This window comes from Pongo pygmaeus, chromosome Y (genome assembly GCF_028885625.2).
Source record: "Pongo pygmaeus isolate AG05252 chromosome Y, NHGRI_mPonPyg2-v2.0_pri, whole genome shotgun sequence".
Taxonomy (NCBI): domain Eukaryota; kingdom Metazoa; phylum Chordata; class Mammalia; order Primates; family Hominidae; genus Pongo; species Pongo pygmaeus.
In genome coordinates, this window is record NC_072397.2 from 41,658,117 (window position 1) to 41,730,205 (window position 72,089).

The 72,089-nt window shown below is 38.2% G+C and overlaps 1 protein-coding gene across 1 annotated transcript; it reads left to right on the forward strand.

Annotated features, from left to right (window-relative positions):
* Positions 1–27,604: 27,604 nt before the first annotated feature.
* Positions 27,605–29,680, forward strand: LOC129025882 (testis-specific chromodomain protein Y 1-like). Its single transcript, XM_054473437.1, has one exon. It carries the CDS (start codon positions 27,666–27,668, stop codon positions 29,469–29,471), a length of 1,806 nt encoding a protein of 601 aa, XP_054329412.1. The 5' UTR covers positions 27,605–27,665; the 3' UTR covers positions 29,472–29,680.
* Positions 29,681–72,089: the final 42,409 nt, after the last annotated feature.

Genomic DNA, 72,089 nt, shown 5'->3' on the forward strand with positions numbered 1-72,089 from the left:
TGCTCCTTTCATCATGGGATTTTGGGAGGGTTACCTTGCCAATAGAAAACCTCTGTGGCCAGTGGTGCCTTTGCCTGAGTTTTCTCAGGCCTGCTAAGCTAGCTCTACCCACTCTGCCTGACAGGCTACACTCAGCTTGTGTTATGGCCCAGGACTTAACACCTGCCAAGGGAAAATGTGAGGTAGAGTGGCAATGGTGTTTGAGCAAGTGTGGGGTCCAGCTGCTATACATGGCCAGGTCTGCCAGCTGTTGCAAAGCAGGAAATTTTAGGTGCCAAGAGAAGTGCCACCTCACTGAAATGCAGGAGCTGGACCAGGCATACTGCAAGCAGCTTCCACAGCTGATACTGGGGAATGTAGTGGTGCCCAGAAATTTCAGGATGCCAGAAACAGCAAAGCCCTAAAGACGGTGTCACAGCCCTGGTTTTGAGGTACCCTAGATCTGTGCACCCTGAAGAGCCACAGCTGTCCTGTTATTTTTGTCTTTCACAATGTGATGAGTAAGAGACATTTTTTTCCCTGTTTGTGTTACAGTTCTTTCAGCACCGCCATTCAGTGATTCTCAAATAACTCTTCTTTATCCAGGAGGAATGAGGTAGATGGACACGTGTAGAGTGAGAAATTTATAGATAAGATTTACTGAGGGACAGAACTCAAAAGAGATCCTGATTGGGTAGCTCTTCTCCACAGGCTGGATGTTCAGATGAGTGTCCAGCTCTCAGCAGAGAGATGGCTTTAGAGTGGGCAGCGTATCTCTACAGGCAAGCTGTCAAGAATTAGTGTCCAGTTGTCAGCAGGAAAGAAACCCTGGACTTAGTAGCTTCACCATCCAGCTGATCATACTATGAGATATTAAGCTGTCCACAGAGAGAAGACCCTGGATTGGGTAGTTCTACTTCACACCTGGTGGTTCCAAGATTGGCTAAGCCTTCAGCAAAGAGAAGACCCTCGATTGGGTAGCTCCTCACTCTAGCTGGAGATCCCGTTATCTACCCAGCTTTCAGCAGAGACTGTGGTGGGTTGCTCCAGCCCACCGCTGATACTCCCGACATCTCTTAAGCTCTCAGGGGAGAGATGGCCCTTGGGTAGGTAGCTCCTCTCCACATCTGGTAGTTTGAATAGTCCTCAAATCTAGCTGAGTCCAGGAATATTATGTGCTTCAAAGGAAAGAAAGTGCTTGCTGATTGGATTATTTGGCCACAATGTGTGCATTTCAAAACAGAGTCGGTGGTTCCTATTCTTGTCCATCGGCCTAGGACCTAGACTTCAGGCTGTAACCGGCTTGAAGATGGAGCCTCATTGGAGACCAGCAAATTTACTGCCACGAGCCTGTGATGGCTAACCCTGAGTATCAATTTAACTGGATTGAGGGATACAGAGTATTAGTTTGGCATGTGTCTTTGTGAGTGTTGCCTAAGAGAGATAAACACTAGGGTAAGTGGGCTGGAGAAGGTAGATCCACCCTTAATCTGGTGGGCACAATTGACCTGTGATTGCTGTTCTCTGCAAACCACAGTCACTCAACTACCAAATTTAAATACTAACAATAATTGGACCCCGATGTGACAGGGGTCAAGTGGCACCACTCAACCATCAAAGGTAATGTGGGCACAACTAAGGGATAGTGGCAGTCAAATAATGTGACTCCTGTAGGGCCTTTTCATTGGTTAATTAGTCACGGTGTTCATGGAAGTGAAATTGATGGAAAGCTTACTGCATTCATACTTATGTTATACATACAGAAATTGTTGGGTCAAAAGGACAAAACACTATTCTGGATGATGAAAACAGAGAAATACAGCCCCTCCATCAATTACCAGGCTAGACACAGTTTAAAGACTGAGAATCCACTGAATGAAGGGGAGGCTGGATTCCCTTGACCAAGAAACTCACAACATAACTGACTATTTATGCAGTGAATCTTTACACCATCTTTCCCCAAGACCTCCAGGCTTTACCAAGGTAATTGTGTATTAGGGAAAGGGAGATAATCAGACTTTGCAGAAACTACTGGCCACTAGCTCTGTGCTGATGTGGGTTCCAGGGGACCCAAAATGTTATTGTGGTCCTACGGTTAAAGTAGGAGCTCAGGGAGATCAGGTAATTAATAGAGCTTTAGCTTATTAGGTCAGATTTACAGAGTGCCCAGTGAGTCCCTGCAGTCATCCTTTGGTCACTTTTCCAGTGCTAAATTGCATAACTGTCATGGATATACTTAGCAGCTGGCAGAATCCCACATTTCCATGACTTGCAAGGTGAGAGCTACAACAATATGAAAGGTCAAATGGAAGCCACTAGAGCTTCCCCTACCTAGAAAAATAGTAAATAAGAAATGATATCAAAACCCTGAAAAGATTATGGAGATGGGTGCCACCATCAAAAATTTCAAAGATGCTGGATTGGTAATTACCAACACATCCTAATTCAACTCTCCCATTTGGCCTGTGCAAAAGACAGGTGGACCTTGGATGATGACACTGGAGTATCACAAGTTAACACAGTTGTGAATCAACTTGCAGCTGATATACTAGATGTGGTTTATTGTTTGAGTAAATTAATACATCTCCTGTTACACGGTATACAGCCATTCACTTGGCCAGTGCCCTTTCCTTTATTCCTGTCTATAAGGACCACCAGAGGCAATTTGCCTTCAGCTGGCAAGGCCAGCAATACCCATTTATTATCCTTGCTCAGGGGTATATTAACTCTCTGGCTCTCTGTCATAATCTTATTCAGAGAGACCTTGATTGCTTTCCACTTCTGTAAAATATCACAATGGTCCATCTCATTGATAAGATTAGGCTGAGTGAGCAAGAAGTAGCAAGTACAATTGAATTATTGGTGAGACATTTATGTACCAGAGGATGTGAAATAAACATGACTAAAATTCGGAGACCTTCTACCTCCATAATGTTCCTAGAGGTCCAGTCTTGGGAAGCTTGTCACAACATCTTTTCCAGGGTGAAGAACAAGATGTTGTGTGAGGCCCCTCTTATAACCAAGAAAGAGGCATAGTACCTACTAGGCCTTTTCAGATTTTTGAAGCATCCCATTGTTCATTTGAATATGTCCCGCAGCCCACTTATTAGTGACCCAAAGGGCTGCCAGCTTTCAGGGGCATCCAAAACAGGAAAAGACTCTGCAACTACTTCAGGCTGCGTTGCAAACACCTCTACCCTTTGGGCCATATGAACCAGGAGATTCAATGGTGCTTGAAGTTTCAGTGGCAGATAGGAATGTTGTTTGGAGCCCACAGCTAAAGAACTGTGGCAGCAGTGTCCTGCTCCTTAAATCTACATGTCTTACCATGTTTCCCATTATCCTGAAGCAGCTGGTTAAATAGAACGGCGAAATGGCTTTTTGAAGTTACAATTACAATGCCAATGACGTGACAGTAGTTTGCAGTGTTCCCACAGGTGAATCAGAGAATACGCCTCTAGGATTTTGAAGCAAGGCCCTGCCATTTTCTGCAGATAACTAGTATTCTTTGGAGTGACAGCTCTTGGCCCACTGCTGGACTTTGGTGGAATATTTGAACGTTGATCATCAAGTCACCATGTGAACTACACTGCCTGTCATGAACTTGCTGTTTTCTGACCCATTGAGTCTTAAAGTGGGTTGTGCGCAGCAGCATTTCATCATGAAATGGATGTGGTATACACGTGCCCAGGCTGAGCAGGTCCTAAGGCACGACTAAGTTATGAGAAAGTGGCTCAAATGCTCACAATCTCCACTGCAGTCACGCCACCTTCTTTTTCTTCAGCCTGTGTCAATGCCCAAATGTCCAGATTTCCAACTATATTCTGATTCATGGTCCATAGCCAATGGTTTGGCTGGGTGTCAGGCACCTGGTAGATGCGTGATTAGAACATTGATGACAAAGACAGACGTTTGGGGAGGAGGTATGTGGACGGATCTTTGTGAGTGGTCAAAAGCTGTCAAAATATTTGTATTCCATGTGAGTTCTAGCCAACAAGCGGCCTTAGTGGATAGAGAGTTTAATAATCAAGTGGATAAAAACACTGGTTCCGGGGACACCACTCTGACTCTTTCCCCAGCCACCCCTGTCATTGCCTGATGGGTCCATGAACAAAGTGGCCATGGTGGCAGAAATTGAAGTTACACATGTGTTCAGCAACACGGACTTCCACTCACAAAGGCTGACCTGGCTATGGCCACTGCTGAGTGCCCAATTTGCCAGCAGCAGAGACCAAAACTGAGCCCTCAGTATGGCCCAGTTTCTTGCGGTGATCAGCCAGCTACATGGTGACACATTAATTATATCGGACCTCTTTCATCAAGGAAATGGCAGAAGTTTGTCCTCACTGGAATAGCCACTTACTGTGGATATGGGTTTCCCCACTCTTCACGCAATGCTTCTGATAAGACTACCATTCATGGTCTCGCAAAATACCTTATTCACCATTACGGTATTCAACACAACATTGCCTCTGACCAGTGCACTAACTTTACAGCTAAACAAATGTGGCCATGGGCTCCTGCTCATTATATCTATTGATCTTACCACGTTTCTCATTATCCTGAAGCAACTAAATTAATAGGATTCTGAAGTGGCCTTTTAAAGTTACAATTGCGACGTCAACTATGTAACAATACATTGCAGGGCTATTGCAAAGTTCTCCCGAAGACCACGTATTCTCTGAGTCAGCATCCAATATATGGTATTGTTACTTCCATAGTCAGAATTCACTGATCCAGGTAGCAAGTGATGGAAGTAGAAATTTTGCCACTCACTATCACTACTGGTGTTTCACTAGCAACACTTTTGTTTCCTGTTTTTTTTATGATATTATGTTCTGCTGGTCTAGAGGCCTTAACTCCCCAAGGAAAAGTACCGCCACCAGATGAAACAATAATGATTACATTAAAGTGGAAGTCAAGATTGCCACCTGGACACCTGGGCCTCCTCCTCCCTTTATGTCAACATTCTAAAAAGGCACTTAAAGTGTTGACTGGGTTGATTGACCTGAACCGTCAAGATGAAATCAGCCTACACCTCCACGATGGAGGGAAGAAAGAGTGGTATAACATACAGAAGATGCATTAACATGTGTTTTAGAATTACCATGAAGTGTGATTAATGTCAGTGGAAAACTACAACAGCCCAATCCTGACAGGGCTACAGTTGGATCAGACCCTTCAGGTATTAAGGTTTTGGTCACTCACCAGGTTAACAACAACAAAAAGAGCAACAAAAACTACAACAGAACAATAAAAACCGCAACCTGCTGAGGAGCTTGCAGAAGACAAAAGGAACACAGAATGGCTAGTAGAAGAAGTTAGTCATCCAAACCTGCTATAAACATGTGACCAGCTGCAGAAATGAGGACGTTAATTGTCTTAAGTGTTTCCTCCTTCTTTTGCTAAAAAAAAAAATATTGTGCATGTATACACACGTACTGAGAAAATATTTTTTATTTTCCTTTATCATGCTACATGAGATTTATTGAGTTCTTATCAACATTTGCATATTGCAAACTTCATGAAATAGTGTTTTGATTGGGTGTTGTTGCATTCCTGGTTGTAAGAGGATAATTGAATTATGTTAGGTGTAATTATTACCTCATTTTTGTTCTGCATTTGAAGATTATGTTTTATAGCAGAAGATGCATTTCGATTCAAGTTAACAAGGGGTGGATTTGTGATGGTTAATACTGAGTGTCTAATTCATTGGATTGTGGGATACAGATTATTAGTCCTGGATGCATTTCTTGGGTGTTTCCCCCCAAAAAATTAACATTTGAGTCAATGGGAAGATCTCAGACAGAATCATGTCAAAAAGTGAGATGGGCCTAGCTTCCAAAGCATATGTCTTTCTTCTATGCTGGATACATTTTCTCTCGGACAGTGGACTCCAAGTTCTTCAGGTTTGGGACTCAGACTTGCTCTCCTTTTTGCTCAGCTTGCAGGCAGCCTACTGTGATCACGTGCATAAGTACTTGTAACCTCCCTTTCATATTTATATATACATATACGCGCACACACACACACACACACACACACATATATGGGCATACATAAAAATATATAAAGGGATGGCAAATTAAACAGTTTGTAAGTATTCTCAAAAAGCATTTTCTTTTATTACACTTTAAGTTATAGGGTACATGTGCATAACGTACAGGTCGGTTACATATGTATACAAGTGCCATGTTGGTGTGTTGCACCCATTAACTCATCGTTTAACATTAGGTATGTCTCCAAATGCTATCCCTCCCCATGCCCCCTACCCCAAAACAGGCTCCAGTGTCTGATGTTCCCCATCCTGTGTCCATGTGTTCTCACTGTTCAATTCCCACTTATGAGTGAGAACATGCAGGGTTTGGTTTTTTCTCCTTGTGAGAGTTTACTGAGAATGATGATTTCCAATTTCAACCTTGTCCCTACAAACGATATGAACTCATAATCTTTTATGGCTGCATAGTATTCTATGAGGTATATATGCCACAGTTTCTTAATCCAGTCTATCATTGCTGGACATTCAGCTTGGATCCAAGTCTTTGCTATTGTGAATAGTGCCACAATAAATATACGTGTGCATGTGTCTTTACAGCAGCATGATTTGTAATCCTTTGGGAATATACCCAGTAATGGGATTGCTGGGTCAAATGGTATTTCTAGTTCTAGATCCCTGAGGAATCCCCACACTGACTTCCACAGTGGTTGAACTAGATTACAGTCCCACCAACAGTGTAAAAGTGTTCCTATTTCTCCATATCCTCTCCAGCACCTGTTGTTTCCTGACTTTTTAATGATAACCATTCTAACTGGTTTGAGATGGTAACTCATTGTGGTTTTGATTTGCATTTCTCTGATGGCCAGTGGTGGTGAGCACTTTTTCATGTGTCTTTTGGCTGCATAAATTTCTTCTTTCGAGAAGTGTCTGTTCATATCCTTCACCCACTTTTTGATGGGTTTTTATTTTCTTGTAAATTTTTTGGAGTTCTTTGTAGATTCTGGATATTAGTCCTTTGTCAGATGAGTAGATTCTGAAAATTTTCTCCCATTCTGTAGGTTGCCTGTTCACTCTGATGGTAGTTTCTTTTGCTGTGCAGAGGCTCTTTAGTTTAATTAGATCCCATTTGTCAATTTTGGCTTTTGTTGCCATTGCTTTTGGTGTTATAGCCACAAAACACTTGCCCATGCCTACATCCTGAATGGTATAGTCCAGGTTTTCCTCCAGGGTTTTTATGGCTTAAGGTCTAATATTTAAGTCTTTAATCCATCTTGAATGAATTTTTGTATAAGGTGCAAGGAATTGATCCCGTTACAGCTTTCTACATGTGGCTAGCCAATTATCCCAGTACCATTTGTTAAATAGGGAATCGTTTCCCCATTGCTTGTTTCTGTCAGGTTTGTCACAGATCAGATGGTTGTAGATATGCAGCATTATTTCTGGGGCTCTGTTCTGTTTCATTGATCTACATCTCTGTTTTGGTACCAGTATCATGCTGTTTTGGCTACTGTAGCCTTGTAGTCTTGTTTGAAGTCAGGAACATGATGGCTCCAGCTTTGTTCTTTTGGCCTAGGATTGTCTTGGCAATGAAGGCTCTTTTTCGGTTCCAGGTGAACTTCAAAATAGTTTCCTTTTCCAATTCTGTGAGGAAAGTCATTGGTAGCTTGATGGGAATGTCACTGAACCTATAAATTACCTTGGGCTGTATGGCCATTTTCATGATATTGATTCTTCCTACACATGAGCATGGAATGTTCTTCCATTTGTGTGTATCCTCTTTTATTTCATTGAGCAGTGGTTTGCAGTTCCCCTAGGAGATGTGCTCCACATCCCTTGTAAGTTGGATTCCTAGGTATTTTATTCTCTTACTTTATTTTATTTTTTATTATTACTCTTTAAGTTTTAGGTACGTGTGCACAGTGTGAAGGTTTGTTACATATGTATCCATGTGCCATGTTGGCGTGCCACACCCATTAACTCATCATTTAGCATTAGGTATATTTCCTAATGCTATCTCTCCTCCCTCCATCCTCCCCCCACCCCACAGCAGTCCCCTGAGTGTGATGTTCCCCTTCCTGTGTCCATGTGTTCTCATTGTTCAATTCCCACCTATCAGTGAGAATATGTGGTGTTGGTTGTTTGTCCTTGCGATTGTTTACTGAGAATGATGATTTCCAGTTTCATCCATGTCCTACAAAGCACATGAACTCATCATTTTTTTCTGCCTGCAAGATATTCCATGGTGTATATGTGCCGCATTTTCTTAATCCAGTCTATCGTTGTTGGACATTTTGGTTGGTTCAAAGTCTTTGCTATTGTGAATAGTGCCACAATAAACATACTTCTGCGTGTGCCTTTATAGCAGCATAATTTACTGTCCTTTGGTTATATACTCAGTAATGGGATGGCTGGGTCAAATGGTATTTCTAGTTCTAGATCCCTGAAGAATCCCCACACTGGCTTCCACAATGGTTGAACTAGTTTCCAGTCCCACCAACAGTGTAAAAGTGTTCCTATTTCTCCACATCCTCTCCAGCACCTGCTGTTTCCTGACTTTTTAATGACTGCCATTCTAACTGGTGTGAGATGGTATCTCATTGGTGTTTTGATTTGAATTTCTCTGATGGTCGGTGATGGTGAGCATGTTTTCATGTATTTTTTCACTGTATAAATGTCTTCTTTTGAGAAGTGTCTGTTCATGTCCTCTGCACAATTTTTGATGGGGTTATTTGTTTTTTCTTCTAAATTTGTTTGAGTTCTTTGTAGATTCTGGATATTAACCCTTTGTCAGATGAATAGGTTGTGAAAATTTTCTCCCATTTTGTAGGTTGCCTGTTTATTCTGATGGTAGTTTGTTTTGCTGTGCAGAAGCTCTTTAGTTTAATTAGGTCCCAATTGTCAATTTTGGCTTTTGTTGCCTTTGCTTTTGGTGTTTTAGACATGAAGTCCTTGTTCATGACTATGTCCTGAATGGTGTTGCCTAGGTTTTTTCCTAGGGTTTTTATGGTTTTAGGTCTAACACGTAAGTCTTTAATCCATCTTGAATTAATTTTTGTGTAAGGTGTATGAAAGGATCCAATTTCAGCTTTCTACGTATGGCTAGCCAGTTTTCCCAACACCATTTATTAAATAGGGAATCCTTTCCCCATTGATTGTTTTTCTCAGGTTTGTCAAAGGTCAGTTAGTTGTAGATATGTGGCATTATTTCTGAGGGCTCTCTTCTGTTCCATTGATCTATATCTCTGTTTTGGTACCAGAACTATGCTCTTTTGGTTACTGTAGCCTTGTAGTATAGTTTGAAGATAGGTAGCATGATGCCTCCAGCTTTGTTGTTTTGGCTTAGGATTGACTTGGTGATTCGGGCTCTTTTTTGGTTCCATATGAAATTTAAGGTAGTTTTTTTCCAATTCTGTAAAGAAAGTCATTGATAGGTTGATGGGGATGGCATTGAGTCTGAAAATTCCCTTGGACAGCATGGCCATTGTCACGATATTGATCCTTCCAACCCATGAGCATGGAAAGATCTTCCATTTGTTTGTATCCTCTTTTATTTCATTGAGCAGTTGTTTGTAGTTCTCCTTTAAGAGCTCCTTCACATCCCTTGTAAGTTGGATTCCTAGGTATTTTATTGTCTTTGAAGCAATTGTGAATGGGAGTTCACTCATGATTTGGCTCTGTATTTGTCTGTTATTGGTGTATAACTATGCTTGTGATTTTTGTGCATTGATTTTGTATCCTGAGACTTTGCTGAAGTTGCTTATCAGCTTGAGGAGATTTTGGCTGAGACAATGAGGATTTCTGGATATACAATCATGTCACCTGTAAACAGGGACAATTTGACTTCCTCTTTTCCTAATTGAATACACTTTATTTCCTTCTCCTACCTAATTGCCCTGACGGGAACTTCCAAAACTATGTTGAATAGGAGTGGTGAGAGAAGGCATCTGTTTCTTGTGCCATTTTTCAAAGGGAATGCTTCCAGTTTTTGCCCATTCAGTATGATATTGGCTGTGGGTTTGTCATAGATAGCTCTTATTATTTTGAGATACGTCCCATCAATACCTAATTTATTGACAGATTGTAACATGAAGCATTGTTAAATTTTGGCAAAGGCCTTTTCTGCATCTATTGAGATAATCATGTGGTTTTTGTCGTTGGTTCTGTTTATATGCTGGATTGCATTTATTGATTTGCATATGTTGTACCGGCCTTGCATCCCAGGGATGAAGCCCACTTGATCATGGTGGATAAGCTTTTTAATGTGCTGCTGGATTCGGTTTGCCAGTATTTTATTGAGGATTTTTGCATCAATGTTCATCAAGGATATTGGTCTAAAATTCTCTTTTTTGTTTGTGTCTCTGCCCGGCTTTGGTGTCAGGATGATGCTGGCCTCATAAAATGATTTAGGGAGGACTCCCTCGTTTTCTATTGATTGGAATAGTTTCAGAAGGAATGTTACCATTTCCTCCTTGTACCTCTCATGGAATTCGGCTGTGAGTCTATCTGGTCCTGTACTCTTTTTGGTTGGTAAGCTATTGATTACTGCCACAATTTCAGAGCCTGTTTTTGATCTATTCAGAGTTGCAACTTCTTCCTGGTTTAGTCTTGGTAGGGTGTAGGTGTTGAGCAATTCTCCATTTCTTCTAGATTTTCTAGTTTCTTTGTGTAGAGGTGTTTGCAGTATTCTCTGATGGTAGTTTGTATTTCTGTGGGATTGGTGGTGATATGCCCTTTAACATCTTTTATTGTGTCTATTTGATTCTTCTCTCTTTTCTTCTTTATTATTCTTGCTAGTGGTCTACCAATTTTGTTGATCTTTTCATAAAACCTGCTCCTGGATTCATTAATTTCTTGAAGGGTTTTTTTGTTTGTTTGTTTGTTTGTCTCTATTTCCTTCAGTTCTGCTGTGATTTTAGTTATTTCTTGCCTTCTGCTAGCTTTTGGATGTATTTGCTCTTGCTTTTCTAGTTCTTGTAATTGTGATGTTAGGGTGTCAATTTTGGATCTTTCCTGCTTTCTCTTGTGGGCATTTAGTGCTGTAAATTTCCCTCTACACACTGCTTCAAATGTGTCCCAGAGATTCTGGTATGTTGTGTCTTTGTTCTCCTTGGATTCAAAGAACATTTTTATTTCTGCCTTCGTTTCGTTATGTACCCAGTAGTCAATCAGGAGCAGGTTGTTCAGTTGAGTGAGTTTCTTAATCCTGAGTTCTAGTTTGATTGCACTGTGGTCTGACAGAGAGTTTGTTATAATTTCTGTTATTTTACATTTGCTGAGGAGTGCTTTTCTTCTAACCATATGGTCAATTTTTGAATAGGTGTGGTGTGGTGCTGAAAAAACTGTATATTCTGTTGATTTGGGGTGGAGAGTTCTGTAGATATCTATTAGTTCTGCTTGGTGCAGAGCTGAGTTCAATTCCTGGGTATGCTTGTTAACTTTCTGTCTCGTTGATCTATCTAATGTTGACAGTGGGGTTTTAAAATATCTCATTATTATAGTGTGGGAGTCTAAGTCTCTTTGTAGGTCACTCAGGACTTGCTTTATGAATCTGGGTGCTCCCATATTGGGTGCATACATATTTACGATAGTTGGCTCTTGTTTTCGAATTGATCCCTTTACCATGATGTAATGGCCTTCTTTGCCTCTTTTGATCTTTGTTGGTTTAAAGTCCGTTTTATCAGGACTCGGATTGCAACCACTGCCTTTTTTTGTTTTCCATTCGCTTGGTAGATCTTCCTCCATCCTTTTATTTGCAGCCTATATGTGTCTCTGCACATGAGGCGGGTTTCCTGGATACAGGACACTGATGGGTCTTGACCCTTTCTCCAACTTGCCAGTCTGTGTCTTTTAATTGGAGCATTTAGCCCATTTACATTTAAAGTTAATATTGTTATGTGTGAAGTTGATCCTGTCATTATGATGTTAGCTGGTTATTTTGCTCTTTATTGATGCAGTTTCTTCCTAGCCTCGACGGTCTTTACAATTTGGCCTGTTTTTGCAGTGGCTGGTTCCTGTTGTTCCTTTCCATTTTTAGTGCTTCCTTCAGGAGCTCTTTTAGAGCAGGCCTGGTGGTGACAAAATCTCTGAGTATTTGCTTGTCTGTAAAGCATTTTATTTCTCCTTCACTTATGAAGCTTAGTTTGGCTGGGTGTGAAATTCTGGATGGAAAATACTTTTCTTTAAGAATGTTGAATATTGGCCCCCACTCTCTTCTGGCTTGTAGAGTTTCTGCCAAGAGATCCGCTTTTAGTCTGATGGGCTTCCCTTTGTGGGTAACCCAACGTTTCTCTCTGGCTGCCCTTAACATTTTTTTCCTTCATTTCAACTTTGGTGAATCTATTTTTTTCTCTTTGAAGCGATTGTGAATGTGATTTCACTCATGATTTGGCTCTGTGTTTGTCTGTTATTGGTGTCTAAGCATGCCTGTGATTTTTGCACATTGATTTTGTATCCTGAGACCTTGCTGAAGTAGCCTTTCAGCTTAAGGCAATTTTGGGCTGAGATGATGGAGACAGATAATATACAATCTTATCATCTGCAAACAGGGACAATTTGACTTCCTCTTTTCTTAATTCAATACCCTTTATATCCTTCTCCTGCCTGAATGCCCTGGCCAGAACGTCCAACACTATGTTGAATAGGAGTGGTGAGAGAGGACATCACTGTATTGTGCCAGTTTTCAAAGGGAATGCTTCCAGTTTTTGCCCATTCTGTACGATATCATCTGTTGGTCTGTCATAGATAGCTCTTATTATTTTGAGATACGTCCCATCAATACCTAATTTATTGAGAACTTTTAGCATGCAGGATTGTTGAATTTTGTCAAAGGCCTTTCCCTCATCTATTGAGATAACCATGTGGTTTCTGTCGTTTCTTCTGTTTATGTGCTGGATTACATTTATTGATTTTCGTATGTTGAACCAGCCTTGCATCCCAGGGAGATAGCCCACTTGATCATGGTGGATAAGCTTTTCGATGTGCTGCTGGATTCTCTTTGTCAGTATTTTCTTGAGGATTTTTGCATCGATGTTCATCATTGATATTGGTCTAAATTTCGCTTTTTTTGTTGTGTCTCTGCCAGGCTTCAGTGTCAGGATGATGCTGGCCTCCTAAAATGACTTAGAGAGGATTCCCTCTTTTTCTATTGATTGGAATAGTTTCAGAAGGAATGGTACCAGCTCTTCCTTGCACCTCTGGTAGAATTCAGCTCTGAATCCATCTGGTCCTGGAATTTTTTTGGTTGTATAGCTATTAATTATTTCCTCAATTTCAGAGCTTGTTATTGGTCTATTAAGAGATTCAACTTCTTCCTGGTTTAGACTTGGGAGGTTGTATGTGTTGAGGAATTTATCCATCTCTTCTAGATTTTCAAGTTTATTTGCGTAGAGGTGTTTATAGTACTCTCGGATGGTAGTTTGTATTTCTGTGGGATTAGTGATCATATTCCCTTTACATTTTTTGTTGCATCTATTTGATTCTTCTATCTTTTCTTCTGTATTAGTCTTGCTAGTGGTCTGTCAATTTTATTGATGTTTTTTAAAAAAACAGCTCCTAGATGAACTGATTTTTTGAAGGGTTTTTAGTGTCTCCATCTCCTTCAGTTCTGCTCTGATCATAGTTATTTCTTGCCTCCTGCTAGCTTTTGAATGTGTTTGGTATTGCTTCTCTAGTTCTTTTAATTGTGATATTAGGATGTGAATCTTAGATATTTATTTCCTGCTTTCTATTGTGGGAATTTAGTGCTATAAATTTACCTCTTCACACTGCTTTGAATGTGTCCCAGATAGTCTGCTATGTTTTGTCCCTGATCTCGTTGGTTTCAAAGAACATCTTTATTTCTTCCTTCATTTTGCTGTGTACCCAGTAGTCATTTAGGAACCGGTTGCTCAGTTTCCATGTAGTGTAGCGGTTTTGAGTGAGTTTCCTAATCCTGAGCTCTAGTTTGATGGCACCGTGCTCTGAGAGACAGTTTGCTATAATTTCTGTTCCTTTACATGTGCTGAGGCATGCTTTTGTTCCAACTATGTGGTAAATTTTGGAATAGGTGTGATACGCGGTGCTGAAAAGAATGTATATTCTGTTGATTTGGGATGAAAAATTCTGTAGATGTCTATTAGGTCCGCTTGGTGCCGAGCTGAGTTCAATTCCTGGATATCTTTGTGATCTTTTTGTCTCATTGATCTGTCTAATGTTGACAATGTGGTGTTACAGTCTTCCATTATGGTGTGTGATTATAAGTATCTTTGTAGGTCACTCAGGACTTGCTTTATGAATCTGGGTGCTCCTGTATTGGGTGCATATATATTTAGGATAGTTAGCTCTTCTTGTTGAATGGATTGCTTTACCATTATGTAATGGCCTTCTGTGTCTCTTTTGATCTTTGTTGGTTTAAAGTCTGTTTTATCAGGACTCGGATTGCAACCCCTGCCTTTTTTTGTTTTCCATTTGCTTGGTAGATCTTCCTCCATCCCTTTATTTTGAGCCTATATGTGTCTCTGCACGTGAGATGGGTTTCCTGAATACAGCACACTGATGTGTCTTGACTCTTTATCCAACTTGCCAGTCTGCATCTTTTAATTGGAGCATTCAGCCCATTTACATTTAAGGTTAATATTGTTATGTGTGAATCTGATCTTGTCATTATGATGTTAGCGGATCATTTTGCTCATTAGTTGATGCAGTTTCTTCCTAGCCTCGATGGCCTTCAAATTTTTCATGTAATGACAGTGGCTGGTACCAGTTTCTCCTTTCCATGTTTAGCGCTTCCTTCAGGAGCTCTTTTAGGGCAGGCCTGATGATGACAAAATCTCCCAGCGTTTGCTTGTCCATAAAGGATTTTGTTTCTCTTTCACTTATGAAGCTTAGTTTGGCTGGATGTAAAATTCTAGATTGAAAATTATTTTCTTTAAGAATGTTTAATATTGGCACCCACTCTCTTCTGGCTTGTACACTTTCTGCTGAGAGATCTGTTGTTGGCCTGATGGGCTTCCCTTTGTGGGTAACCCGACCTTTCTCACTGGCTGCCCTTAACAATTTTTTCCCCTCATTTCAACTTTGGCGAATCTGAAAATTATGTGTGTTGGAGTTGCCCTTCTCAAGGAGTATCTTTGTGGTGTTCTCTGTGTTTCCTGAACTTGAATGTTGGAATGCTTTGTTAGATTGGGGAAGTTCTCCTGGATAATATTCTGCAGAGAGTTTTCCATCTTTGTTCCATTCTCCATGTCACTTTCAGGTACACCAATCAGACATAGATTTGGTCTTTTCACATAGTCCCATATTTCTTGGAGCCTTTGTTCCTTTTATTTTTATTATTCTTTTATCTCTAAACTTCTCTTCTCACTTCATTCCATTTGTGTGATTTTCCATCACTAATACCCTTTCTTCCAGTTGATTGAATCAGCTACTGAGGCTTGTGCCTTCCTCAAGTAGATCTTGTGCTTTGGTTTTCAGCTCCATCACGTCCTTTAAGGACTTCTCTGCGTTGGTTATTCTGGTTACCCATTCCTCTAATTATTTCCAAGGTTTTTAACTTCTTTGTCATGGGTTTGAAGTTCCTCCGTTAACCCAGAGTAGTTTGATCATCTGAAGCCTTCTTCCCTCAACTCGTCCAAGCCATTCTTCATTCAGCTTTGTTCCATTGCTGGTGAGAAGTTGTGTTCCTTTGGAGGAGGAGAGGTGCTCTGATTTTTAGAGCTTCCATTTTTTTCTGCTCTATTTTGTCCCCATCTTTGTGGTTTTAACTATCTTAGGTCTTTGATGATGGTGATGTACAGATGGGGTTTTGGTGTGGGTATTCTTTCTGTTTGTTAGTTTTCCTTCTAACAGTCAGGACCTTCAGCTGCAGGTCTGTTGGAGTTTGCTGGAGGTCCACCCAAGACCCTGTTTCCCTGGGTATCAGCAGCGGAGGCTGCAGAACAGCAGATATTGGTGGACAGCAAATGTTGCTGCCTGATCATTCCTCTGGAAGTTTTGTCTCAGGGAATTACCCGACCACGTGAGGTGTCATTCTGCCCCTACTGTTGGGTGCCTCCCAGTTAGGGTACTTGGGGATCCAGGACCAACCTGGGGAGGCAGTCTGTCCGATCTCAGATATCCAGCTGTGTGCTGGGAGAAACATTACTCTCCTCCATGCTGTCAGACAGGGACATTTAACCCTGCAGAGGTTTCTGCTGCCTTTTGTTTGTCTATACCCTGCCCCCACAGGTGGAATCTACAGAGGCAGGCAGGCTTCCTTGAGCTGTGGGTGGCTCCACCCAGTTTGACCTTCCCAGCCCCTTCCTTTACCTGCTCAAGCCTCAGCAATGGTGAGCGCCCCTCCCTCAGCCTCACTTCCACCTTGCAGTTTGATCTCAGGCTGCTATGCTAGCAATGAGTGAGGCTCTGTGGGCATAGGATCCTCCAACCGATTCACAGGATATAATGTTCAGGTGTGCCATTTGCTAAGACCGTTGGAAAAGTGCAGTATTAGGGTGGGAGTGACTTGATCTTTCAGGTGCCGTCTGTCACACCTTTCTTTGACTAGGAAAGGGAATTCCCTGACTCCTTTTGCTTCCTGGGTGAGGTGATGTCTCACCTTGCTTTGAGTCATACTCCGTGCACTGCATCCACTGTCCCGCAGCCACTTGATAACACTCCCCAGTGAGATGAACACGGTACCTCAGTTGGAAATGGAGAAGTCACCCATCTTCTTCCTTCAGGTCTTGAGCTGATCACTATCCCTAGGATACAAACAAAAAGCATTCTTTTAATAAATACTAAAACTGTAAGCCTTCTTTTAATAAGTCAGCTTGTTCGATGGTGACATTGTAAACTAATTTCATACAAAAATCCTGACATATATAAACATGTGCATACATGCTTCAGTGGTCCATACCCATCTATGTGAAAAAAAAAAACAAAAAACAAACAAATGAACAAAAAAACACTTTTAAAGTACTTATTTTTCTATTTACTTTCTTCCAAGTCTATAGAACATGTATCAGAAGAATTATTTAACAAATGGCTACCAAATAGTAAACACTCTCCATTTCTTTAAAAACGAAGGTGTATTATGTCTTCTTAGAAAATGACAATTTAAACTTTCAGAAATTTTTAGTAGATACTGGTTCTGTAATCATTGTAAAATGTACCCATGAACATCATGTTTAAATTTACTTAATCTATAAAGCCTAGCTCCCTCAGTGAAAAAAACTGTTACAGGTAGTAATAGTAATAGTAACAGTAATAATAACAAAACAGTGCCAGCACTTTGAAAAATCAGGTCAGTCACAGGCTTCAATAAATATTCCTCTTTCACTACAAGCTTTACCTGAACAACTTTGTTTCTACAAATAGTGCCAGCTTCTGTACACCACTTAATGTCTCCAATGCCTCAATTTCACACTCTCCACATTGTTCCAAGAATGTGTCTTAACAGCAGAGCTCTCCTTTAGTATATTAAGCAAAAAAAAAGTTAATCTTGCCTTTTCCTTTTAGGTATTCAATGGCATTTTATTAATCTTGGAGAAAAACCAAGCCCTATATGGGTAGGAGTTCTGCCAAGTGGAGAAGGAACTAACATCAACAACAGAGCCTACAGCTCAGGTGCTAAGTGGGAACTAGGGAAGCAGTGTAAATGTGGATAATTACCAGGTTGCTGCTAGTTGCTCACGTTCTGAAACAAATTTTTGATTCAAATGAAAAAGATTTTCCATTGTAGAAATTCACCTCCTTTTGGATTTATCTTAACATTTTTAGAAATTGTTCCTATTACATCAGTTTCCTCATTCATTGATTTTTGTTTTCTCTTGCTGTCTAATATGCTTTTCTTGTGAATGCATTATTTTATTATGTTCGAACAAGGCAGAGAACAAATAATTCTGATCAAAGATGCCCACTATGCAAACTTCTATCAATTTTTTTTTAAATGTAGGAGATAATTGAGCGTTGGTTCTACTAAATAAATTTAGCAAAATTGAAAATCCTCTAGCCCCAGCTATAATCCTTGAAAACTTTGCTTTCATTTGGCTCACTTATTGTAATATCCTATGATCATTCTTGACTATATTATGACTGGGATCATTCATGACTATATTATGGATACACATTGTGCTTTCTGAATGCACAATGTGTATCCATTATATAGTGCACCAATGCACCTGTATGCACGTGTATTATTTATGCCTTTCAACTGTACTAAAGATCAGCTCTGTCCCAAATGCCATTCATTGACTTTTCTCCCTTGGTACCTCCAAAACAGAGGCTGAAAAAGGTGTTATTTTTTGACATTCATGTATTACAAAAACGTTGAAAAAGTAATTGGAAGGAAAAACAGAGAAATAGAAAATATATTGTTTAATTTCTAATCATTGATTAACTGAACTGACCTTACTTTATTAATGTTTACCCTAAGTTGAATCAATGGAAATTATATACGCTTTTTCAAATCCTTCTGCTTTATGGAAACAAAAGTTGGAGTTAAGAAATCTTCAAACTCTAATATCAAAGAGTTACAAATGTGAGCTACTAAAAATAATTTTATCAACAGATGTTTCAACACTGTTAACTTCTCAAAGGTGCCTGACACTCAAGATTTTAGTATATTTAGCAGCATTTCTAACCTCTCAGCAATAGATGCTAGTAAGAACCTTACCAATACCACTTTCAGTCATGAACCAGGGTTAGAGTAGAGTGAAACCTAAAGTAAAATCTGCAGGCCTATAAAAACCCCAGACAATCACATGGACTGTCTGTTACCTCTATGGGCTTATACTTTATAATTTTCCCCTTCTACAGTCTGCTGCAGCCACAGGTAGCTGGATTTTTGAAAACAATTTATACCAGCTTCCACCAGGAATCAGTGTACTTATTGATCTTGCTGCATGCTTACATTATTTTCTTATTATTTTCTTTAGATATTTATTTGAAAGTCACTTTGTAAGCCACTTACTGTATATTTGTTTTATAAAAATCAAACTGTACTTTATAACTGAGAATCTTACCTCATACATTTTCTACAAAATTGATAATTTCACTTAAAGAAAACCAAAAACTTTGTAACATAACCATTAAAAGAAAAACCTAACCTCTGGGATGCAAACTTGGAATTGTAACATTCACTTTAAGTACTTTAAAGAAGAGACAAAACATAAACCTCATAAATAACCATAAACTCTGAAATTTGAAAACAGTGATTTATAGACAAAAATAAAAGCAAAACTGCAGGGATGGCAGTTTCAAAACATTCCAAAAAAACAAACAAAAAGAAGGTTCAAACCATCAAAGACAGTCTGGACCCTGAAAATCAATAGTTTATATCAACCAAGTAAACATTTAATCCAGAAAGACAATTATAAAATGGTAATTTTTTTTCTTTAAGGATTGTTATATCACTTCCTAGGCACAAATGAAACCTTCAGAATTGAAATCCACACTATCGAAATGAGGACTTGATTCCTGCTCCTGGAAAAAGCAAAGAAGCCTTTATGTGGTAAATTGTTTTTTGTTTTTTTTTTTTTTCCCCAGTCTTTCCAGAGGACATAAGAAAATTTGATAAAATAAACATTTATTTCTCCTTTGCCTAACTCAGAAGTCACTCTTGGTTGGAAATTCCAGGAATTTGTCACAAATATTTAAGTTGCTGAGTACAAAAAATACTGTTATTTTTTACACTAGGCTAAGGATAAACAGGAACAAAATTTAGAGAGATTAGTATTTGTAAAAATCTGAATATTCAAAAGCAGTTTAACATACTGAAGCACTTAGAAAATCATGCATATTTTTACAACAGTAAAATTCTAAAAGAAACGTAAAACAATATACTTTAACCCTCAAGTTTATCTGTAGCTTCAGAGTGAGAAGAAAGTGAATGTTAGGAGAGAAAGATAAACAATCCCGCTGAGAGTTAAAGGAGAATTTTAATACATACCCTGTTTTGAAAAGTGATAGTTTTCATATTGCTCTTATTCAAAGTGCCAATGGAATGCAAGCTAAGCTTTTAATAACTAACACATTACATTTCAGAAATAACAAAAAGCATTCAGAGTTAGCACATTATGACATTTCAAATACAGAGGTAACTTCCAGTGTTAGCACATTATGACATTTCAAATATAGTTTTCTGAAAAGCAGAAACACAAAAACAAACAGAAAGCCATGAACAATGTAAACTAAATGCAGGAATTAAGTGTGTCCCAAATTTTATAGACAAAGAACTAAAAACAGCAGTCTTAAGTAGGGCTAAAGAGAAATGATAGACAAATGATGAAAGAATAACATGAGATCATCAATGAGACAAATTACAAAAGAACCCGTAAAAAAAATGGGATAACTACCGAAGTAATGTCTATAACAAAGGGGTTTAACAGCAAGTTTGAGCAGGTAAATATTCCTTCAATCTGAAGGAATAAAAACTGAAAAAACCCTGTCTGAAGACTAAAATTTAAAAAAAAATTAAAAAAAAAAAAAAGAGTAAATAGAACACCATGTGGTACACCGGTACATGCCATATGGACAACTTATAAATGAAGCATAACAGAAGCCAAAAATTTGTAAGGCAAAAATGGCTGAACATTTCCTGAACTTAAAAATCTCAATCTGAAAGAGGACAAAAATCTTTAACCACAATATAGTCAATGATAGCCACATCAGAAAACATTATAGGCAATCAAGAGCCAATACAAAGAAAATTGTAAAAGCCGATAAGGAATAGCAATTTGCTAAGTACAAGAAGGTCTTGATTAAAATAACAAATGATTGTTCAGCTGAAACCATGAAGTCAGAAGGTGGTGGGATATCCAAGTTTTAACCGAAAAATGCTATCAAACCTGAAATATATAACTGGTAAAAAGAAATTCAAGCAAACATGTCTGGGTAAAGAAAAGCTGAAGGAAATTGTGACTAAAGCTTCTCTATAAGAAAAATGCTATTACTATTTCAACCCTGGCAAACTTAACTGTTAATGAACAGTCTGTGTGGACAGATATAATCACAGACAATAATATAAATTGAGAAGGATGGAAAATTACAAGAGCAGCGTATTTTTATATTGTCGACATTAAACACTAAATTATTCACACAAGTTAGTATTGTTCATAGTAGGCTATTTTAAGTTTTCCATAATAATTGGAATCCCAAATACACCTAACTGTAATATAAAAAATATAACAGAAGGTTTTAAAAAGTTAGCCAAATTTTTTAAACGAGCAAAAAATAAATTCAGGATCAAGCGGAAGAAAGAGCGTATGGAAAACATGTAAGTCAACGTCAGAGTATGTAACATTTTACTTGTAAGAACTGTAAATGTGAGCTCTTGTTTAAAAAGGCAAACGTTGTTGCAAGTGTACCCTTAAACGAAGGAGTCACATTTGTGACTTCTATGTGAGGCATACTTTAGGTGTAAAGACAAATAGGACAAAATAAAATGATAGTAGATTCTGGGTAAGTTATGCAATGTACAACGGATCACTGTATATCCGTCTGTTCAAGTATACAATAGATGCAGTGGAAGGATTAGTATGGTGCAATTACTATACAATTCCGAGTCTACATGAAGTTTTGCAGCTTCCAGAAAAAGATTTGCAAAGTAAATACAAATTAAATTTTATCAATTTTGTAGCCCAGATCAGCAGCAGCTACTTATTCCTTATTAACCACCACAGTGGGATGCTGCCTTCCAAATATTTCTGGAGCAGCTTGCAAGAGCCATGGTAAAGAGAAAGGACTCTGTCCTCCAAATCTCAGGAGGACTCACTTGCCGATTGCTGCTTCTGCTAGTGGCGGTCCCGACAGAGGTGAATAGTCATTGTTTTATTCCCTAAACATTATGCAGGCTCTTTGTCCCTCTGTGCAACCAACTTTCAGTAGGTATTAAAAGCAAAAATATGTTTTTCCTGATGGTTCTTCTTTTTCTCTGAAGACATTTGTAGACTAAAACTTTCAAAATTAGTCATATATATATTATTAATAATATATAAATCATATATAATCATGTACAATATAATATATAATCTATCATATATTATATATCATTAAATTATATATAATATAGACATATATAGTATCATATATAATATGTAATATATTATACATATCATATATTATATTATATATAATATATAATTAAAATATATTATATATCATATATTATATATAATGCATGTATTATATATACTATATATAATATATATCATATATTATATATTATATATACATATATATTATATATTGTATATTATATATACTATATCTGATATATTATATATCTGATATATCATATATATTAATCATATATACACGTACACATATATGTGTGTGTGTGTATATATATATACACAAATATATATATATATGTATAAAATGAAATGTGGTTTTAACGATGCGTGCCCCAAAACAATGTGCCTCAAAAAAGACCCCAGAAGAAGCTCAGTACAGCTGATTTACAGGAGGGAAAGGGCCTATGCAATGAATAAACAAAACGCTACCAAACCATAGAAGTAGAAAATCTTATTTTCAAAGTTACAGCACTTTAAAATTTAAATGCTCTTTTTCAGCCCCGGCAAAATCACAAACTACAGAGTGAAATAGGGAAGTATGTCTCATTTTAAGAACAACTACAAAAAAAAAACTACGAAAAAATAAGCTTTTTTTGACAGCCCAAATGGCAGCCTTACCAAAATGTAATATTTAAAATTTAGATACTTAATAAGCTAATAGAATAAGCAAAGAAGCACAAACAATTATGAACAAAATTATTAATCTAAAGAGTAAAATTATTTTAAAACCTAAAGATGTCTAGAGATAAACTGTACAGTGAAATCGAGAAATATGGCTCATTTTAAGAATTAAAAAGAAATTATGATCTGAAACTTTTTGTAGACAGCCCAAATGGTGGTCGTACTAAAACATAATATTTAGAATTAAGTTTCAGAGTCAGCTAATAGAAGAAACAAAAGAAGCACAAAAAGTTGTGAACAAATTTAATAAAAAAAAGGAAAATTATTTTAAAACCTAAAAGTGTCTAGAGATAGAAGTAAAAAAAATATTGACTACAGATATTTAAAAGCAGACTTGAGCTGGGGGAAGAACACACTATCAGCAAACCAAAGAAAGGGTGTTAATATTATTAAGTTAGGAAATGATAGATAAAAAAGTAAAGTAATGAGAACAAAGCCTAAAATGCTGTGGAACACTATCAAGCAGCCATATTACGCATACTGGAATTTCAAAGGGTGACAAAAAGAATCAGGAAGACTATATAGAGACAATAATGGTAAAGAATGTCAAACGCAACAGACTCCAAGTAAGAGAAACTCAAAGAAACAAACTCAAATTATATGATAATTAAACCCTTTGAAAGAAAGATAGAGAAAATCTTGAAAGCAACAAAAGAAGTGGCTAGTAATGTTCCAAGAACCCTCAAAAGTAATCAGCAATCTTATCTGAAAACTCAGAGGACAGAAAGCAATAGATTAACGTATTGCAAATGATGTAAGAAGAAACTTTTGAACAGAAATCTGATGTTCAAAACATTGTCCCTTATAAGTGAGGGAGAAATCATGACATTTCCAGATAAAAGCTGGGACATTTTACCAGTAGACTATCCTTTTAAAAAATGCCTTATGGGATACTTCACAGTAAAATGAACAGACAATAAAGAGCAGTATGAATGAATATATATTACGGTAAAGATAAACATATAAGATATTATAAAACATAAAGAATAACAGCGCACACCTCCACAACTTGTTTCCCATGTAATTTAAAACACAAATATATTTAATAAAAATACTATAACTAACTTGTGTTTTTGACCTACGATACATAAAGGTATGATTTTGAGAACTCAATAAGGAAATCATTGGGGTGAAGCTATACAGAGTTAAGGGATTTGTGTGTTACTGAAAGTAAGCTAGTATAACCTTAAAAGTGGAATAGCTTTAGAATATTCAATGTAATCACAGTATCAATGACAATTAAAAAAGAAAAAGAATAACAGGCAGGTATAAAGCTTTCTGTACCATGCCAGAAAGTAGGAGATGTGGATTTAGCTACTCTCATTTGAGGCTACCAAGCCAGCTATCATGTACCATGAGACAAAGCCCAAGCTGTCCCACCAGGGCGTAAGTGTGGAGAGCCTAAAGCACATGGTATAGCTGCTATTTCAAACAATTTTCATTACACCAGTGGCGATGAAATAGAATAGGCTCATCCATATGCAGAACCTGGTGAAGAACTGGAGGCAGAAAGAAGTGGATTACAGGTGTCAACCTGTAATCCCAGCACTTTGCAAGGCTGGGGCGGGCAGATCACGAGTTCAGGAGATTGAGACCATCCTGGTTAATACAATGAAAACCTGTTTCTACTAAAAATCATAAAGTTAGCCAGGTGTGGTGGCAGGCCCCTGTAATCTCATCTACTCAGGAGGCTGAGACAGGAGAATCACATGAACACAGGACGCGGAGGTTGCAGTGAGCTGAGATTGTGCAACTGTGCCACTGTACTCCCGCCTGAGTGATAGCTCAAGACTTTGTCTAAAAAAAAAGAAAAATAAATAAAATTTGGTGATGGAAAGATTAGGAAGAAACAGTATGACACTTGGGAACTAGAGCAGCACTGGGGAAAAATGTATATATGACTTTAACAGATGACAGACTAAAAAACAGAAACAATAAAAAAGTGGCATGGACCAGAACAACTAGAACTTTTTCAAACAATACCAGAAGATGAACTTCTATATCTACCAAGCCCAACTTTTCTAAGAATGCTCCTAAAACTCTAGTGTCTGACCAACACCACAAATTCAAAAGCAGCCAGTTATGAGCTGCCAGCCAGAATGTTGGCAGTAATCCAGGGTCACACCTGTCCGAACCAAAGAATATGTAGCTACTATATTCAACTATCAAGAAAGACACTTGCCCCTTACAGCCCTATTCACAACAAGAACACAGTGAGTGGCATTCAGAAACTCAAGAATCTGGACCCTATTGCAGCAGATCAGCAGGATACAGTGGTCTTCAAGGAAGGGGAAGGGATGCTCATCAGGGCTTTATCAGATCCCAGGGCAGGATAGTGTGGAATAGAGAACAAGACCCAGATTCACCCACTATTTTCTCAGAAGTCTGGCTCAGTTACTGCTTCCATGGTTGCAGACTCAGCTACCAAAAAAGGTATAGTGGTATTAATGGGCCTATTAGCAGCCAATGGAGAAACAGACATGCATACATCAGTTGCAAGAGTGAAAGATGGGCAAAGAAATGTTACTGACAATGGCAGAGACCAGCCTTTTATCAAGAAGATGTAATTCACCAGAGGGCTAACAGAAAATGTCAGCACATACAGATATATTGCCATGAAGAAAGAGTACAGATTCACCCAGATGTTGCTATAAACTAGATCGACATAAAAAAATGCACTGGATATAGAAGTAATTAAAGAAATGGTTAATGCTCTGAATAGGACTGCTGTGGGTGGGAGGAAGCTTGTGCTGTTCAGTGCACGTGGAAGTGTCCTTTGCTGTGGCCTCGATTTTGGGTACTTTCTGAAGTATTTAAAGAAGGACAGAAACAGAACAAGCCTTGAAATGGTGAACACCATCAAGAAAATTGTGAACAATTTCAATCAATTTTAAAAGCCTATTTTTGTATCAGTCAGTGGCCCATCCTTTGGAATAGGTGCATCCACACTGCCTCTTTGTGATTTCTTCCGAGCTAATGCAAAGGCTTGGTTTCAAACCCCTTATATGACATCTGGACAGAGTCCAGATGGCTGTTGTGTTACTTTAGATCCTACTTGAACTTTGCAACATCTAGCCTCCTTAATTATTGTGACCATGAGACATTACTTCATCCTTTGATTGGTCCCAGCCCAAGGTCTCAGGCCAAGCTGTCACTTCAGCTCCTTTCTTGGTCCAGGGCCAAGTTCCAAGGCTGAGACTTGTAGCTTCTACAAATCATCACTTCAGCTCCAGGTGAATCCAAGGCCAAGTTTCAGGGCCAAGCCAAATAACGCTTACCCCAAGAACACTAAGTACATTCCGTTACTTCTCTGCCTTTAGAAACTGTAAAGCACAGTCTTATAGTAGGTAAACCACCCACATTCCACCCCCACTGTGAAGAGTTTTTTTACTTTCACTTATAAAAGTTTTGATTCAACCTTTTTGCATCTGTCCTCTTTAATTTTCTTGGCCATGAGACAAAGAACTCTGTGTGATACCTCACATTTAGAGATTTCTAGATTGTAGTGGACTAATGAGACCACAATGATGTAAGTCTGGGAATTGAGCTATGGGATGCATCAGCCTTGTGAGACCAACTGACAAACTGTCCCCACACTGTGATACCCACCCTTGGGGGCAGTCAACCATATAGTGGTCACCAACAGAGTCTGAAAAGGGGCAAGGCAGATTGATATGGCCTAGAAACCTGAGGGACACCATCAAGGAGCCATACATATGCATTTTGGAAGTTCGAAGGAAGAGACAAAAGATCATGGAGACTATTTAACAAAATAGTCATAAAGAATGCAACAATTTAAGACAATAAATAAGCACCCAAGTAGCTCAACAGACTTCAAGTAAAAAAAACTCGAAGAAACAAACTAAAACTTACCTGATAATTAAACTGTCCAAAACAAATACAAAGGGAATCCTGAGGATTTTCAAAGGAAGGAGAGGAAGTAGCTAGTCATGTAAAAGGCACCCTAAAAATAGCCAGTGAATCGCTTATCTGAATAACCACTGAAAAGCAGTAGATTACTCACCTGAAAACTAAGATGATAGAACGTAGTAGACTAATATGTTCCAAGTGATGTCAGAAAAAACTGTCAAACCTAAAGCTTATAATCCACCAAATTGTCCATCGAAGGTGAGCGACACATTATGACATTCCCACACAAAAGCTGGCACCCTTTACAAGTAGACTACCCTTTAAGAAATGTCTTATGGAGTACTTCAGGGTAGAATGGACAGACATTCAAAAGCAGTATGAACAAACAAAGTTTAAGGTAAAGATAAATACATGTACAAATATATAAGATATAATATTTGGCCAGGCACGGTGGCTCATACCTGTAATCCCAGCACTTTGGGAGGTTGAGGTGTGTGGATCACGAGGTCAGGAGATCAAGACAACCCAGGCTAACACGGTGAAACCCAGTCTCTCCTAAAAGTACAAAAAATTCGACAGGCAAGGTGGCAGGCGCCTGTAGTCTCAGCTACTTGGGAGGCTGACACAGGAGAATGGCATGAATCCGGGAGATGGAGCTTTCAATGAGCCAAGATTGCACCACTGCGCTCCAGCCTGGGTGACAGAGTGAGACTCCATCTCAAAAAGAAAAAAAAACAATTAACAACATGCACTTCCACAAGTTGTTCTCCACGTACCTTAAAACACAAATATATTTAATAAAAAAAACTACCTCTAATTTCTGTTTTTGACATAAACTGAATAAAGGTATAATTTTGAGGACTCAATAAGTGAAATAGTGGAGGTACATTATACAGGAGTGAAGGTTTTGTATGTTACTGAAGACAAGCTAGGGTAACTTTAAAAATGTTATAAGAATAGAATCTTCCATACAATCGTCATAGCAACCACAATTAAACAAACAAACACAAAAGAGTAACAGGCAGGAAGAACGCTTTCTGTTCTACAACAGAAGGTTGTGGCTGTGGATTTACCTACTCTCACCTGAGGCTACTGAGCAAGCTATCATGCACCATAGCATAGCCGCTATTTCACACAATTTTCACTACACCAGTGGTGACGAAATAGAAGAGGTTCATCCATATGCAGAACCTGGTGAAGAACTGGAGGCAGAAAGGAGTGGCTATGTGGAGACACAACTGAAACAAAGTTGGCACAGCAACTGCTCCAATCCTGTGTCTTTCCTCATGGCTTCCCAGGAGTTTGAGGTTGAAAGTATTGTTGACAAAAGACGAGATAAAAATGGGAATACAGAGTATTTGATTCGGTGGAAAGGTTACAACCAACAGGATGACACTTGGGAACCAGAGCAGCACCTCAGGAACTGTGAAAAATGTATACTTGATTTTAATAGACGACAGACTGAAAAACAGAAAAAACTGACATGGACTAGAACCAGTAGAATTTTTTCAAACAATGCCAGAAGAAGAACTTCTAGATCTACAAAAGCGAGCTATTCTAAGAACTCTCCTACAACGCAAGTGACGGATAGACACCACAGATCCAAAAACAGCAAGTTATTTGCTGCCAGCAAGATCATTAGGAGGAAGGCAGCTTCACTTCTCTCCGACACACAGAATATGGAGAAAATACATTCAACTATCAAGACCCTTGCACCTGAAAGCCCCTTTAACGACAAGAAAACTGTGAGTGGCTTTCAGAAACTTGAGAAACTGTACCCTATTGCAGCAGATCAGCAGGACACGGTGGTCTTCGAGGTGACAGAAGGGAAACTCCTCCAGGACCCTTTGTCACGTCCTGGTGCAGAACAGCCTGGAATAGAGAACAAGACTCAGATACACCCACCAATGTCGCAGATGTCTGGCTCAGTTACCGCTTCAATGGCCACAGGTTCAGCTACCCAAAAAGGTATAGTGGTATTAGTAGACCCATTAGCAGCCAATGGAACAACAGACATGCATACCTCAGTTCCAAGAGTGAAAGGTGGGCAAAGAAATATTACTGATGACAGCAGAGACCAGCCTTTTATCAAGAAGATGTACTTTACCATAAAGCTAACAGAAAGTGCCAGCACATACAGAGACATTGTAGTGAAGAAAGAGGATGGATTCACCCAGATAGTGCTATCAACTAGATCCACAGAAAAAAATGCACTGAATACAGAAGTAATTAAAGAAATAGTTAATGCTCTTAATAACGCTGCTGTGGATGACAGCAAGCTCGTGCTGTTCAGTGCAGCTGGAAGTGTCTTTTGCTGCGGTCTTGATTTTGGGTACTTTGTGAAGCGCTTAAGGAACGACAGAAACAGAGCAAGCCTTGAAATGGTGGATACCATCAAGAACTTTGTGAATACTTTTATTCAATTTAAAAAGCCTATTGTTGTATCAGTCAATGGCCCTGCCATTGGACTGGGTGCATCCATCCTGCCCCTTTGTGATCTCGTGTGGGCTAATGAAAAGGCTTGGTTCCAAACCCCTTATATGACCTTTGGACAGAGTCCAGATGGCTGTTCAACTATTACATTTCAAAAAATGATGGGTAAAGCATCTGCCAATGAAATGTTATTTGCTGGGCGAAAGCTGACAGCACGGGAGGCATGTGCCAAAGGCCTGGTCTCTCAGGTATTTTTGAGTGGAACTTTCACCCAAGAGGTTACGATTCAAATTAAGGAGCTTGCCTCATATAATCAAATTGTACTGGAAGAATCTAAGGCCCTTGTTCACTCTAATATTAAGTTGGAGTTGGAACAGGCCAATGAGAGAGAGTGTGAGGTGCTGAGGAAGATCTGGAGCTCAGCCCAAGGGACAGAATCCATGTTAAAGTATGTTGAAAATAAAACTGATGAGTTTTAGTTGTCAGTCTGACTGCTCAGGACACGAGAACTAAGCTGAACCAAATGCATCATGAGTTGCAAGATGCCCTAATCCATCTTCATAGCCCAAAACAGTTTCACCCATAGCTAAGGCTTGGAAACACAACCGGAAATGCCCAAGCCAGGTATTTAAATTATTACATCATTTTTGAGCACTGCAGCTTTAAAAGAAGTAATAAAACAGCTTGTTTGCCCAAATGTGGTTATTTTACGCTCACATAAGCCCAAATATAAAAGCAGACTGTTGGGTACTAGATTCTTCTTGGAAGCCCTAATGTGTATCTATGGCTACTACTATATATAAGACCAGAGTTGTGATTTATTGGATGTTTATGACAGAGAATCACGTAATAATGTTGATTTTTCTTACTTTTACATGCTAGAATACCTCTACTGGGTTATAAGGCAGCCTCGGCTTCCCTCCCAGAAGGACACAAAATGGTATGAGATGGTGCCCTTGACTTTACAGTGGCACAAGCACTTCAGAGACACACAATTATAAATTAAAAGACTTTTCTTTTAGAATAAATATTTCTGGCACAAAATTCACTGGAGATCATTCTCCTAAACTGAACATATGACTAGAATTTGTGGTGAGATATCACTTGATTTTATTTTCCTTTATAAATGTCTAGTTCTTACCCAGTTGACAAAAGAAAACTTTATCTCTCTAAAGTAAAACTTGTTGCACTGTACTGGTGAATTATGGAATCATTTTTGTGGAAATATCCACGTTCTAATGTTTGTAATGTGCAGATTTATGTTACCTTAGAGTGTGCTCTAGTTAATAAGTTAAAATTCTGGACACATTATTAAAGGCAGAAACTTCTTTCAAAACAAAGACACCTACACTCTGTACGGCCTTTAAAATTATCAGTGTCTCTTTTTATGAGCACACAAATTTCTAGAACACTGCATGTGTTCAGTTACCCAAAAGCTCTATGAATACTGTCTTGCTAATTTTTATCGAGGCTCCATTACATAGGCATAATTGAATAATCCACTGGCCACTGGCGATGAATGTCATCTTTGTCACAAGATCTCTAGGGTGTCGCTTCACCAGCCAACAATCTCTGTGGATGATGTCACCCTTGTGCAAGTTTCCCTTGAGCCTGCTTGTCTAATTTTACACACCCATCTTACAGCCTGCACTCAACTCCAACTATGGGCTTAGGTTTCAGTTTGCTATGGATGTGCCAGGCACAGAATGGAGGCAGATGCGTGAGTGAGTGTTGGTTGAGTCCAGCCACTGCACACAGCTTTGCATGTTATCTGTGATGAGGTAAGCAGGTCAGGTGCTGGTACAGGTGACAATTCCCTGCAGATCTTTAGGTGAATCAGGCATACCACAAGCTTTCTTTTCTGCAGGCACTGAAGAATGCAGTATCATCCAGAAAAGAAGAAATGCCAGAAAATGCAAAGACCCAAACACGTCATCTCAGCCCTGGCTTGGGAAAGGTTTAGATCTGGGATGTCTAAAGGGCAAATGTCCTGCTTTCTTTTTTCTTCTACTTTTCTTTTTTTATTTTTCTTATCTATGGGATCACTATGGCTTAAATTAGGTTTTTCAAAGGGCTCTGTCTCTCTTTCTACTGGAGATTAGGATCTTGTCTTTTCTTCACTCTTTCTCTCTTTGACTGCTTTTCTCTCTTTGACATGCTATAGAAGAAATGTGTTTTGGCCCAGCATCTTTCTGTTGACTATAGGGCTTTTTGTCAGAAACAGTAAGATTTTGGCTTAGCAATAACATAACGTCTTCCCATTTAAGACCCCAAAAAAAGGGCTAGATATTAGAAAGGCTCTATATATGTACTGATGTATCATAAAACTTCCCCAGGTCTTACTTTATTTGTTTAAGGCACTGTAATGAAAAAGAAACTTGCACTTTACTGGCCCATCATTCATTGGGCATTTCCTGTAGGAGTAGTAAGGAACATGGAGGGTTGGATGTAAAAACTGGAAAAGTTGATGATGATGTGAGTAAAAGATTCTCTACATCAAGAAGATGAGAAAACCTGGAGTAAGAAAATTTTGTTTTGATTGTTTCCAGGGAGAATGTTTCTCTGATGTTTGTGAGTTGTTTCTTGTGGGCTTTTCTGATATGACTGCTAAGAAGGCACGTACAATTTTACAATATTTACAAAGATGTCGGGTGCTTCACGGGTCAAAAAGCCTTGCACATAGGAAACTTCAAAGAATGTGCCTTCGACCCTCAGAAACTTTCTAGGTCTTCAATAGTATTGACAAAGAAAAGCTACATAGTTGTGGTGGATTATTGGGAAAATTTCCACAGGCAGAGAAGCAGCCTGGACTATCAGGCTGCAGACAGAATTTTAAGAATCCTGTACAATCCCGTGGTGCAAGCAAATAATTTTTTTTTAAAAGCCCAACTTTTTTGTGTGTGTGCTTAAGACATGCACACAGCTACTCAGATAAAAAAACAAGACCACGCATTAAAATGTTGTGCTTTTTGTGTAACCAGATTGCTTCCAGGAAATAGTCTCTTTTTCAGAACATGTCCATATTGGACTACAGTGTGTTACAAAGGGCACCTTATGTTACTAAACACGCTTCAAGCCCTGAGCCAAATTTCTGTAAATTATCATTTTAGCCTCTGGTCCCATGCCAAGGTCCTGGGCCATGCTTTCACTTTAGCTCTTGTGGGGCTCAGGGCCAAGTTCCTGAGCCAAGCTGAGTCATTGCATCAGCTATTAACAGTTCCAGGCACAAGGACCCAGGAAAGATAAGTAGTGCTTTCTTCAAAACTAGTTAGTACATTTTCTTTCTTCTGAGTCCATAAAAATATCAGACTCTTTTTCAGAGTGGGCAACTGACTCTACTCCACCAGAAGTTAACATATTACACATTTGCTATCATCTCCCCTTTTGCATTCATAATATTTAATTTTCTTCAGATTAAAAAATCTGTGTGTCACCTGATAGATTTTGGTTCACAGGGGCACAGCAAGGTTTGCTTTTGGTTCATGGACTGGGAAAGGCTTTAATTAAAAAGGTCACTAGTAGCTGGGCATGGTGGCTCATGCGTGTTATCACAGCACTGTGGGTGGCCAATGCGGGCAGATCACAAGGAGATCGAGATTGAGATGATCCTGGCTAACATGGTGAAGCTCCCATGAAGTCTATTAAAAATACAAAAAATTATCCAGGTGTGGTGGTGGGCACCTGTAGTGACAGCTACTTGGTAGGCTAAGGCAAGAGAGTGGCATAAATCCCAGAGATGGAGCTTGTGGTTACCCAAGATCTTGCAACTGGACTCCAGCTTAAGTGACAGAGTGAGAATCCATTAAATAAAAAAGGTGAGTAGGAGTGCAATTCCAAACTACTTACATTCATATCTGCAGCTTGTCCTCTATTTGCATTCACATCTGCCCCTTGTTCTCAGTTTTTGTTTGTTTGTTTTTGTTGTTTGTTTTTTCTTTTTTTAATTTCTGAAGAGCAAAGAAAGCTCTGGGCAAGTGCCAGGTAAAATGCGATAGATTGCCTGCCATTCTTACAAAGCTTAGGAGAAAGGGATGTTGGGAGACACAATGGCAGTCTCTTTTCACCCTCTGCTGTTGAAAAAGTTGCCTCTGTTCCAACCATTTTCTTTCACAGAGGATCCAGCTGTCACATAGGACTGAAAGGATATCTAAGTTAATTGAAGATTTCTGGATAAGACTATATCACGGTGTTATGTGAAGACCTCAAAACTAACTCCAGTTTCTGACAGTCTATCAGAGTGTTGCCACCAAAAATTTCAGGCTTTTCTGTGGCATTTTATTTATTTATATTTTGTCATTGTGTGGCTAATGTCCCTCCTGTTTCTTCTTTGTATACAATGTTGCGATCTGGAGATGGAAGCTCACTGGTAAAAGTCAGTCATTAGAAATACAATTCAAAGAGTTGCTATTTTGTGATTTTTTTTCTTTCAAATAGGAAGAATTCAAAATTGTGATCTAAACATTCTTATTTGATAAGGATCTTTTTGTCCACTGATGATAGATATTCACGTCACCTTAGGGAATGGCATACATTCAAATAAAATTTCTCTTATTGGCTGGTTATTTCTCTTTAAAAACTCCACACAACCACATATATCTAAAGAGTTTGTTTGTGAGACACATCTTTTTTCTACAGAGACGCATACTGTGGGGACAGGTGATAGAGCATTAACCTTCTTTTTCTAACTTTTGAGTATATAAACCTGGGATTCAGCATTTTCATGGAACATTTTAGATCTTAAAATGCAACCTAGTGAAAGGAGTTTTTTCTCTCTGGAGAAGCCTTGCCAGTTCTTTGCACAAAACCCTTGGTTTTTTAACTCTTCTCTCTCCTATATCCCTCTAACAGTAATAAGGCTCTGTGCCCTATCAGTAAACAGAAAATTTCCACTTTCAATAATCAGAAAGAAGGTGACTTTGAGAGACACACTTTAGCTAGGTACTGCCTTATGAAAGCCAACCATACAAGCTTTACTTGTTTTGAGGCACACCTTCTTCCTCCAGCAGCAATGACATTTAAACTAACAGAGAATTTTATGTTTCAAAGTCAATCGATCTTGTTTCCTGCAATTTCAATATTTTTTCTAAGCCATAGCAAGGGAAGCCACAAATAGCATTAAAATTCTTACTCTATACAAGTGTCTTGCTAGAATCCAATGACTGTACCATCTTTTTTTTTAGGTTCCCAAGTTACTTTGGTTATCTTCTGGGTTGAGTAGGCTTAAGAAATCAACCAGGAGTCACCAGTGGAGAGCTAAAGCCTGTGCAGGTAAACGTTACTTGTCCGGGTCTCTAGCTCCTCCGGAGCTGTGAGTGAAGGTTTAGCTTGCATCCATGGGGGACAACTATGTCAGTCACCAGACTCAGAAAAGACAAGAGGAATGGAAAATCAAGGAATATCCTATCTTTCTATTCAGTCAGGGCTATTTCAAAAGGGGGAAAAAGATAATAGGAAGATTTTTTTCTATATTTCTTTAGAAAGTTCACAAACTGTCTGCAGTGTGAACCTCTCTAGATTACTGTCTGAAATGCAGAAATTTCATTGACTGTGAGACTCTGAAAAAAGAAAGTGGCTTACTTATGTATTTATTGCTCAAGGGCACAACAGCCCTAACAACTCCAGGACAGACATGCCTAGCTTTCTGAGGGACGTGTTCATTTTAGTACTATTCAACAGATACATCTTTTCTTCAGATGGCAAAGAAAAGAGTTTGATTTTTTCTTTTTTTATTCAACCTTGCTTTGACTTGGGAGAAAACCCAGATGTTTCTAAGCATGGTAAAACTGACTCTGCCCTCTTGGCAGTGATAACAGGCAAGTTTCAAAGAGATAATTCATTAAGTCAGAGACAAGCCCCTGAGGAACACTCAAATATATCTTCTAAATGCCATACATGCCACCCTCATTTAGAATCTCCAATTGCCTTTTCATCAGCTTGTCTTCTTGTGCCACTAAAGAAACCCCAACCTCACTGTTGCCCCTGCAGAAAATACTGCATAGATGTGATGCTAGTATAGTAGAAATTTTCTTCTCATTGTAGGGACTTAGATAAAAAAAAGAAAAACTTAAGCAAATGTCCCCTGACGACACCAGTGGACATACAGTGATATTTCAAAATCTAATTCAAGTGCTTAATCATACCTGAATAGATGATACACTACTCCTAAACCAAACCCTAGCTGTTGCCATAAAGCACGCAGCTTTACAGATAGCAGACTTATCCGTGGATGAACCACATGTCTTTTCCAAAATCTTGAAAAAGAGAGGGTGGAAAGGAAAAAATTTGAACTGATAACAGAATTCTTATTCATAATAGGAAAGGAAGAACTGCTGATAACTCGATTGGAATCTTATTGATCCTATATCGGAGTGAAAAAATATTAGTGAGCCTACTGGAAGGCTTATTAGTGAACAGTACAAAACATCATAATTACTCTAAACTATTCATAATAGGTTAAAAAGACATACAAATTATAGAGGCGTTTTAAAAATCCTGAGAGAGGCTTTAGTGAAATACATGTTCCTACTTCCCTATTGAGTTAAGATAAAGTTAATCTTAAGAGAAAAGTTTATTACTCAAACAGACCCTGACATCAAAAGAAAGCTGCAAAAATATGTCATACGTTCAGATAATATTGTTCTTTTAACAATGCACCAGGATGTAACAGCCTTTCTTTCATTTCAGATAACACTAAGAGTCTTTTCTTTTACATTTAAGAAAATTAAGGATTGTAAACAAAGGAAACTGTTTGGAGCAAAAGTTTAAATAACTGGAAAAACAAGCTCTCTGCCAGCAGAGATAGAAGCTTGAATAAGTTGTCCACTGGGGTTTAAGGTTTTTATGGCCTAAAAAATAAAGATATGTACTTAGTTTGCAAGCTGTCTTGGAGAATGTGTGACTTAGCTTTGCCCAGGCCCAGGACCTATTAGACAGCTTAACCCAGGCACTTTGCCTGGGAGCAGTGTGAAGTGGTAATTTGCGAAGACTGCTTAGCTTGGCACAGGACCTAAAGTAAAAGCTTGTCCTGGGATGCTGACTCAGGAATAATCAGGGACTGAAATGATGATTCATATGGGTTGAGCAACCAATCAAATACAAAAATAAATATTCAGCCATTACCCACTACTTCTCACTGGGTTTATGCCCACAAAAAAAAAAAAAAAAAAAAAAAAAAAAAAAAACACTTTATTTTCGGAAAGCCCTCTGAGTATACAGAAAACAGCATGCTTATGCCAGGCATTGATTCCCCCATCTGAATGAGTGAGAGGATTGTACAAGATTTTATCTGAATGGACTGAAAGTTCTGTTATTTCTGTTGCTGCAGCCATGCTATCAGGCACAAGCTTCTGTGTTAGATCCCTTACTGGTGCCTACGCTTCTTTTGGTCTGATTATTACGTTGGAATCAGGCCCTTACCTGTTGATTGGGGGTCTTCCAGAAACCATTTCCTTGCTGTTTTCATATGGAAAGCTAGCTAACTTGTCTTTGTCTTCCCTCAGAAATGAAAACTCTAACTTCTCTTAGGAGATTGGGTATTGGTCTTTCCGGATGCTTTCTGCTGGAGAAGAGTGTTGTGTAGAAAACAGTAGGTAGGATTCTACTGAGGGTTGGTTTAAGAGTTTGTAGAAGAAAGACATGTTAATGCATGGTTTAATTTGCGTTACATTTTAAGGTGTGATAGACTTAAGGCAAAAAAGAAAACCAGTTTCGATTATTAGAAAAAGCATGTCACAACTAGACAAGGAGAGTAAGAACAACTGAAATACTTCAAGGCTGCTAACATGCCCATATAATTGTGGCTATATTTATACCAGTTAAGATTTTGTTACATGAGACTTGGGTTTATTTAGTTTTCTTGATTTGATCCTTCAAAGCAAAAATTCTGTTACAGGAACCACATTTTCTTCTATTATCTGAAAATATTTGTGGAATACATTCCCAGAATTAGAATATTGTTCTAGATTTCTCTATTACTCATATCTTTCTGTTTTCCAAGAACTGTAGCTGGACCTCACCAGTTGGTGGACAGAAAAAATAAAAAAATAAAAAGGTTAATTAAAATTGTAAGAAAATATTAAAAATAACTTATGAAGTGAGAAATTGGTGATAGGGGTGTGACAGGCTTTGAGACACATATCTTTTTTCTAGTCCTAATTTTTGTTAAGAATGAATCATGATAAACTGTAGTCATTGGCAAAACAGACTTGTCTTACACTTAGCCAGACAATTTTTGTTCAGTGCTGTGAGAAATACCTTTACATGGGCTTTCCTTATGGGCTTTTATGAATCTCTATTTTACAAGGAATCTTAAATAGGACATTATAAAGCTGAATCCAGCCATAGGTTTCACCCTTAGATACATATTATTTGGGAGAACTCCTCTTTTTTTTGAGATTCCAAGTGCATGTGGTTCCTAGGCCTGATAGGAAGTGGCTTTTTTTTTTCTTACCACAGATTAGAAAACCTGTGTTGGGACTGTGTAAACAAAGTATAAGGCCGGGTTTCTTAGAGGGCTTTTATTGGTTCTAAAAGTCAGATGTAATTCACTAAAGAAGGCACACGCTTCCAGTCAAAGCCTTAGAAAATCAACCAGCTTATTCTATTGGGTTATGTTGCAAATGAAAATACATTTTTTGTTGCACTGATTAAAACAGTTATATTGCTGTAAGTTAAGAATAATCACACACACTTTCCGAATTTTAGAGGAACTAGGCATAGGGAAAAAAAGTGTGTTCCAATTTTTTTTAACAGGAGTATACCAATCGACAGTGTTAAAAGCTGTAACTAGTTTAAAAGAAAGTGCACTTGACTTCAAAAAACAAAACAAGAATTAGAAATGTTCTAAAATAAAGTTAAAGAGATTGCTTCATTCTTCTGTTAGTTTAATCTATTTTAACTTTTGTCCTACTTGATATTTATAGGCGTTCCTATAATTTTTATAGCTATTCCTAAGTTCTGTAAATTTTCCTGTTATAAAAAAAACCTACAGTTGACAACAGCTAGTAAAGCTCTACAGCTAATTTTAAGCCATTATTCTTGATAAAGATTAAATGTCTGTACATGGCAAAACATCTAGTGTGGTTAGAAACAGAATAGGCAAAGACATTTGGTTACTTCTGTGGTTTACAACAGCTTAACATAATCACCTTAATTAAAATTGATAGCACATATTCAGATATTAAGAACGTGAAAAACCTAATGTGGTTTTGAGACCTGTGTTAATATTACTCACTAAAATATATTCTGAAAAAATAAAATATTACCATCAAAATCACATGTGTTAAAATATGTTTTATAATACTGTTTAACTTTTTTTTTTTAATGCCCCAGGGGCTCTATGAGGCATCCAAAACACAGGTTTCAGAAAACACATCCTCGAGGTTACAATTTTATTCTGGGAAGCCTGCTAAATATTTTAGAGGATTAAGACGTTTAATGTTATGATATCCAAATCCAGATTTCCATAAATCATTGTTTTTGCCAAAATATAGTTGGTAGAAATGTTTGAAAGGGCAGAAAAATTTTTATCAGTTTTCAATATTATGTAATAATCTCTTTCAGAATGACAAATTTTCCCCTTGTAGTTGTCTCCCAATATTAACCTTAAGCTTAATGAAAACTTATGTAAAATTATATTTAACTTTAGAAAGATTGACACAGAGGTGAGATTTTCACAAACTTGTTACAACGTTTTGACAACCTTCTACAAATTTGCTGAAGAGAAGATTAATGTTTCAAGAAATTTTTGTTGTGTTTTCTCTTCAATGCTTAATGGCAGAAAAAAACCTAACAGCCTTTTCAATCTAGTGCCTGGGTGTGCAGAGTTTTCTTTTGCAAGATTAATTTTTTTAAAGCTATTTTCACAATTTGAGTAAACAGATAGCTTTATTTTCGTTAATTAAAGAAAATCCTTTACCTCTAGGCAAAATGTACATTTCCATGTCTTTCTAGAATTTATTTTCACTACAAGCAACTTTGACTCTTCTACCTCACCTGGAGATTAAATTTATATAGAGTACTCTCAATTACACATTATAATAATACCTTTTAACAATTAATAACTTGAGGGAAGCCAGAGAGAAAGGTCGGGTTACCCACAAGGGGAAGCCCATCAGACTAACAGTGGATCTGTCGGAAGAAACTCTACAAGCCAGAAGAGAGTGGGGGCCAATATTCAACATTCTTAAACAAAAGAATTTTCAACCCAGAATTTCATATCCAGCCAAACTAAACTTCATAGGAGAAGGAGAAACAAAATACTTTACAGACAAGCAAATGCTGACAGATTTTGTCACCACCGGGACTGATCTAAAAGAGCTCCTGAAGGAAACACTAAACATGGAAAGGAACAACTGGTATGAGCCACTACAAAATCATGTTAAACTGTAAAGACCATCAAGGCTAGGAAGAAACTGCATCAACTAATGAGCAAAATAACCAGCTAGCATCATAATGACAGGATCCAATTCACACATAACAATATTAACCTTAAATGTAAATGGACTAAATGCTCCAATTAAAAGACACAGACTGGAAAATTGGATAAAGGATCAAGACAAATCGGTGTGCTGTATTCAGGAAACCCATCTCACGTGCAGAGACACACATAGGCTCATAATTAAATGATGGAGGAAGATCTACCAAGCAAAAGGAAAACAAAAAAAAAGGCAGGGGTGGCAATCCTAGTCTCTGATAAAACAGAAATAAAAGCAACAAAGATCAAAAGAGACAAAGAAGGCCATTACATAATGGAAAGGGATCAATTCAACAAGAAGAGCTAACTATCTTAAATATGTATGCAACCAATAGAGAAGCACCAAGTTTCACAAAGTAATTCCTGAGTGACCTACAAAGTGACTTAGACTCCCACACAATAATATCGGGGGACTTTAACACCCCACTGTCAATGTTAGACAGATCAACAAGACAGAAAGTTAACAAGGATCCCCAGGAATTGAACTCAGTTCTGAACCAAGTGGACCTAATAGACATCTACAGAACTCTCCAAACCAAATCAACAGAATATATATTTTTTCAGCACCACACCACACCTATTCCAAAATTGACCACATAGTTGGAAGTAAAGCTCTCCTCAGCAAACGTAAAAGAACAGAAATTATAACAAACTGTCTCTCAGACCACAGTGCAATCAAACTAGAACTCAGGATTAAGAAACCCACTCAAAACCACTCAACTACATGAAAACTAAACAACCTGCTGCTGAATGACTACTGAGTACATAATAAAAGGAAGGCAGAAATAAAGATGTTCTTTGAAACCAATGAGAACAAAAACACAACATACCAGAATCTCTGGGACACATTCAGAGCAGCGTGTAGAGGGAAACCTATAACACTGAATTGCCCACAAGAGAAAACAGGAAAGATCTAGAATTGACCCCCTAACATCACAATTAAAAGACCTAGAAAAGCAAGAGCAAACACATTCAAAAGCTAGCAGAAGGCAAGAAATAACTAAAATCAGAGCAGAACTGTGGGAAATAGAGACACAAAAAATCCTTCAAAAAACTAAGGAATCCAGGAGCTGGTTTTTTGAAAGGATCAACAAAATATATAGACCACTAGCAAGACTAATAAAGATGAAAAAAGAGAAGAATCGAACAGACACAATAAAAAATAATAAAGGGGATATCACCACCGATCCCACAGAAATACAAATGACCATCAGAGAATACTACAAACACCTCTACGCAAATAAACTAGAAAATCAAGAAGAAATGGATAAATTCCTTGAAACATACACCCTCTGAAAACTAAAACAGGAAGAAGTTGAATCTCTGAATACACTAATAACAGTCTCTGAAATTGTGTCAATAATCAATAGTTTACCAATAAAAAAGAGTCCAGGACCAGATGGATTCACAGCCGAATTCTACCACAGGTACATGAGGAACTGGTACCATTCCTTCTGAAACTATTCCAATCAATAGAAAAGAGGGAATTCTCCCTAACACATTTTATGAGGCCAGCATCTTCCTGATACAAAAGCCTGGCAGAGACACAACGAAAAAAGAGAATTTTAGGCCAATATCCTTGATGAACACTGATGCAAAAATCCTCAATAAAATACTGGCAAACCGAATCCAGCAACACATCAAAATGCTTATCCACCATGATCAAGTGGGCTTCATCCATGGGATACAAGGATGGTTCAATATATGCAAATCAATAAGTGTAATCCAGCATATAAACAGAACCAAAGACAAAAACCATATGATTATCTCAATAGATGCAGAAAAGGCCTTTGACAAAATTCAACAACACTTCATTTTAAAAACGCTCAATAAATTAGGTATTGATGGGATGTATCTCAAAATAATAAGACCTATCTATGACAAACCCAAAGCCAATATCATACCGAATGGGCAAAAACTGGAAGCATTCCCTTTGAAAACTGACACAAAATCAGTTTGTTTCAGCACCGCACCACACCTATTCCAAAATTGACCACACAGTTGGAAGTAAAGAGGGATGCCCTCTCTCACCACTCTCATACAATGTAGTGTTGGAAGTTCTGTCCAGGTCAATTAGTCAGGAAAAGGAAATAAAGGGTATTCGATTAGGAGAAGAAGAAGTCAAATTGTCCCTGTTTGCAGATGACATGATTGTATATCTAGAAAACCCCTTTGTCTCAGCCCTAAATCTCTTTAACCTGATAAGCAACTTCAGCAAAGTCTCAGGATACAAAATCAGTGTACAAAAATCACAAGCATTCTTATACACCAATAACAGACAAACAGAGAGCCAAATCGTGAGTGAACTCCCACTCACAACTGCTTGAAAGAGAATAAAATACCTAGGAATCCAACTTACAAGGGACGTGAAGGACCACTTGAAGGAGAACTAGAAACCACTGCTCAATGAAATAAAAGCGGATACAAACAAATGGAAGAACATTCCATGTTCATGGGTAGGAAGAGTAAATATCATGAAAATGGCCATACTGCCCAAGGTATTTTAAAGACTCCATGCCATCCCCGTCAAGCTTCAAATGACTTTCTTCACAGAATTGGAAAAAACTACTTTAAAGTTCATATGGAACCAACAAAGAGCCCACATTGGCAAGCCAATACTAAGCCAAAAGAACTAAGCTGGAGGCATCACGCTACCTGACTTCAAACTATACTAGAAGGCTACAGTAACCAAAACAGCATGGTACTAGTATCAAAACAGGGATATAGATCAATGGAACAAAAGAGAGCCCTCAGAAATAATGCTGCATATCTACAACTATCTGATCTTTGACAAACCTGAGAAAAACTATCAATGGGGAAACGATTCCCTATTTAATCAATGGTGCGGGGAAGACTGGCTAGCCATATATAGAAAGCTGAAACTGGATCCATTCCTTACACTTTATACAAAAATTAATTGAAGATGGATTACAGACTTAAACGTTAGACCAAAAACCATAAAAACCTTAGAAGAGAACCTAGACATTACCATTCAGGACATAGGCATGGGTAAGGACTTCATGTCTAAAACAACAAAAGCAATGGCAACAAAAGCCAAAATTGACAAATGGGATCTAATTACACTAAAGAGCTTCTGCACAGCAAAAGAAACTACCATCAGAGTGAACAGGCAACCTACAAAATGGGAGTAAATTTTCGCAACCTACTCATCTGACAAAGGACTAATATCCAGAATCTACAATGAACTCAAACAAATTTACAAGAAGAAAATAAACAACCCCATCAAAAAGTAGGCAAAGGATAGGAACAGACACTTCTCAAAAGAAGACATTTATGCAGCCAAAAGACACATGAAAAAATGCTCATCATCACTGGCCATCAGAGAAATACAAATCAAAACCACAATGAGATACCATCTCACACCAGTTAGAATGGCAATCATTAAAATGTCAGGAAACAACAGATTCTGGAGAGGATGTGGAGAAATAGGAACACTTTTACACTGTTGGTGGGACTGTAAACTACTTCAACCCTTGTGGAAGTCAGTGTGGTGATTCATCAGGGATGTAGAACTAGAAATACCATTTGACCCAGCCAACCCATTACTGGGTATATACCCAAAGGACTGTAAATCACGCTGCTATGAAGACATATGCACATGTATATTTATTGTGGCAGTATTCACAGTAGCAAAGACTTGGAACCAACCCAAATGTCCAACAATGATAGAAGGATTAAGAAAATGTGGCACATATACACTATGAAATACTATGCAGCCATAAAAAATGATGAGTTCATGTCCTTTGTAGAGACATGGCTGACATTGGAAATGATCATTCTCAGTAAACTATTGCAAGAACAGAAAACCAAACACTGCATATTCTCATTCATAGGTGGGTATTGAACAATGAGAACACATGGACACTGGAAGGGGAACTTCACACCCTGGGGACTGTTGTGGGGTGGGGGGAGGGGTAGGATAGCATTAGGAGATATACCTCATGCTAAATGATGAGTTAACGGGTGCAGCACTCCAGCATGGCACATGTATACATATGTAACCAACCTGCACATTGTGCACATGTACCCTAAGTCTTAATGTATAATAATAAAATTAATAACTTGAATGTAAAACATGGTGAGTTTATAAAATTATGGTCTGGGTGCAGGTAAAGTATGATTTATTACAGCATTGTTAAAGGAGTGATTATTTTTGTACATCTTCAGGCCTTAGGTGCTTTTTGTTTTTCATAAGTTAAAGCCACATGAACTGAAAAGTGCAACAGCCTTCATTTCTTTGGAAGCAAAATATTTAGTTCAACTACCTATTCTTCACTAAGTTAATTAATTAGATTTTTAAAATATGTACATAACACATATGTAACCACACAGAAAACAGAAGTTCCAGAAGTTATAAAATTTTATTTTACCAATTTGCGATTGGATTATTGACCTCTTGCTGAGGCCCTTTAAGAACTGGGATATGAATAGCTTCCAGGGCCTAATAAAAAAGCCTCACTGATGCTGGGCGTGGTGACACACAGCTGTAATCACAGCACTTTAGGAGGCCCATGTTTGGGGAACAAGAATTCAAGGGATCATGGCCAACGTGGTGAAACCCCATCTCTACTAAAAATACAGAAATTAGCTGGGCATGTTGGTGGGCACTTTTAGTCTCATCTAATTTGGGGCTGAGGCAGGAGAATCATTTGAACCTAGGAGGCAGAGGTTGCAATGATTTGATGGTGTACCACTGCACTCCAGCCTGGTGACAGAGTGAGACCACGTCTCCAAATAAAACTCAGAGCTGTAAGGAAGAGTCGGGCTTTCATTTTCAGAGGTATTATTCACTTCTAATTCCAAGAGCTACATAAGAAATGCAGATATCTCATAAAAGACAATGGGTGATGCCTTTTCTGTTAGCCTCAAGATGTCCCTCATCACCAGCTTTTATCCAAGAACCTTTTATGCATGCACCAAATGTGTCAAGAGAGAGTGGAGAAAGGTAATTTAGTAGTTTGAAAGAAAAAAGGTTTTCAAGGAAACAAGATTTATGAGGAGACAAACATGAACGTCTTCAATATACATGTAGCATAAATCTCCATTTTTAATTAAGCTGATTGCCTTCTAAGAGTGTTTTCATTAATTTAACTTCACAGAGAATATCAACAGAAGTGTTTATTATTTATTTCACTGGTTTACACCGCTATACGTATGCAATCATGTTCAGAAGCTCAAACTTCCCCTGATAGAATGCTGCTGGGTTCAGGCAAGTACAGGCTTTCAAATGGGCTGCAGTTCCTTCAGCAGCAAACCTGATATTTAAGGAGGTGACTGTCAGTTCACAGGAGACTTTTTTAAGGAAACACAGTACTGCTATACTGGGTGGTGTAGAAACAGATATGTTATTTTCATGTTTAACCTGATGGTTTCTGGCACCAACAATGTCACTGACACAGCTGCTCAGAGGTGGGTTACCCATTTCTTTTTAGAAACCAAGCTGAGTTTCTTTCTTAAGTACACCACTGGATGTTGAGCTGGACCTCAAGACTCATCCATAATTTCAACGTCTGTTTTCTCTATTTCTGATATATGGAAATTAAATACCTTTACTATGAAAAAACTGAGGGCTTCTGCCTTAAGTAAGATTTGCTTAACTGGCTAAATTTTTTGAGTACTAGGTTCTTAAGTTAACCAGTGAGTTTTATCTGCTTTAGTTTCTTCTGTGAGGTGGTATTAAAGATGAGCTACTTCTCTGTACTGAGGTACCTGCCATCTGAAAAATCAAATAATGCCCAAGAATATTCTTAGCTGTTAAGAAAAATGGGCTGAATTGTTTCATGACCCTGTACATTGGCATCTTCTGATAAGACCAGACCCAGGTACTGTACTGAAGTCTGAGAGAGCTGAGATTTAGATTTTGAGACCCAATATTCTTTTTTTTTTTTATTTTTGCCAGATAGTTTAGCAGTGCATTAGTGTGTTCCCAGGAAGCCCATCACAATCTTGCTATTATTGTCATCTCACCAGTACACAAACACATAACAGTCTCTACTTATCTAAGGTAATACTGGGGATTTATTTTCTATGTTTCAGAAAAATAAAGATCCCAGACATATTTTCAAAGACTAAAGAGCACTAAGGTTGAAGAGAAAGGTTAATAAGTGAAATAAAAAAGCTCGATGCCAGCAGTGATGTGGTCAAAATGGGTTAACCAATATGAAAGTTGGATTTAGCGATTTTGTGTGTTTTGAATGGTAAGAAATGCACTTAGTCTGTGGGCTGTCTTAAAAAGTGTGTGACGTCGTTCGACCTGGGGCCTTAGATCCCAGCCCAATCAGGAAGCTCAGCCTGAGACCTCGGCCCAGTACCTATTAGTGGCTAAAGTAAATATTCATAAGGGCTACTCAGCTTAGCCAACAACCTTTCAGAAGCTGAAGTGAATCTGTGGCCTAGGATTTTGTCCAGAACTGATCTGAGGCTGAACTAATGATTCATAGAGGTAGGGTTCACAATCCAGGAAGAAAAGAAAATTGTTCCCTAGAAGGCACTTGCTCCCACTCTCCCACTCTCTTTATGTTCACCAAAGGAAAAGAAATATTTCTGGAAGTCCACTGATTATAAAATGGACAAATGCATTTCTATTTCAGGCCTTGTGTTCCCATTTGAGTAAGCTTGAAGTTTCTGCAATTTTCTGAGTGAGCTGGAGGTTCTTCTCTCTGTGTAGCTGCAGTCAGGTCTTCAGACACAACTTTCTGTTCTAGTTCATTTATTGGTGCCTGCTGCTTAAACGTTTTTTTACAGGCTACTTTCTCTCTTACGTGGAAATGAGGCACTGATCAGTGGGCCGAGAAGTTTCTGGGGACACTTCTCGTTCTGTCTATAGAAGGCAAGCTAGCTAACTCTCTTCACTATTGGAGGAGGAGAGCCCTGGATTGGAGAGAAGAAGAGAGAAACTGGCTCTAGAATTTAGAAAAATGTTGTTGTTGTTGTACAATTTCCATTTTACCTCCAGAATTACTTGAATCCTGTAGATCACAATGGCTGGTAGAACTGGGGAACCATTATTCCTGCTGAACAATCCGGGAAATATACACTGGACCAGGTGACCTAAGTCTCTGGGAACACTCTTACTTTCACTGATCTCCCTCATAGGCTGGAGAAACTTGAGATATATTATTTTTCTGCCTCAGCAATTCATTTGAAAGTGCCCCAGCTTGTCACACTAGTAGAAATCAGCAGGTGCATCTTGGAGATTCTGGATTTTGGAGGCCTCTGAAGTGGCCAGTAATGCCTTTCTCATTCTCTTGTGACTCTCTTCTACTTTCTAGGTCTCCTCTTTCCAGTTCTTGTTTTAAAAGATCAAAAAAGCCACCCCAGAAAGTTTTCCACAGTGCTATCTGATTCCATGGCCTGCTTCTGTAGTTTTGTTCTGATATTAGAGGATGGCTGAGAAACAAACTAGTATTTTAAAATTGTGTATCCCTTGATTGAATTAGGAGATGGAGATGAATGTTTTGCTAAAGCTTCTCTCAGCCTTTCCAAATAACCTGTGAGATTTTTTCTAGTTTCTGATTTCAACAAGGACAGTTCAGAGTAATTAACAAGTTTTGTTCTGGTTCTTTTGAAGCCTGCTAATATGCACAGTAGAAAGTGATTTCTTTTCTATTCACCTGTAGGTTTACTAAGGCTTCATTTGGGGTTTTCAAACAACACTGTTTTTCTTTCTGTTGGAAACAGTAATTCTGTCTTTGTTTTACACATTTTTCATCCTTCACTTCTGTTTATTTTTTGACTGACTATAGGATGTCTGTTGTTCATCGTCAAATTCCTTTGCTGTCTGCAGTGCTGCCTGTTTTTCAGCAGTAGTTAAAGTTTGGCTTAAAAGTTGCACTGCATTTCTGCACATAAGGTGAAACTGTTGGTTGAAATGTTGGAAAGCCTGTGTATGTCTATCAGGTTCATCAGGGAACTGTCTCAAGTCCAGCTTTATGTGTATAAGTTTACTGCAATGAGAAGGAAATTTAAACCTTAGTAGCACAATATTGATTGTGCATTTGTTATAGGGGCAGCAGTAAAGTTGGAGGTTTACTGGGATTGCACAATAAGAGGTGTTTTTATACAACTATTCTGAGCCCCGGTTGAAGGAGTCAGATAGGGTGCTCAGAAATAGCATTTGACAGTTCTCTAGAGATTTGTCTCTTTGACTTTGGAAAATTGTGTACTGTAGACTTACCTCGTATGGTTCCCAAAGGTGCAGGGGCAATTTTACAATGTTTACAAAATCTAGAGGTTTTTTTGAAAAGCAAAAAGACCTAGTTGTTAGATATTATTGAAATTATGCCTCTTTGAGAAGGCCTGTCCTCCTATAAGGAACATGGCCACATGGTCACCTTGTTGCCAGTTGAATATTATTATTATTGTTTATAAATTTAGAGACTCAGGGTCAATGGAGTTCCAGGGCTTCCAAGTGCACGCAAGGGGAGTGCAGTCTACAGATGCTTTGTTGCCATTTAGAAACAGATGCTAAACAAGGTGTCATTCAGATGAATTCCTCCTTTTGGTGTTACCCAGGATAAATAGAAAGTGTTAGGGTATCCTTTTTCATCTTTTTCCTTTGTCTCATCTGTGCCCCCAAAACTGTAATAGGGGCTGCTTAGAAATGCAAGCATAGCCTTTACACATAAATCTGGAGGAGCTAGTCAGAAGCACTAGCGACACTCACCTGTGAAAGGCTGTAGCTTTCTGCCCTGCTTTTGTCCTAGACCCACTGAACCCCAAAGGCTTGAAAGTTACCCCAGAGGTCTTGCAAATGTTATGTAGTAATAAAATTTGTGCTAGACATTTTAATAGAGGAAGCGTCTTCATACTAACTTTGGCTTTCCTAACCATGTTCCCAGTGAAACATTAGAATCTCTGAGAATGAGAAAGATTGACTTTCAAACATTTTAAATGCAAAATTATTGCAATGCAGAACAGCTGGCTCAAAACTGTAGAAATTGAATGTCTGAATGGCCCTTCATTAGATGGGGAAAGCAAAGAGGTTAAAATCTGCTCTTTAACATTGTTTTTCCACCAACAGTTAATAGTGGAGGCTGCCTGTTTAAAGATAGGACATGGGGGCTAATCACTGATGGCAGAATGTAAATGGGAAAAGAATTTCAAAACTGTAAGTTTTGGACAATGGATTGACAAGGCTCCAGGTAGGAAAGAAATCTCATTTCACTAAGGAGTGATGTAGGGTTAGAATTCCTAGGTTGAAAATTCTGACACAAAATTCTTTTTATGCAAAAGTTAGAGAGAGAGATTTTGGGTTAGATACGTTGTCTCCACTAAATGCCTCCCAACAGTCAAAAATTAACTTGTCTCATGGTGTAACTTTTATGTGAAAGAAAATAATGTCTTTGTAAAAACTTCCAAATAAAGGAAAGAGTATTTATTTGCAGTCAAATCCCTCCCATACAGTGCCACGATTATCTATTATTGAGGGACAAAAAAGTCCATTATAGGTAACAATTTATAGTGAAATCTTTAATTCCTCTTGTTTCACAGAAATCACAAAAACAAACCTTTTTAAATTACACTACTAATTGCTAAGACAAGGAGTGACTGTGTTAAGGAAACCTGCATACCTAGGCTGTAAAAATGCCCACAACACTGCATAGAAAAAAATATGAAAGACATTATAGCTGTAAAAAAAAATTGTAAATTCTATACATGAAAATGGGAAGTCCTTGTGTCAATGGCCTGATGAGTTGTCACAGACCAGAATTAGTCTAATGGTAATCAGGTAACACTGAGATGTACCCTCAAGCTGAAACTTTTAGCATACCTAGGATCTCCTCTAAATCTCATCTCATTGCCAGTCTCTTTATGAAAAAAAAAAAAAGTCTTAAAACAAACAAGATATTTTTAAATGAATTTGAAAGTTTAAAGCCTACTTTTACCATTCTGATGAATTATTTCCTTCCCAGCCCATGCAGAAACTTATGTGTAGTCTCAACAATGCACCAAGATGTAATAGTATCCCTTTGTCTGTAATTATACCCAGAGATCTTTGCCTTAATTTAAAAAAAAAGTAAGAAGCTGAGAAACAAAGTTGAGATTAAAGAAAAAAAAAAAGCACGAGAAGAAAGCTCTCTGTCAATCAAAATAAGGACTCAAATGTGTTTCCCACTATGAGGTTGGGGTTCAGGGTTATTACAAACTAAAAAGAGAAAGAAATGTTTTCAGTCAGTGGGCTGCTTTGAAGATCACGTGATTCAGCTTGGCTCAGGGTCTTGGCCTGAGAATAATTAGAAAGCTTAACCCAAGAAACTTGCCTAGAAATAATCAGGAGGTGTAGTCATAATTTATATCTACTGTTCAACACATCTCATGACCTATCAGAAGCCGATGTAAAAGTTTGGCTCAAGAATTTGGCCCAGGCTTAATCAGGGACTAAAACAGTAATTTATAAAGGCTGGACTCACAGTCCAAAAAGAAACAAATATGCCAACCAGAACCCACCAGGACTCTGTGTTTATGCCAAAAAATGGACAATAAACTACTTCCTGGGAGCCAACTGATTACACAAAAGACAAAGGTATTTTTGTGCATTGGCTGGTTCTCTTATCACAGTGAGACAGAGTTTTACACAAGATTTGTATCTGAATGGACTGAAGCTTCTTCTGTCTGTGACAATATGGACCTCGAGATACAACCTTCTGTGTTAGGTATCTTATTGCTGTCTGCAGACAGATATTTTTAAGGCTGTTTGTGTATTATGTATAAATGAGAAATGAACCAGCAGACTGGTGGATTTCCAGGGACCAATTCCTTGCTGCCTCCCTAACTCAAGCTAGCATTCTCATTTCAATAACTCTGTGAAGAACTTCCTGAATGTGGGCACTTCAGATTTTACAATAGGAAACATGACGAGTCATAAAAGAAGAAGAGTAAAGACAAGAGAAGAACAGGACTCTAGCTAACACAATATGGTTTTGTAAAAATCCAAGTCGCTGAGTGGCACCTGCTAACTGCTAACAGTGTGGCAATCCCAAGAAATGCTTAGAAAACAATAGAAAGCCACCTGAACACTCTCCAGCCAGTGGTGGTGACCACTGAAGGGTGTGCTGATTAATGAGGCATACACCACTGAGTCCAGGACCAATCTCACAAATGGTCCAGCAAGACTGATAGTTCCTAGAGATCAATTCACCAGCTCTAACAGCTGCCATCCTCTTTGGGTTCCAAACTCTTCAAAATCCTTGGATGATTCTGAAGGTGGAATGGAGGAAAGTAAACTTTCTTCTGGAAATTGGAGTGGGTGTCTTTGTTCTGCTGTTCAAACTTGGCTTTCTCTCCTCCTCTAATGTGACAATGATGGATGTGTCAGCAAAAGACCTTTATAGAATACTTTCTCAGCCCCTTAGTTATAGTTGAAACAACTTTCTGTTTAGTCATACCAATTTAATAATTCCTGAAAGTCCCACTGTATTACTAGGTAGAGATATTGTGGTCCATATAGAAGCCTCCATATGAGTGGCTGCAGGACAAACCCTTTTTCTCCACTAAGTGGAAACTAATATTAACTAAGAAGCATGGGATGTCGAGAGAAATGTTGCTGGGCTACAATCACTGTATGCATCTGTATTTAACTTAAGGATTGCACTATCTTTTCTGGCCAGAAGCGTTATTTCCCAAACCAGAAGGTAGAAAAGGGCTAGAAGTCATTATAAATAAGCTGTAAAACAAAGGCCTTTTTAGACCCTGCAACAGTCTTTATGAAACCCCAAATATCAAAGAATGTCATTTTTTAACATGCCCAGAAATCCCATTTGCTTGGATCTCAAGAAGCAAAAAGTTTAACCAAGTCATAGGTATTGGGGGAACCAACCCCTGATATTTCAACCTTGGTTCTTTTATATTTTCCCTAAGTGTCAGGCAGTCTTATAAATAAAAGGATAGGTTACAAAAAAAGAGAGAAATTTTAAAGCTGTGTGTCTGGGGGAGACATCACATGTCAGCAGGTTCTGTGATGCCCCCTAAGCCACAAAACCAGCAAGATTTATTAGCAATTTTCAAACGGAAGGGAGTGTATGGATAGGGTATGGGAGACAGAGATCACGTGCTCCATAGGGCAATAAAAGACCACAAGGCAGAAGGTCAGGGTGAAATCACAATGTCAGGGTCAACCTAGAATTACTAATGAAGTTCCATGTCTTGCTGTGCATGCAGTGTCATTGATAAACATCTTAACAGGGTTCCAGAGCAGAGAACCAGTCTTACTGGAATTCACCAGGCTGGAATTTCCTAATCCAAGCCATCCTGGGGGTGCTGCAGGAGGCGAGGCTGTGTTTCATCCCTTACCTACAACTGCATAAGGTGGACACCCCTAGAGCGGCCATTTTATGGGCCTCCTCCTGGGAATGCATTCTTTTCCCAGGGCTGTTAATTATTAATATTCCTTACTAGGGAAATAATTCAATGATATTTCTCTTACCTGTTTTTGGCAATAAGAGAAATATGATTCTGTTCTGCCAGGCTCCCAATCAGTCAGACCTAATGGTTATCTCCAATGTTCCCTGAACATCACTGTTATCCTGTTCCTTTTTGAAGGTTCCCAGATTTCATATTGTTAAACACACATGCCTTACAAACAATTTGTGCTGTTAACACAATCATCACAGTGTCCTGAGGTGACATACATCCTCAGCTTATGAAGATGAAGGGATTAAGTGATTAAATAAAAACAGGCATTGGAAATTATAAGATTATTAATTTGGGGAACTAATAAATGTCCATGAAATCTTCACAGTATACATTATTCTGCCACAGCTCCAGCAGGTCCCTCTGTTTGGGGTCCGAAACTTCCTGCAACACATGGGTATTTGGAAGTAAAACCCATGGTTGTGCTTGGCTTTAAGAGGTCTTATCAGAGGTTCCTCATGAAGAAGAGTTTCATCAAAGGCAATGTAGAAAGCTGATTTAAGAACAATAATTTGGCCCACAGTTTATGCCAATGTTTATTTTAGCTATTAAATTTTAGACTATTTTGCTGTCAACTCAGGCCTATTATATTTGATTTTTACAGAAATGAACAAGAAAAATAGAAAAATTTCTTTCAAATCTTACATTGGACATTATCTTCTACTCTCAAGTGGTGTTTGTCTTTGTGGGGATAAGACTAAGAAAGCTAAGCAAAACCAAGCCCTATGCATCCACAAATTCTCTGGCATAACTATAGCTGTCAGTTACAGGGCATGTCAGCAGCCTCAGAATTTTTAAGCTGTTTATTTCCTCAGCTCACCTCATTTTATAACATACATTTTGATAACCCAAATTTTTCTTCTCACATAGAGGAAATCAAACTCCAATTGGTACTGCAAATGAAACCACTTATGAAAACACCATGTTTCTGTGAAACCTTATCCTGATCTCAGGTGGAGCTCCAGCTGTTATGTTTCATTGCACAACCCCCATCCCTAGCAGGAAGTAGCTAGAAAGATCAATTCTGTCTAACGGCAGTTAGTTAGATAGTAGGGTTGTACTCTCCCTAACAGCAGAGAATAGTTAGGTAGTTGAGGGGGCCCTTGGCATAACTCCTAGGAACAAAGATCCAGCTTACCAAAAAATAGGCTACAAACACATATTAGTAAACTTGCACAAACCTTCAGCCCACTCACAGGGAGAAACACAGTCCAACATAGACAGATCTTTTTTCTTTATGCACAAAATATGCTCACAGACATACTGATTGAAAAACAAGAAAAACAAGGAAACATCGTCATCTTTTGTATAAGCAGTGGACTTCCAAAATTGGTGGCTTTTCTTCAGGTGAGGAAAGTACATGGTGGGCGACAACAAGTTTTAGTGGGCAGTTTTCTGGACACGATTTGGAATATAACCTGAACTAGTATAAATAATCATGTCACCCTCTGATTAGTCATGGGTAGAGGTCGTCGGCCAAGCTTTCACATCAGCACTTGTTTGGTCTCAAGCAAAATTCCAAAGCCAAGCTGAATAAGGCTTCTTCCAAGATCAGTCATCATTCTTCCATTTCCCAGTACAAGAGGACCCCAAACACCAGCGTCACACTGGACAAACAATTTGAGTTTCCACTGTGGAGAGCTATTTTAATTTCCGTCTTAAATTTCGGTTCTAACGACACTTTATGTGCACCTTCATCAAGGTTTTGGACCCGAGATATATAACTCTTTGTGATGTCACACAGTGAGAATTTGCTACTTGTGGTGCATTGGTGAGACTACAATTCAAGCCTGAATTGAGCCCTGGGATGCATAAGTCTTACCTGGTCATCAAAAATCTGTCCCTGGAATAAAAACTATGTCTCTGCAGGCATTCCACCTTGCAGTGGTCACCACCAATGGCTGGACTGGATTGAAGTGGCATCGTATTGTTTTCTCTGCAGTTCTTCCTGAAGAGTCCTGGCTTGCCAAACTTTCAGCAGTTAGAAGGTACAGCTCAAAACTCCTGGATTTTGTAGACCTGTAATTCATTCACTAATGCCTTTGTCTATCTCTTGCCTTTTCCTCCTTTCCCGTGCCTCTTTGTGGGCCCTGCTGTAAAAGACCAAGAATGCCACCTACAATTTTTCTACAGTGGTATCTTTTACTATAGTCTGCTTTTGTAGTTATCTTCTGATTTAAAGTTTGAGAAATAACTCATCATCTAGCATTAGGTATATCTCCCAATGCTATCCCTCCCCCCTCCCCCCACCCCACAACTGTCCCTGAAGTGTGATGTTCCCTTTCCTGTGTCCATGTGTTCTCATCGTTCAATTCCCACCTATGAGTGAGAATTTGCAGTGTTTGTTTTTTTCTTCTTGCGACAGTTTACTGAGAATGATGATTTCCAATTTCATCCATGTCCCTACAAAGGACATGAACTCATCCATTTTTATGGCTGCATAGTATTCCATGGTGTATATGTGCCACATTTTCTTAATCCAGTCTATCGTTGTTGGACATTTGGGTTGGTTCCAAGTCTTTGCTATTGTGAATAATGCTGCAATAAACATACGTGTGCGTGTGTCTTTATAGCAGCATGATATATAGTCCTTTGGGTATATACCCAGTAATGGGATGGCTGGGTCGAATGGAATTTCTAGTTCTAGATCCCTGAGGAATCACCACACTGACTTCCACAAGGGTTGAACTAGTTTACAGTCCCACCAACAGTGGAAAAGTATTCCTATTTCTCCACATCCTCTCCAGCACCTGTTGTTTCCTGACTTTTTAATGATTGCCCTTCTAACTGGTGTGAGATGGTATCTCATTTTGGTTTTGATTTGCATTTCTCTGATGGCTAGTGATGGTGAGCATTATTTCATGTGTTTCTTGGCTGCATAAATGTCTTCTTTTGAGAAGTGTCTGTTCATGTCCTTCGCCCACTTTTTGACGAGTTAGTGGGTGCAGCGCACCAGCATGGCACATGTATACATATGTAACTTACCTGCACACTGTGCACATGTACCATAAAACCTAAATTATAATAACAATTATAATAAATAAATAAATAAATAAATAATATATAAATAAATAAATAATCAATTACAATAACCAAAAAATTGCGTAAAAATATATTTTTTATAAATGTTCTCATCACCAAAATTATAAGCTAGTTAGGTGATAGATGTGCTAATTAGCTTGAAGTAATCTTTCTACTACGTATACATAGATTAAAAATATCACATTGTACCCCATAAATATTACAGCTATTTGTCAATTAAAAATAAATTAAAACACTCAAAAAAAATAAATAAAGTTTGAGTAATAAACTTGCCTATTAAGATTACCTGTATTTTATTTAAATCAGGAGACAGAGAGGATTGTTTCACAAAATCCACAGAATCCTCTCTCAGCCTTTTGATAAAGTCTGAAATATTTATATGTGATTTTTATTTCAATATAACCAGTTTGGATTAATTAAGAGGTTTGATTCCAGTTTCTTGAAAGCTTTTTAACATGCACATTAGAAAGTCTTTCTGTTTCCACTCATCCATAAAATCAGTAGGTATTTAGTTATGGGTTTTAAGGGGCACCATCTCCCTTCTTATTGGAAACGGGGCTTCTGTCTCCTTTCCCATATTTTTTTTGGCACTGGTTTTGTTCTTAGACTGCCTATATTAAACATGCTATTTGTCTCTGAAACTCTCTGTTGCCTGTGTGGCTTCCTGTTGCTCAGCAGTACTTAAGATTTGGATTAGGAATGACATAACATGTTGCCATGTAAAACCAAACACTTGGGTAACATTTTGGAAAGCCTGTCTGTATGCATCTGGGTTATCAGAATGCTTTTCTAGGTCCCAATCTATCTGTTTAAAGTCTTATAATAAAAAGAGAACAAGGAATTTATATACACCATGTTTATTGGACATTTTCTTTAGGGTTAACAGTTTAATGGAGGGTTGCTTGGGAGAATTGAAGAAGATAAGGGTGATAAAGTGACTAGAGGAGTCTCTGGATAGGGGACACAAGAAAAGCTGGAACATCTGGAAGTTTCTTCTGAGGGTTTCCTGGGGGTTTGTTTCTCTGACTTTTGAGAATTGTTCACTATAGACAAGTCTGATATGCTAAGAAGGCATGGTCAACATTACAATGCATACAAACATCTAGGTTGTTTGCAGGACAAAGAAAGTTCCTCAGGCAATTTGCCTTCCCACTTACAGAAAATATCTAGATGTTGGATAGTGTTGAGAGAGAAAAGTTAGGTAGATAGGATGGATTCTTGCTAAAACTACATTGAACAAAGAAACAGGCTAAACTACCAGGCTGCAGGCAGATTTTTAAAAAACCTGCAGAAACCTTCAGTCCACTCATGTAAAAGAACAAAACCTAACAAACAAATATTTTTGCATTTCTTTGTACCTAAATTATGCCAACAGATAATCTGATAAAAGAAGAATGTTCTGCATAAAAGTATTTTTCTTCTTACATAACGCACATATTTCCAGAAAACACTCTCTATTCCTTTTACACAAGGGGCTTCAATGTGCCTCAAAGAGCACTTTTCTTCTTCTTCTTCTTCTTTTTTCTGGATATGCTTTCCACTGTGAGCTGAGCCACTATAAGTTTTTACTTCAGCTAAATTTCAGTCCTGTGTCAAGGTTCTGACTCAACTAGTACTTTTTCAAGACTAGTAAACACACTCTTTTCTTAATTCGTAAAATCATCAGAACCTGCCTCATACTGAGAAATACATCTCTCTCCTATCTGTGTTGTCAACAGTCATTTTTTTCCCTCTTGTTTTCAATCTGACTTCACTACAGTGAAGAAAAAAAGTCTAATGATACCTAAAAATAGCAGACAGATATATATAGTGGTACATCCACGTGACTGCAAAAGTGTTCATCAGAACACCCTGAAGACCACTGGGTAAAATAAATAGAGACTATTTTCTGGAAGGAAAGTGTTTTTATGCAGAATATTCTTCTTCTTTTATCAGATTATCTGTAGGCATATTTTAGGCCAAAAAAATACAAAAGAGTTTATTTATAAAGCTTTGTTCTTTATATGAGTGGACTGCAGGTTTGTGCAGGTTTTTTTTTTTTTTTTTAATTTTCCTGCAGCCTGATATTTCAGTCTGTCTCTTTGCTTAAAGTAGTTTTAGCAAGAATCCATCCTATCTACTTAAATTTTCTCTTTCAATACTATCCAACATCTAGACATTTTCTGCAATTGAGAAGGCAAATTGTCTGTGGTACCATATATGCCAGATTTCTTTGTTCTGCAAAAAAACCCAGATATTTCTAAACACTGTAATGTTGACCATGCCTTCTTAGCACATCAGACTTGTCTATAGTGAACAATTCTCAACAATCAGAGAAACAAACCCCCAGAAAACCCTCAAAAGAAACTTCTAGATGTTCCAGCTTTTCTTGTGTCCCCTATCCAGATACTTTTCTAGTCACTTTATCATCCCCAGTTTCTTCAATTCTCCCAACTAACCCTCCATTAAACTGCTACCAATAAAGAAAATGACCAAAAAAACATGTTGCCACTAAATTGCTGATTCTCTTTGTATTACAAGACTTTAAACAGACAGATTGGGACCTAGGAAAGTATTATGATAACCCAGATAGGGAGAGGCTATCCAAAATCTTACCTGAATTTTGATTTTGCTTGGCTGCATGTTATGTCATTCCTAAGCCAAATCTTAACTGCTGCAGAGCAACAGAAAGCCACACAGGAAACAGAGAGATTCAGAGACAAATAGCATGTTTAATATAGGAAGGCAAAGAAGAAAAGCAGTCCAAAAAATAAAAAGGTGGAAAACAGACCAAAGCCCCATTTTCAATTTATATATATTTGATACATGTTCTGAGAAAGAAATATATTAGAAGACTGAGTAGGAGTACAGGCACACTTCTTCAAATTCTTTGCTTTACTTTTATTTCTGAGGATTTTGTCCTAAGTTTTTTTGTTGTTGTTTCATTTTTGTACTCAAGAGCAAACAACACTGAGCCAGTGTCAGCCAGTTCAAATGAATAGGATGACTTCCAGCCTTATAAGACTCAGGTGGCAGGCCAGATAGAGAGAACTTGGACAATCCTCCCACTTCCTCAGTTGATGAAAATGTTGGCTCTGTTCCGACTAATTTTTCTTCGCAAAGCAGCTTATGCATGCAGAGACTTAGACTCGGTCTTGAGAGAATTGAAAGTTTCTGGCCAAGGCTATATCTCAGTGTTATCTAAAGACTTCTGAACTAAAGCCAGTCCATGACAGTCCATCAGGATGTTGGCAGCAGGATTTCCAGAATTTTTGATTTTATTTTCTTGCCTTTCTGCTTATGGCGGTCATGTCCCTTATTTTTTCTTTGTATGCAATATTGCAACCAGGAGATATATTCTTATTGGGTGAATTCAGTTGGTGATTTAGTAATCAGAAATATTATTCAAATGTTGCTGTTTTGGTGGTGTCTGGGAAACAAATGAAAATCACGTCTTTATTCTAAATTTTAACTTGGTAAAACCTTTTTGGGATCCCATGATAGACATTTAGAACACTGTACGAAAAGTTTTCTTATCCCAATTGAATACTTTGTTCTGCATTTTTTTCTTCTCCTTCTTCACTGTCCTATTAATCTAAGAGGCATAGTGTAGGGAACATTTATCAAGCCCTAACCCTCCTTTTCTAACTTTTGACAGAAAACTCTGTGTAATCAGAGATTTAATTTAATATTTCAGATCCTACAGCAAGACCTAGTAAGACAGGATTTTTCTCAGCATAGAGCCTTGTCAGCCCTTTGCCTAAAATGTCTAGTTTCCAACTTTCCCTTCCTCCGATGTCTCGCTAATAATTATGGGACTTTATGTCCCATCTATAAGCAGAAAATCTCCACTTTCAACAGTGAAAAAAAGGCTGCCATTGAGAGACAAATTACCACTTCATTGCTGATGTTTTGATAAAAGAAGAAAAGGAATGGAATTTTTTTTTATTTTTTTGAGGCGACAGTTCTGCATCCAGCTACAATGATATCTAAATAAGAAGAAAATGTTAAGTTTCAAAGTCAATCCCTCTCATTTAAGAGGATGTCAATGTTTTGCTAGGAAAATAGTAAGGGAAACCAGGCGTAGTATAAAGACTCAAACTCTATTAAAGACTCTTCCTTCAATCTAACTACTGCATAGTCTCTCTTAGGCTTCCCACATACCTGAAAGTTTTTGGGTTGAATGGGCTTAGGAAACAAACAAGGAATTTTATATATATATATGTGTGTATATATATTTTTATATATATAATTTTATATATATTATAAAATGAATTAGGAATTATGTATATATACACACATATATACACATACATATCTGCACATACACATATATGTATATATGTATGTAATATACATACATATATGTGTGTGTATATATATACACACATATATAGACAGAGCATACATATATACTTATATATACACACACACATATACATGTGTGTTTATGTGTGTATATATACGCAAGTAATATATATACACATGCATATGTGTATCTATATGTGCATATACATACATATAGACATACCATCTATATATACATACCAGAGTGTATAGTTATACATACATAAACTCTGGGTATTACATATATATGTATTACATACATATATATGCACACATACATATGTGCATGTAAGTGTATATGTATATACACACACATATACATATATAAACCCATATGCATATACATATATGTGTATCTATACACACATACGTTTACATATACATATAAATATGTATAAGAATATATATACACATACACACACTAATGTGTATATACACCTAGACAAATATGAATATATACACGTATATGTATATGTGTATATATATATATAACTACACACAATTTTTTGTATATACACACATACACACAGTTAGGTGTATATGCACATATGCACACATATGAATGTGTGTATATATATGTATTTGATACACACATATATAATACTCAGAGTTTATGTACGTATACGTACACACCACGGTATGTGTATATAAATGTATGTGTATATACACATATCATACATGTGTATGTGTATATATATGTGTGTGTACATACACAGAGACAATTTTAAAGATTAAGTAGCGTGAACACAAGTGTAAAGTTTCAGAAAAATTTTAGTATATAAAAACAGACCACTTTGCCAGTAAATCGCTACATGATTTGAGAGCTATTAATGCGCAGATTAAATCAATGGGTGAATTACAGCAGGGTCTGCCATTCCTCACAGCCATTCCAAGTGATTCACCTCTCATAGTACTAGATTTTAAAGATTATTTCCTTATTATACCCTTACATGGGAAGGATAAGCAAAGTTTTGCACCAAAGCATCCTCACCAGTCCTACGCTATTTCAGCGTTTTGTAGGACAGTCCTTAAAGGAGCCCCAGAAAATATTTCCTGCTGCCTACATCATTCATTATATGGATGAAATTCTTTTGGCTGCTCCAATGGAAGAGTTATTACACCAAATGTTGAGAGAAGCAAAACAGGAGGAAATCTCAAAACAGGTCAAGAAAAGATAGAAGTAACCACTTCATACCAATACTTAGGCACTATTGTTACTGAAAAAGATGCTCAACCTCAGAAAGCCGTCCTCCATAGGGACAGATTCCAAGCTTTCAATGATTTCCAACAACTATTAGGAGATATAAATTGGCTGTGCCCAACTCTAGGTATTGTTACTCATCAACTCAAACACTCAGACCCTCCAAGGAAATTCTTCATTAGGAGCAATGGGCTTAAGAGACAAACCAGTAGTTCCAGCAACATACTAAGGAGGCAGAAGCTGAGTTACAGCTTGTAGTCCAGATTCTTCAGCAAACACAGGCCTCCCAGCTACAGCCATGAAAGATATTGGTTCTCTTTATTCTTTCTAGCCCCCAGTCTCCAACAGGACTTTTAGGCCAGATCATAGAAAAATATGTGAAATTCAATCAGAGAGTAAAATCTCGGCAAGTTTATCTTTCTTTACCTACTCAATTTATAACAAGGGGTAGGGATAGATCAAAATCACTTAAGAGATATGATCCAGACAAAATTACTTTTCTCCTTTTAGAGCCAGTCTAAAAGTGTGAGGAAAAATATTGGATTCCCAACAACAGGTTGCAGCATGGGAAATGTTGACTGTGTGGCAAATTGCTCTTTCAGATTATGTAGGAATGATACATAAGGATTATCCATCAGACAAAATTTTGCCATTTTAAAAGTTCAACCTTTCATCTTCCCTGTGATTACCCCTTGCAAGCCCATTTCAGACAACCAGACCTATTTTACTGATGGCTCTTCTAAAGTTCACAAAACTACTTATGGTATAAGCATGCTCATACAATAAAAAACCCCAGAGTTTCAGCTCAATGCTCAGAACTAATGGCAGTTATTCAGGTTTTAGAGCTCACTGCTTTATCTCTTATTAACATTCTCTGTGATTCCGCCTATGTTGTAAATGTAGCCAGTCACATTTGGACTGCCACTATTAAAAGCACCCTAGAACCAAAGCTGTTTAACTTGTTTCTAAGACTTCAACAGGCTGTTTGCCCTTGTGCTGCTTTTTATATTTCTCATATTTGCTCTCTCACACAACTCCCTACACCACTATTTCTAGGTAATAATAGAGCCAATAAGTTGATTTGTTCTGCGTTTCAACAAGCTCAAACTTCTCCTGTATTACTTCATCAAAACTCTGTCTTGACTCGTATGCTTCATTTGCCTAACAGCCAGGCTTCAGCCTATACAAGCCTGTCCTACTTGCCAGCACGTCACTGGAGTCACACCCATAGAAGGCTGTAACCTATGAGACTTAGCTTCAAATGAAATCTAGCAGATGGATGTTACGCACAAAGCTGCCATTGGCAAGCTCTCCTTTGTTCATGTGACTATAGACACTTACTCTCATATGCGGCGTGCTACATGCAAACCAGGTCAGAGAGCTGGTTATGTACAATGACATTGTCTGTCATCATTTGCTCATATAGTGAGTTCCTAAACAATTACAAACCAACAATGGACACGCTTATGTTATTTATATTTTTTACAATTTTTTACAGATATGGTCAATCATTCATAAAACAGGAATTCCTTAAAACCCCCAAGGACAAAGAATTATAGAATGGACAAATTGAACACTACAACGGGAGCTGAAAAAATGGAAAGGGGAAACAGGAGACCAGTTATCACCTCAAACAAAATACATTTACTTTTACTTTATTATTATTATTATTATTATTATTATTTTACTTATTTAGTTAAATTTTTTGACTCCTGGCACAGATAGTAAGACTGCAGCAGAACGACGCTGGTAAATGGTATAGGGAAAAAGGAAAGTGTACCCAAATATATTATGAAAATCCCCCTAAGAACGATGGAAAGGCTCAGTAACTTCACTGATGTAGGGATGTAGGGATGAGGGTATGTTTGTGTTTTCACAAGAGATGGATAAACTGTGTGGGTGCCCTCAATGTGTTTGTGACCATGTAAATGGAGACTGGAAAGAGCCATGGATCCCAACTATGCATCCAGCTCCTCCAATACAGGCCATGAGTCACTTGAAACTGCTGCAGCATCAGGGTCAGGCAAACACCCCTGACTTCAAGTTTGTGGCCATGCTACCTGTAACATCCTGTGCAGTAGGTTTTCCTTGTGCAGAGACTAAAACCTACAGGGCATATGTTTCCAATACCCTAGTATTGTGGAGTGTAATTTGGAGTGACACTCCCCCTGACATCTATCATGATCATGGAGGATGGGAACCAGGACCCCTAACACCTCCTGACAAGAGTAATTAGACTCTCCGAACAATGATTATCAATTATGCTGCACCATTGGAGGGACTTCCTTTAGGCATCACCCAGGTACATCACTCAACTGCAGTGGCCTTACAAATTAATTCCATGTATGGTTAAGTTACCATGGAAAAATCATGTACCTATTAGGCCTTAGCTCTATTAACATTACTGGTGTAGTTATTAATCACTCCCAGTCCCATCCCCCAAATTGTATTAATTATACAGAATGGGCTTTCTTGGAGAATTCTTACCACCCTCCTTGGACCCAGAGTCTTGGCCCCCTAGCTAGACAACAGTTCATGCTAATGGTAGACATTATTTTCTGGTTCCCTGTGGTCATTTAGATGGGAGAGAGGAGAATCCGACCTCATGACACAAACTTCACTGACACTGGTCAGCATCTCTTCACTACCTTGCGCTGGAATTCAATCCCAATCTGCAACAAGGTTCGCTTAGCATGGAAGAGGCTTTAGCCCACTTTTGCCTCAATGGTATTATCAAGGAAAGAGATGTCCAATTCAGGAGTCGATAGGGAACGCAGCACTCCACTATATGAATGGCAGCATTTGTATTGGAACACTATCTTGTTATAGTAATTGTGCTGAACACAGTTTTAATGTTACCTCTGTAGAAAATATTACCACTTAATTTACAATTTGTGTTTTAAACTTATGTTTTTCTAGCAGCAAAAAGGACCAAATCCAGGTAAATGATGCACAATTGACTTGTGATTCCTGGCAACTGTATTATTCCCTTAATCATAGCACAGCACAAACATACAGCATATCCACACTAGTAATTCTAGGTCACAATTCCAGATTATGGATTCTTGTAAATCTGTCTGAGTCTTGTGTGGCCACCTCTGGTTTCCATTTTTTAAAACTTTTTCTTACTCAGCTTACTCATTGTGCTTGTAGAGCCTTAGGCATGGAAATATTTGTGAAAATCTCCTTAGGAATGCTAATAACTTCTGTTGTGGTGTCCTTAGTAGCAATGCACAGCTCCATTCAAGCAGCTCAATATGTGGAAAATTGGATGTGTACAGCCAAGCAGGCATGGATGCTTGGAAATAAACAACACTGAGATATACATGGAAGCAGCAACGTTAAAGACTGCAGTTCTGTAGCTAGGAAAACAAGAACAAACTTGTAGTTGCAGAAGCAATTGCATTGTCATTTTAAGCATACTTATGTTTGTGTAACCAATTTGGAATAAAACAAAAAATATCCATGGAAACTTGTAAAGGCCCATTTACAGGGGGCTTTCACATCCAATGTTACTTTTGATATTAGTGATTTACAAAGTAAAATTCTTAATTGAATAAGCATAATCAAGTATTTCGGCCATGCCCGAAAACTCAGGCAGAATTCCAGCAAGGTTTGGAGAGCCTTAATCTTTGGACCTCCTCCAAACCTCACCTCAATGTTTTTTTTTTGTGATTATCAGGTAATGTTATTATGTCTCTGTTTTATGCTCATTGTCTGCAAAAGCAGCTGGACCACCAAGCAGCAATTGAGAGCTGCACAGCCTACAATCATCTTTACTCAAATAATGCAAAAACAAAATGGAGATGTTGGAGGCCAAAATAATGAGGGTTGTGACCAATTCAGTAATGACTGGTGGGTCTAGGAGCAGAGGGCAAACTGTTCTCATGAAAGCAGCATGTCGATAACCTGACACACCATGTCTGTTTCCAGAAGGAATACTGAGGGCAGTCATGCCCCAAGCATAGTATTTCTTGTGGTTATATATAGGAACATCTGAAGTCTGTAGTATAAAGAAAGCAGTTATGTGAGCCTGTGATAAATCAAGCAGCTGACCAACAATTACATTTCCTCCCTGTTCATTCTGCCTAATAAATATGAAGGCCTGTAGAAGCTCAGTGTCTTTGCTGACTAGAAGCAATGAGCACCCTGACCCCTCTTTTAAAGCAACTATTTTTTGTCTTTGTCTTCATTTCTGCATTCATTCTCCTCATTTCATCCCACAGTAACTGACTGCCACAGTGTCTGTATTAAAAAAAATAAATAAAAATAAGTGGGCTTGTTGGCAGGCACGTGTAATCCAAGCTACTCAGGAAATTGAGGCAGAAGAATCCCTTCAACCTATTAGACAAAGGTTGCAGTGGGCTGAAATCACATCTTTGCACCCCACACTGGGTGACAGGGTGTGACTCCATCCCAAAAAAAGCAAAAAACAAAAAAGAAGAAACAAGACAAAACAAAGAAAAAATATGTTCTGGTTAAGAGAACAAAAAAAAAAAAAAAAAAAAACAAGGTGCAGGCTGAGAAAAATTTAGGAAACACATCTGAAACGTGAGTTTTATGCAAAGTGTACAAAGAAATATGATGACCAAATTAATGATACGGACCTGAGTAGACGCCACACCAAAAAAGGTATAAACATGGAAAATCTGGCTCACAAAATGCTGCTTGTTGAGCCCCTGTTATTTCCTCTGAAGGCTGATGTTCCAGCCATTTTGTGAGGGGCAAGAGTGGCTGCCAGAGTGGCAGTGGCACCAAAGATCATCCCAACCTACCCCACCTCTACCCTTCCTCTAGGTTCCAAAGATTCCTCAGCCATTGAGCATGCTCACCAGGAAAGAGCCAGAAGCTGGATATTTTATTTCTCAACTTTTCTTAAATTTCTGGATGCCAACAGGTATCCTTTGATTAGAAATTTTATTTTTATCCTAATAACCTTGAGTCACTGACAAGTATTAAGAAAGATGGTTTTCAACCTACAGTTGTCTCCATAAAGAACTAAAAGAATTGACATGGCTAGGCATGGTGGCTCACACCTGTAATCCCAGCACTTTGGGAGTTAGAGCCAGGTGGATGTCCTTAGGTCAGGTGTTTGCGATCCTCCTGGTCAATGTGGTGAAAAAAGCCCTCTACCAAAAATACAAAAGTTAGCCGTCAGTGGTAACAGGGTCCTGTAATCCCAGATCCTCAGGAAGCTAAGAGAGGAGAATGGAATGAACCTAGGAAGCTGAGGGTACCAGAGCCGAGATCACATCATTGCACTCCAGCTATGGGAACAGAGGAAGACTCCATCCTCCCAAAAAAAAAATGAAAAAAAGGGATTCAGTTACCCTTTTAGGCAGTTATTTTAGAATGCTTGGTACAATGCATTACTATTTTGGTATTCTCAAGACAGAAAACACAGTAACAGTAGTAAGTAAATCCAAATAGCAAGTCATTACAAATTCATGGGATTAATTTCATCTGTCATACTTTCTACCTTTTATCATTTAAAATGTGTAATGCTGAAGTAATCAAACATTTTACCTGTGATATCTAAATGCAAAAAGAAACAACAGTTAGTGAACCATTATTAAATGAATCTCAGCCTTCAAATTTGATTCTGATGCAGTGGAATGTTTTGCAGTTGTTTTAGTGGGCAGGTAGTAAGTTGAAAAGGAGAGTGCAATGATGGAAAGAAGTGCAAATGGGCCAGATGAGAGGGGACTCATTCTGCTTGATGAGATCATGCTGGGCGTGTCGAAGAGCCATGAGTGTGTATACTGGCATGAATAAATAAATACGTTTCTACTCATGATAGGGAGGAGCATCTTCTTTCATCACACATGCAACTATTTTAGGACGATTCAGAGGAAGCTTTTGTTGTAAGTGGAAAAACATACATAAACAAATGTACCATTTCAAACATATTTGAGTGTATAATTTGGAAGCATTAACTATGCTCAAATTGTGCAACCATCAACACCATTTCACAATCTCACCAGCAATGTACAAGGGTTGAAATTTCTCCACATACTCTCAAACTTTTCCTTGAAAAAAAAGAAAAATTCCAATGGGGAGAAAGTGGTAATCTCATTGTGGTTTAGATATTCAAGTATTAAGTGGCTAGTGATTTTGAACATCCTTTCATGCATTTATTGGTTGTGGATTTGTAAATGATTTCATGGCTTTATCACTGAATGAACACAAAACATAAGAACTTCATCAAAACTAAACACTTGTATATTAAAGGACACTGTCAGTATAGAGGAAAGAAAACCAACAACATGGGACAAAATATTTGCAAGACATATACATGACATATATTCAAATCAACCACTTGGATCTCTTCCAAGTACACTCTCCATCTTTTCTTACTCTAAAACTTTCTAAATAAACATCCATATTTGCTGTGAAACTTTTCTCAGTCGCCTTTACTACTTTATTCCCCTCAGCCAAATTCTTTCATCTGAGGAGGGAAGAATTTAAGTTACTGCAGACCATGATAGATATGATGCTGGTAACTCAGATAACTTCCACTGGTAACAGGTCGGGGAGCTGCTGGACAGGGGGGCAGGAGTATGTGCGTAGTATGTGGCTGGCCTGGCCCCAGGCAGTTCTGGACTGTGGAGGGACCAGAACCCCATGCAACAAATACTCTGTGGAAAGAAAGCTGAGAATGTTGAGGAAGAAATTTTGTCCTTTTAATGGGGTAGAATTCCTTCACTTAATATAAAATTAAATGTTTCTTAATGAATTCCTTAGTGATCTTTAGTACATGCATATTTGTGTGCAACTACCACATCTTAGTTCCAAATTATTTTCATCATTCCAAAAGGAAATACCCCACTTATTAAGGAGCTCCTACCCAATCTGTCCTCTTTCTGACACCAGCAACCAGTAATCTGCATTTTGTCTCTATGGATTTACTTATTCTAAATATTTATATAAATAAAATCATACACTATGTGACTTTGGTGTTCAGCTTCTTGAGCCAAAATTCTTTTGAAGTTTCTTCACATTTGGCATTAGAGCTGTAAACCTTTTCACAGCTGAATATTAAGCCATTCTATGGACATACTACATTTTGCTTATAACTTTTTGTTGCTGGACATTTATTTGATGTGTTTCCAGATTTTAGTTATTGTGAATGATGCTATGAACACATGTATACATGTTTCTGTTTGAATACCTCTTTTACATTTTTTGTGTATACAGCTTGGAGTGGATGTTGTGGTTTCTATGGTAATTTTATATTTTGCTTTTGCACAACCACCAAACTACTTTCCACAGCAGCTGCAGCAATTTTCTTTCACATTTTCCCACTTCCACTGCAATGATTGTTAGCTTTTTTTTTTTTTTTTTTGCAATTATAATGGGTGTGAAGAGGTATCTAACTGTAGATTTGACTTGCATTTCCCCTAGGTTAAAATGGGCAGGAGACATAAGAGTTGGAGGAGCAAGAGGAAGGCTAAGGACAGCCATGTGGAGAGGATAGGGAAGCTCCAAGGGAGACAGTGCCTGTGGCAAATTCTGCCCGGTCTCAGTTCCAGCAGTGAATGGAAAGTGAGTGCATGATTGTAGTGTGGATTTTCTCACAATCTAGCTATTTCAGATAGGGGAGTTTGTGATTTGGGGTACTGCACCTCCTATTCTCATAGGTTTCCTATAATTCAGTCTTCACTAGGCACCTGCCTAGAGCCAACCTGGTCTCAGCTCCAAGACAAAAGAGACCCTCATGCCCTGGGAACCTGTTCCTGGTGGTCAGTAATGGACACAGGCCTAGAGGGAGGAGCACAGCCCATATGTGCTACAACAGTGACTGTAAAATACAGAAGTGGACACTACATTTAGCCCAGTCACCACAGGCCACATGAAGCAGGCTCACCACTCACGGGCCTCAGCCTCCCTCTGTGAGAAAGGAACTGCCACAACCATCAATCTCAACAGCCTTTTCAGGATTTCATAGGCCAAACAACTTGGAATTCTGCTGATTTTAAATGCTGCTGTCTTTCCAGATCTCACACAAACCTAGCACCAGTGACTGGATTCAGAGTCTGCAGGTAGCTATCTCCTGCTGGTGTGGGAGAATGTGTCAACTCAGTCTCCATTTCTGGCTGGTACACAGAGTGCTTCCCCACCAGCATTTAATTATTTCCACCTTTACCTCTAACGTTTGCCAATATCTGTCTGTGGTGTAAGCTGTCACCAACTTCCCTTCCTTTGGGCCTTCCACAGACTACCTCAAACGCCTGCCACTCTCAAACACAAGCTATTGTGGATTTGGTTAGCTCTGGGTTGACATTTCCAAAACTGCAGCCTCAGAAGGCAACTTCCTTTGGCTCCAAATCTATCAGGCTGTTCAATGAGCATTAAGATGGCCCTGAGATTAGGCCTAGAAAATTTCTGGATGCAAAGCTCATTCTTGCCTTCCACAAAAAGGAGTGATGACCTAATACACCAGCCAGCTGCCCAGTGCCTTCTGTAACCCTAAAATTAATCATAACATTAACCTTAACCCAATCTCTATGCCAATCCTAACCAAGAATCCCTAACACTAACAGCAACTCTAAGCCACAATCTTGACCCCAACATCAACCCTATGCCTAGCCACTTACCAAAACCTAAACCCCAAAACCAATCCCAACTCCAAATCCTAAATCTAATAGCTAAACCTGAATTTGACCCTGACCCTGAAAATAACCCTAACCCAAGTGTAAAGCAAACATTACAGAAACCTGAACTTAAGCTCTAAGCCTAAAACCTTAACCCTAGCACCCTTAGACAAAATCACTAACCCTAAACAAAAAACCCTATCCCTAACCCTCAAAAGGTAATGTTAACCCTAACCACAACCCCTAAATCTAACCCTAAATTTCAGCTCCTAAATCTGCTTTTTGAACATGAACATAACATTCACATTAAGTCCAATACTAACCCCTAACCTGAATGCTAAAACTCTTATTACAACCCTAACACTACACCTACACCACACCTAAACCTAGCTGTTACATAAAACCCAAATCCTAATCCTAACATTAATCTTTAGGTCAACCCTAAACATATACCTAATCCTAACCCTGACCCTAAGCCTGAATACTAACATTAACTCTAACCCTAATGTGTTACTGCAATCTGTACCCTAGTGCTCACCCTAACACTAATTATAACCAATAATTCTAATCTCAACTGTAATCATAATAATAAACATAACCTTAACCCCTTAATCTAAATTTAAACACTAACCATAATTATAAGCCTAAAGCTTAATCTACTCTGACCCTAACCATAAAAATAATATTAAACAATAATTCTAATCTTAATCCTAACTCTAACACTGTGCCCTATCTATAACACCAACTAACTGACTCAAAACCACTAAATTCCAACCTAATGCTAACCCCTCACACTAATTCTATATCTTAAAGCTAACTCTGACCCTGAATTTTAACCCATACCCTTTGACTCTAAACCTAAATCTTACTCTATCTGACAACTTAATTTAATCCTTACCCTAAATACTAACCCTAACACTTAACCCTAAATCCAACCTTGAAAACGTAACCCAAAGCCAATCCCTTATTTTTAAATGTCATCCTAATGCTAACAATAAAAGAGTGTAAAACTACACCTAACCATAAACTCAATGCATAACCCTAACTATAAAACTAATCCTAACTGTAAAAGCATGAAACCTGAACTTTAATATTAAAACCAACCTAACTCTGAACACATCAATAAAAATAAGCCTAAACCATAACTTTAAACCTAAAGCCTAAAAACATAAATATAGTTTTAATCCTTAATCATAAAGTTTAACTATAACCCATAACACTATCCATAAACCAAAACCCTAACCCTAAAGGCTAAACTAAACCTTAGTCCCTAACTGTAACACTAACACAAACGCTAAACGCCAACACTAATCCTAAACCCTAACACTAACTGAAACTCAATTCCTAATCCCTACCCCAAATCATAACCCGAACTTCAACACTAACACCAACCCCAAATGTATGCCCTAACACTAAGGCTAACACTAAGCCTAACCCTTACCACAGTACCTAACCCTTACCACAGTACCTAACCCTTGAAAACTTAACTTAACCCTACCCCTACATGAACACCAAACCCAAACATAAACATAAACCTTACCTTACACTAAACAGGGAATCCTAAGCCCAAATCCTAACCCTGATTATAACACTAACCATAAACAATGCCCTAAACTTTAGCCAAACCCTAAATGCTAACTCTAACACTAACACCTAATCCCAAGTCCTGCTCTAACCCTTACACTAACCCTAAACCTAATCTTTAGCCAAACACTTTAACCATCATCCTAACCCTAACTCAACCACAACCAGGCATCCAATTTTAAACCATAAGCTAACAATAAACTCTAATCCTAAATTTTAACACTAAACCAAATATTTTAATCATAACCCTAACACTAAACATAACACTTACCCTACTTTTAACCCTCATCCTGAATCCCAAAACTAACCCTAACCCAAACCGTAATCTGAACACATATTACCACCTAAACCTAACCCTAATTCTAACTATAAATCCTGAAGTCCCAAAACACTGAAGGGAGTTTAACTGCATCCCATAACTCTAAAACTTACAATAACACTAACCCTAATACACTTATCCTGACAGTAAAAGTAGTATAATTCTAACATAATCTTAGCCTTAGCACTAAACCTAAAAATAACTCTTCTCCTAAACACTGAACCTAATCATAACCTTAACCCTAAATCAGAAACCCTAACCTTTAACACTAACCCTAGCCCTAAAGCAAAATCTGTAACCCTAATTAAACCTAAACCCTAAACCTAAACCTAAACATAGCCCCTAACTCTAGAAAAACCTTAACACTAACACTAACCATAAATGCTAACCCCTAACCTTAACACTAAACAGAACCCTAACACTAAACCCTAACCCTAAACTCTAAACTGAACCTTAAGTGTTTCCCTAATCGTGACCACTAACCTCAACCTCAACACAAACTCAGCCTTAACAGTCATGCTTAACTTAAATCCAAAGCCCTAACCATATGCCCAGCACTATCACTAACATCTAACCATAAATGCTGTACACTGTCCTTTACAATAATCCTAAACCCTAAACCAGAACCCTGAACTCTAACCCTACATGTAACCGTAAGCCCTGTCTTAATGCTAAATGCTAACCCAAAAACCGAAATGCTCTAACACTTACCCTCACGCTAACCCTTAACACTAAGCCTAACCCCAGCCATGACCCTAATTCCTAACCTCTAACTGTAAGCCTAACTTTTTACCCTAAACCTAAGCATAACCCAACCCCAAACCTAACCTCTAACCATGATTCTGACCCCTAGCCCTAAACTCAACCCTAACCCATAAACCTAATCTTAACTCTAACTCAAACCCTAATCCTACCACAACACTAAATCTTATCTCAAGTCCAGCCCTAACACTCAATCTAATCCTGATCTTGTTCTGCAATTGTAAACCCTATCCTAATCCTCCATTTCTATTCTATGCTTAAGGTTATGCCATTATGCTTAAAAAACATTAAATGCATCCTGTATGACTCTAACCTCTAGCAGCCTATACCCATAAGAGTACAAGAAATCACATCTCTCTCTAA

What these genes read in the sequence shown, in the direction of transcription:
- LOC129025882 (XM_054473437.1), top strand. Translation starts at nt 27,666, where the DNA reads ATGCACCATAGCATAGCCGCTATTTCACACAATTTTCACTACACCAGT.